General features: G+C 40.5%; 2 protein-coding genes and 1 pseudogene across 3 annotated transcripts; all 3 read left to right on the top strand.

Moving 5' to 3' along the window:
* Positions 1-1,502: 1,502 nt before the first annotated feature.
* On the top strand, positions 1,503-3,693 carry REG3G (regenerating family member 3 gamma). 2 transcript variants are annotated; one of them, XM_049857037.1, is made up of 5 exons: positions 1,503-1,578; positions 2,136-2,254; positions 2,418-2,555; positions 3,214-3,340; positions 3,626-3,693. In XM_049857037.1, exons 1-5 carry the CDS (start codon positions 1,503-1,505, stop codon positions 3,691-3,693), a joined length of 528 nt encoding a protein of 175 aa, XP_049712994.1. The 2 variants fall into 2 exon arrangements, with proteins under 2 accessions (XP_049712994.1, XP_049712995.1); XM_049857038.1 differs by lacking the exon at positions 2,418-2,555.
* A 19,039-nt stretch (positions 3,694-22,732) lies between these two features.
* LOC126060274 (lithostathine-1-alpha-like) lies at positions 22,733-25,119 on the top strand (annotated as a pseudogene).
* Positions 25,120-33,731: 8,612 nt separating this feature from the next.
* On the top strand, positions 33,732-36,385 carry LOC126060768 (lithostathine-1-alpha-like). The gene is made up of 5 exons (XM_049857039.1): positions 33,732-33,795; positions 34,402-34,520; positions 34,835-34,972; positions 35,991-36,102; positions 36,318-36,385. Exons 1-5 carry the CDS (start codon positions 33,732-33,734, stop codon positions 36,383-36,385), a joined length of 501 nt encoding a protein of 166 aa, XP_049712996.1.
* Positions 36,386-72,089: the final 35,704 nt, after the last annotated feature.

Here is a 72,089-nt window from a genome sequence, read left to right on the forward strand (position 1 = left end):
CCGCGTAAGATGCTAACCACCCTCTCACTACCAATATAATGGAAATGATTTTTAATCTGCAGCCAAATGAAAGTCTTGCAAGGAAATTTGTAGGCAGCCATGGAGTGGTGAGCATGTATCTACTCTCATCATGTCCATGTTCTCATCCAACATCTGTTCTGTTGCTTCTTTCACCCTTACTCATTCTTCCTTCTACTCTGCATTATTTAAATATAGCCCTCCTTACACATTGCTCTCCATCCCCTGCACTGATCCTAGCTTATAATAATAAAAGGGCGAGAGTCATTACTTCTCATTCTATCACATTAGCATTGTTCTTTAGTGATACACTACTCTCAGAAGGAGTCCTTGAGTGGTACAAACCATTAAAGTACTCAACCGCTAACGGAAAGGCTGGAGGTTCAAGCCCATCCAGGGGTATCTTGAAAGAAATGACTGGCCATCTACTTCAGAAAGATCAGCCATTAAAAACCCTGTGGAGTACATTTCTACTCTGACTCATATGGGGTTGGCATGAGCTGAAATCGACTTGTTGGCAACTGATAACTCCCAGAAGACTGGGAAGACAAGGTTATTCATCTGATTTTCCTTAAGATCCTGGCTCATCTATTGACTTGTGAGATCACTCTGAATTTTTTTGGAATCTTGCTGCTAATGTTTAAACAACAATACTGAGCCATCTCTCCTAATTCTAATTTCAGTTCTTCAGGCCTTCAACTATTTGTGCTGCTTATAATTCCTATACCAACTTACTATCCATAATTTATTTAATCTTATACATAAGGTACACAAGGTAGAAAGAAATTGAGAAAGTGACTTCTTGAGAGATCAGTTAGAAGAACTATTCCTTTGGATATTACACTTAAAAATTTAATATCGCATTTTGTGCCACAGGCCCCTGACAAGGAAGAGATTGGGGAAAGGTCAAACTCCATTTGTTCTTGGGAAAAGTGCTGGACTGATGACAGGAAAGAAGTAATATTTGTGCAATTCCCAGCCTTTACTGGGAAGAATCTCCTCCCCACTGCAGGAATCTCCTTGAAACCATGCCAAGTCCTTCCCCATGACCCTTGGACCACCTACACATTCCTGGTATTGATTTCAGTGCCCCTCCCTCAGGTCCTCATATAGAAGCCCAGGCTTTCCACTCCTGACAAACCATTCCAGACCTCTGCAAGACAGGTAAGTGAGAGCTGCAGGAAGATGAGACCCACAACAGGGGTTTTCCCTCGCACATTATGGGGGAAGGTATAGGAGGACCCCAGTCCTCGAAGAACATAGAAGTTCAGATTCAGTAAAGGGATGGCTTGGGGGATTAGGGATACAAGTTCCTCAGTTCTCTCCAGAACTATAGAAAAGAGTGGATGTCACCAAGGTCAGTTTATTTCTAGGGGTTCAAAGGAAAAGACAAGAGATAGGGCAGGGGAGATCTCTCCATGTACTCCCTCTCTGATCACCATTCCCTTAGTGATCTCTGATTGTCTTCTCCACACACAGACACAATGCTGTGTCCCATGGCACTCTCCAGCACGTCCTGGATGCTGCTCTCCTGTCTGTTGCTCCTATCCCAAGTCCAAGGTGAGATTTCTCTGCCTTTAACACTGACTTCCTTGTGAATGCTCAGGGACAAGAAGAGGAGAAAACCACCTGTGTAACACATGTAATTGTGACGTATATTACTACATAATCAAATGGTCTGCAACTCCCCCATCATTGCTAAATCCTCCAGTTAACTAGTTGTGGGAGTCATCAGAGTGGTTCAATAACAGTGGAATAGATGACTTCTCATTTTGTCCATGGAGTCTAATTAGTGTTGGGAGGCTGAAGAGATAAAGTATGAAGAGTCAATGATGCATTATAGAGAGACCCCAGTATAGGGACAGTCATCCAGGAAGATCTGACCATTGAAGAAGGGGGAAGGGTAAAAAGAAGGGCGATGGTCTGCCATTTAGAGTGACTGCTTCAAGATCAGGAAATTCTGAAAGAGTTGGCAAAGGTGAGAAGTGGTGAGGAGTGTGGCATCACTCCCTAGGCACTGGCCCCACAGACATTCCTTCAATGTAGCCTCTCCACCTGCTCCTTCCCAATCACCACTCTTCATCTCACCATGTTCCTCTATTTTCTTCCCACCACAGGTGAAGACACCTCAAAGGAGGATCGCTCTGCACGGATCAGCTGTCCTAGAGGCTCCAAAGCTTATGGCTCCTACTGCTATGCCTTGTTTACGACGCCAAAAACCTGGGTGGATGCAGATGTATGTAGTGTGATGTGGGCGTGAGGATCACAGGAGAAAGTATGTGGGAAACCAGAATTGGGTTGCAGGGAGGCCTCCACTTTTCAGAGTGCCTAGGTGGTGAGAATGTGCACCTACCCAGTGAGGTCCCAACCCCCTCTCTGTCTCTTCATTCCCCACACAGATGGCCTGCCAGAAGTGGTCCTCAGGACACCTCGTGTCTGTGCTCAGTGCACCTGAGGCATATTTCGTGGGTTCACTGGTGAAGAGCATTTCAAGCTCCTACACAAACATCTGGATTGGGCTCCATGACCCCACACTGGTGTGATTCCGTTCTTTTCTTTTTCTTTGCTCTCAAATGGCTGTTGTCACCACCCTCAGTCTTTGTCCTTTGTGCCTGCCCAGGAAGTAGTCGATGGAACCCTGGAGCTCAGAGATCCTGGGGGACATTTGGGGGGAAAAGGAGGGCCTTGAGGCCAGCTGGAGAGCTGAGTACTGTGGAGGTTCTGGTCTACAGCTAAAGCTTCTGTGCCTCTTTTATACTTTTCTCACAGTTCTCACATGAGGCTTTGTTATTTAGTTCCATGAGGTCAGGAGTCTGAGTAAACCATGCTGAGGAGAGCCTACATAAAGTAGATATATGTGTGTGAGTGTATATGTGTATATATATATATATTGCTTCTATAGAACTGACATTGTCTTTGAGGTTCAGAGGCTAATCACAAATGTATCACCAAATGTTGTTTAGCCAGTAACATGCTAGTTTGAGTGGTTCTATTGGCCTTGGGTTTAGAATTTGTCAAAAGGAGTGTAGATTTAAGGGAGAGCTTCCCAGAGGAAATAGCCCTGGGGCAACACCTGGAAGAACAGACCAAATTTCCTGATGTTGGAGAGAGGATCAGGCATTTCAGCTAAGGGGATCTGACAACGGGAGTTGTATTGGCCATTCCCCTAACTTGGTTCCTTCCTTTATTTTATAGGGCTCTGAACTCGATGCAGGTGGATGGGAGTGGAGTAGCACTGACTTGATGAATTACTTTGCCTGGGAGAGAAATCCCTCCACTGTCACAAACCCTGGTTACTGTGGGACCGTGTCCCGAAACACAGGTAAGAAACAGTGGAGCAACTTGCTTCTTCTCTCCCTCTCCATTCCCTTATTGCCTGACATTCAGGAAAGGTCCATGTTGGAAAATTCAGTGTTGGAAAAGGCAATGTTGGTTTTTCTTCTACCATCCTCTCTCATCTCTCCTTTCTTTGTGTTTTCTTTACCTTAGTGGGACACTAGGGAAGATTAAAAAGAGGCTTTGAATCCTAGACCAAAATATGGGATACCTCCTCATTGGGTTCACAGGCCCTACCAATACCATCCACCTTACCTCTTTGCCTTTCCAGGATTCCTGAAATGGAAAGATTACAACTGTGAACTGAGGTTACCCTATGTCTGCAAGTTCAAGAACTAGGATGACTGAAGTTAGCAGCTAGAACTGGTTGATCATCATGGACTTGAGACCCAGTGTACAGACCCACCCAGGAAGAGAATATTCTCCCGTATGCCCTCAAGCTAACCTCCTCATTCTGAGCCTCCTTTCTCTTACCTCCTCTCAACACTCTTTTCAAGATCTTCTGTCTGTTCCATGGCCTGAGGCCTCAAAGAGGAATAATAAAATTTTATTCTGTACTTGTGTGTTCCAGTCTCATAGTCAGACCCCGAGGAGGAGAAAGTGGGTGGGGGAGCAAACACTGTGGGTTTTGTCCTTGTGCAATTTCTGTCAGTCCTCAGGTAAATGATGAAATGTAAATTCCTGCTAGTATATTTGTGATGAGGGTGTGGCCCCTGCACATGGAGGGCTTAGGTTGTGGATAGACATTACTCTCCTACATGCTGTACAGCACATACATCCCCCCAGCCCAGGTCAGACGGTGTGACACAGCCCACCTTAGAGGACTCTGATGGTGCTGGAACAGTACTTCTCAAACTTATCAGGGATGAAGTTTTTTTTTTTTTTTTTTAAGTTCAGTCTATCTATCATGAGCTAATGTCAGTAAAATATAATTAAAATGAATTAATCAAAAGTGAAATGGATAAAAGAAGTAATCAAAATACAAGCCCAATTTTTTGAGTTTTTTTTAAAAAATTCTATTGTGTTTTAAGTGAAAGTTTACAAATCAAGTCAGCCTCTCACACAAAAACTTATATACACCTTGCTACATACTCCCAGTTGCTCACCGCCTAATGACACAGCCCACTCCCTCCCTCCACTCTCTCTTTACATGTCCGTTTCACCAGCTTCTAAGCCCCTCTACCCTCTCATCTCCCCTCCAGGCAGGAGATACCAACATAGTCTCAAGTGTCCACCTGATCCAAGAAGCTCACTCCTCACCAGCATCCCTCTCCAACCCATTGTCCAGTCCAACCCCTGTCTGAAGAGTTGGCAAGCCCAATTTTTAAAATTAGCTTTAACATACATAAAATTAATCTATAAAATGGCGATAAAATTTTCTACTGTCTTTCACTTTCTGTACTTACCTTGCCATGGCTGATTAGCAAACTATTTGGATACCAGCACCTGTCCATTGCAGTATGTGTTGCTCTGGACCTAGAGGGTCCTTGAACAGGGACCTAGTACATCCAGTGTCTTGTGCTTTGAAATATGTTCTGGCTTCAATCAGAATTGGAGTTGAGATGATCTTAATGTCTGGCAGGATTTCTCTTAATATATTTGACTGAATAAAAATTTTAATAAATGATTTTTTTGAAGAGGCTTCCCTTGTCTGAGTGAAGGGAAAAATAAAACTTACTATGAATCTGTATTATAATTAACCCCCCCCCCAAAAAAAACCCAATGCCATACAGCCTATTCCAACTTAAAGGGACCCTATAGGACAGAGTAGAACTGCCCCATAGGATTCCCAAGAAGCAGCTGGTGGATGCAAAGTGCTGACATTTTTGTTAGCAGCTGACACTTTAACCACTGCTTCCTCACTTACTGGTTATCTCATTATCTGACATCACATTTACAACAATAGTAAAAAATGTATCAGACTATTTTACACACTAAAATGTACATCTGGTAGTAACTCTTTCATCTGGTGGGGACATATAGCACCCACCAACATTTTCACCTGAGGGACAAATGTGTCCCATATAATATTTTGTGATCTGATGTGGTCGTCCTCCATTTTCTCATAACACCAATTTTCACATAAAGACCTAGTCTTTGGAACCTCACCATGTCAATAAGTAAGGAGTGGGTACATTTATGTGTATTTTGTGTGTATCCATGTATTATTCATATGTATTAATCTGGATATTCCAAGACCTTCTACCTCATTGCCACCTGTACATAGTGACATGTTTCTATTGTGGAAAAAATATATACTTGGCTAATAAAAGTTGAGGACAAATTCCCTCATCTGGAAAGAGGTTTTTATTTGATACATGGACAAAATTATCCACGTGGACCAGGATCACCATAGCATTGTCCTTTAGGGATATTTCTTCTCAAATAAATATATGACATGCAAGGACAATGTCTAATTTTCTTCATCTGTGCTTGCCAAATTTCCTTTACTCTTTCCAAGCTCGGCTGTCTTAACTAAAAGTCCATTTAGTACTTTTTATGGAAGCACTTTTCCATAAGTTTTCATGAATTTATGATTATAAGATGCCACAGGTCTTCATTTTCCATCCTGGTGAAAATAATAAAATAGGTTAGAAAAGTCCGTGCTGATTGTTCTTGTGTCAGCTCATCTTTTTGTCTGAGCTCTGACTTTAGTGCCAGGTGAGTCACTGCAGCTATCAACATCAGAGCCTGTTCTTGCTTCTTGCCTTTGGAGATCCCCATTGTATAATAAAGGACTTTTTTTTTTTTTTTAAGGTATCGTTTGATTTTTTTTGTGTGTGATGAAGTATATATGACAAAAACTTGCCATTTTACATATACAATTTGGTAACACGAATTCCATTGCCTTTATTGTGTAACCATCACCACAATCCATTTCCAATTTTTTTTGTTGCCCTTGACAGAAACTCTGTACCTCTTTAGCAATACCTCCCCACCTTCCCTTCCATTCCACCCCTGAAAACCACTAATATACTTTGGTCTCTGTGCATTTGCATATTCTGAGTATTTTGTGTAAGCGAGATCATACAAGATTTCTCATTTTGTGTCTGACTTATTGCTTTTTTTTTTTTTTATTGCTGAGTGAAATAAGAAAGGACATTTTCAGTTGTAAGTAAAAAAGATCGCACTGTGATTTGGCTTGGATCACGTAACCGAGAAATCTAATTTTAAAGTAAGTTTTGAGACCTGTTCAATCAGGACCCAGGTGCCCTTTTTCTGGGATTCTCTTGTCTACTCTTTTTCATATGCTTGTCTTATCTGCCTAACAAAAAACCCATTGTCCTCAAGTCATTCCAACTCATAGTGACCCCAGAGGGAAGAGTAGAACTGCTGCACCGTGTTTCCAAGGCTGTAAATCTTTATAGAAGCAGACTGCCACATCTTTTTCCTGTGAAGCTGCTGGTGGGTTTGAACTACCAGACTTTTTGGTTAGCAACCATGTGCTTTAACCACTGAACCACCAGAGCCCCTACTGTCTTACATTTACAGCTCAAGGCAGTTGTCTTCAGCAACTGGGAGCTATTGATTCCTCACCAATACCAGAAGGGAGAACATATATATATTTTTCCTAAATTTATAAAAGAAATATCCTGAGGTTCACTGTTTTTTCAGGCAAAAATGAACACGTTAACGTGGTCAAGAATGTCGCACACTGGTGGTTGAATTTAGAATTACTGCACACCTTTAAGCAATTACTATAGCAAAGAGGATGACATTAGTTGATTGAATCACACAACTTATAGACCACCCAGGACCTTGAGGTGCAATCAATATCACCCAAGTCATTGGGAGCCTTATTCTCAGCAGGATGGGTTGTTCTCTAGAGGAACACTTGGGTGCTAATGGAAGGAGGGCTAAGAATAATGAAGCTGATTAAATACCCAGTGAATATTGCTGCACACACATTCAGGCAGAGAATTGCAAGTAGATAAGGCTTGCTATCATAATCAATTGAAGATAAAAAAATGAAAACTGTTAAAAAGTTTTGTTGTTGCTTAGTAGTCTACATTTACTACAGTACTGACATCAAAAGAATAAAAACCCATGTTTTTGTCCAGAGAAAGGAGACATCCCGATTTTGGTAGATTGAAAATCAGGGGATTGATTAGCTACTTTCTTATTGTCAGTTTGCTGTTGACACTTGCCATCCATCAAACATAATTTTTCCAATTTTTATTATACTTTTGGTTGTTCCTTCTCAGTCCACAGTGTCAACTTGCAAAGTGAATGTTCCTTTATAGTTTCCCTTTGATCAAACACTTATATGTAAATATACCATGGTTAGTTTTAAACTTCCTCTGGAAGTAATCAGTCCCACTGATATGTACAGTTCAGATGATTCGATTTTTCAAATCTAAGACTTTTTTTAAGACTGCTGATGTATATTTTTAGAAAAGTATATGAGGGATAAGGCATCTGGATAAGATAAAATAAAAATAATACCCTGTCCCAGAGCAATGAAAGGAAAGAGAATTAGGAGATTTCCTGGGGAAAAAATATGTAATATTGTGGCTTATTAACCCATTTGAAAATTCCTCTCTCTAACTCAGGTTTAGGCTGAACATTGTGGTCCTCACATGGACATGTTGAACATCATGTAAGTTAATTTACCTGAAACTCCAGCAAGACCACTCAGCATCCTTAATCTGGATCTATAAACCAAGTGGCTGCTTAGTGATTGCTTCACAGCACAAGAAATTCATTACCAGGTCTTTGCTGTCAGATATTTTCCAGAGAGAAATACTTTCTGTCTCTCTGAAAATGCAGAATATGAAACACCTTTGCAAAATGTCATGTTGTTGTTGTTGTTAGGTGCCGTCGAGTTGGTTCCGACTCATAGCGGCCCAAGGCACAACAAAACAAAACAGTGCCCAGTCCTGCGCCATCCTTACAATCATTGTTATGCTTGAGCCCATTGTTGCAGCCACTGTGTCAATCCATCTCGTTGAGGGTCTTCCTCTTTTCCACTGACTCTGAACTCAGCCAAGCATGATATCCTTCTCCACAGACTGATTCCTCCTGACAACACATCCAAAGTATGTAAGATGCAGTCTTGCCATCCCTGCTTCTAAGGGGCATTCTGGTTGTACTTCTGAGACAGATCTGTTCGTTCTTCTGGCAGTCCCTGGTATATTCAATATTCTTCGCCAACACCACAATTCAAAGACATCGATTCTTCTTCTGTCTTCCTTATTCATTGTCCAGCTTTCACATGCGTATGATGTGATTGAAAATACCATGGCTTGGGTAAAGTGCACCTTAGTCTTCAAGGTGACATCTTTGCTCTTCAACACTTTAAAGAGGTCCTTTGCAATGCGTCCTTTGATTTCTTGACTGCTGCTTCCATGGCTGTTGATTGTGGATCCAAGTAAAATGAAATCCTTGACAACTTCAATCTTTACTCTGTTTATCATGACGTTGCTCATTGTTCCAGTTGTGAGGATTTTGTTTTCTTTATGTTGAGGTGCAATTCATACTGAAGACTGTGATCTTTGATCTTCATTAGTAAATGCTTCAGGTCTTCTTCACTTGCAGCAAGCAAGGTTCTGTCATCTGCTTAACGCAGATTGTTAATGAGTCTTCCTCCAATCCTGATGCCCTGTTCTTCTTCATATAGTCCAGCTTCTCAGATTATTTGCTCAGCATGCAGATTGAATAGGTGTGGTGAAAGAATACAGTCCTGACACACACCTTTCCTGAATTTAAACCATGCAGTATCCCCTTGTTCTATCCAAACAACTGCCTCTTGATCTATGTAAAGATTCCTCATGAGCACAACTAAGTGTTCTGGAATTCCCATTCTTAGCAATTTTATCCATAATTTGTTATGATCCACACAGTCGAATGCCTTTGCATAGTCAATGAAACACAGGTAAACACCCTTCTGGTATTCTCTGCTTGTAGCCAGGATCCATCTGACATCAGCAATGATATCCCTGGTTCCACATCCTCTTTGAAACCGGCCTGAATTTCTGGCAGTTCTCTGTCGACATATTGCGGCAGGCACTTTTGAATGATCTTCAGCAGAATTTTGCTTGCGTGTGATATTAATGATATTGCTCTATAATTTCCACATTCAGTTGGATCACCTTTCTTGGGAATAGACATAAATACGGATCTCTTCCAGTCAGTCGGCCAGGAAGCTGTCTTCCATATTTCTTGGCATAGACGAGTGAGCACCTCCAGATCTTCATCTGTTTGTTGAAACATCTCAATTGATATTCTATCGATTCCTGGAGCCTTGTTTTTTGCCAGTGCCTTCAGAGCAGCTTGGACTTCTTCCTTCAGTACCATCGGTTCCTGATCATATACTACCTCTTGAAATGGTTGAATATCGACTAATTCTTTTTGGCATAATGACTCTGTGTATTCCTTCTATCCTCTTTGGATGGTTCCTACGTCATTTAACATTTTCCCCATGGAATCCTTCACTATTACAACTCAAGGCTTGAATTTTTTTCTTCAGTTCCTTCAGCTTGAGAAATACTGAGTGTGTTCTTCCCTTTTGGTTTCTCATTTTCAGCTCTTTGCACATTGATTATAATACTTTACTTTGTCTTCTCGAGCCGCCCTTTGAAATCTTCTGTTCAGTCCTTTTACTTTATCAATTCTTCCTTTTGCTTTAGCTGCTTGATGTTTGAGAGCAAGTTTCAGAGTCTCTTCCAACATCCATCTTGGTCGTTTCTTTCTTTCCTGTCTTTTTTTTTTTTTTAATAACTTTTATTAAGCTTCAAGTGAACGTTTACAAATCCAATCAGTCTGTCACATATAAGTTTACATACATCTCACTCCCTACTCCCACTTGCTCTCCCCCTCTTGAGTCAGCCCTTTCAGTCTCTTCTTTCTTGACAATTTTGCCGGCTTCCCTCTCTCTCTATCCTCCCATCACCCCTCCAGACAAGAGTTGCCAACACAATCTCAAGTGTCCACCTGATATAATTAGCTCACTCTTCATCAGCGTCTCTCTCCCACCCACTGACCAGTCCTTTTCATGTCTGATGAGTTGTCTTCGGGGATGGTTCCTGTCCTGTGTCAACAGAAGGTCTGGGGAGCATGGCCGCCGGGATTCCTCCAGTCTCAGTCAGACCATTAAGTTTAGTCTTTTTATGAGAATTTGGGGTCTGTATCCCACTGATCTCCTGCTCCCTCAGGGGTCCTCTGCTGTGCTCCCTGTCAGGGCAGTCATCGATTGTGGCCGGGCACCAACTAGTTCTTCTGGTCTCAGGATGATGTAGGTCTCTGGTTCATGTGGCCCTTTCCGTCTCTTGGGCTCTTAGTTGTCGTGTGGCCTTGGTGTTCTTCATTTTCCTTTGCTCCAGGTGGGTTGAGACCAATTGATGCATCTTAGATGGCCGCTTGTTAGCATTTAAGACCCCAGACGCCACATTTCAAAGTGGGATGCAGAATGATTTCATAATAGAATTATTTTGCCAATTGACTTAGAAGTCCCCGCAAACCATGTTCCCCAGACCCCCGCGCTTGCTCCGCTGAGCTTTGAAGCATTCATTTTATCCCGGAAACTTCTTTGCTTTTGGTCCAGTCCAATTGAGCTGACCTTCCATGTATTGAGTGTTGTCTTTCCCTTCACCTAAAGCAGTTCTTATCTACTGATTAATCAATAAAAAACCCTCTCCCACCCTCCCTCCCCCCCCCTCGTAACCACAAAAGTATGTGTTCTTCTCAGGTTTACTATTTCTCAAGATCTTATAATAGTGGTCTTATACAATATTTGTCCTTTTGTCTCTGACTAATTTCGCTCAGCATAATGCCTTCCAGGTTCCTCCATGTTATGAAATGTTTCAAAGATTCGTCACTGTTCTTTATTGATGCGTAGTATTCCATTGTGTGAATATACCACAATTTATTTACCCATTCATCCGTTGATGGACACCTTGGTTGCTTCCAACTTTTTGCTATTGTAAACAGAGCTGCAATAAACATGGGTGTGCATATATCTGTTTGTATGAAGGCTCTTGTATCTCTAGGGTATATTCCTAGGAGTGGGATTTCTGGGTTGTATGGTAGTTCTATTTCTAACTGTTTAAGATAACGCCAGATAGAGTTCCAGAGTGGTTGTACCATTTTACATTCCCACCAGCAGTGTATGAGAGTTCCAATCTCTCCGCAGCCTCTCCAACATTTATTATTTTGTGTTTTTTGGATTAATGCCAGCCTTGCTGGTGTGAGATGGAATCTCATCGTAGTTTTAATTTGCATTTCTCTAATGGCTAATGATCGAGAGCATTTTCTCATGTATCTGTTGGCTGCCTGAATATCTTCTTTAGTGAAATGTGTGTTCATATCCTTTGCCCACTTCTTGATTGGGTTGTTTGTCTTTTTGTGGTTGAGTTTTGACAGAATCATGTAGATTTTAGAGATCAGGCACTGGTCGGAGATGTCATAGCTGAAAATTCTTTCCCAATCTGTAGGTGGTCTTTTTACTCTTTTGGAGAAGTCTTTAGATGAGCATAGGTGTTTGATTTTTAGGAGCTCCCAGTTATCGGGTTTCTCTTCATCATTTTTGGTAATGTTTTGTATTCTGTTTATACCTTGTATTAGGGCTCTTAGGGTTGCCCCATTTTTTCTTCCATGATCTTTATCGTTTTAGTCTTTATGTTTAGGTCTTTGATCCACTTGGAGTTAGTTTTTGTGCATGGTGTGAGGTATGGGTCCTGTTTCATTTTTGTGCAAATGGATATCCAGTTATGCCAGCACCATTTGTTAAAAAGGCTATCTTTTCCCCAGTTAATTGACACTGGTCCTTTGTCAAATATCAGCTGCTCATACGTGGATGGATCTATGTCTGGGTTCTCAATTCTGTTCCATTGGTCTATGTGTCTGTTGTTGTACCAATACCAGGCTGTTTTGACTACTGTGGCTGTATAATAGGTTCTGAAGTCGGGTAAGGTGAGGCCTCCCACTTTCTTCTTCTTTTTCAGTAGTGCTTTGCTTATCCAGGGCTTCTTTCCCTTCCATATGAAATTGGTGATTTGTTTCTCTATCCCCTTAAAATATGACATTGGAATTTGGATCAGAAGTGCATTAAATGTATAGATGGCTTTTGGTAGAATAGACATTTTTACTATGTTAAGTCTTCCTATCCATGAGCAGGGTATGTTTTTCCACTTAAGCATGTCCTTTTGAATTTCTTGTAGTAGAGTTTTGTAGTTTTCTTTGTATAGGTCTTTTACATCCTTGGTAAGATTTATTCCTAAGTATCTTATCTTCTTGGGGGCTACTGTGAATGGTATTGATTTGGTTATTTCCTCTTCGGTGTTCTTTTTGTTGATGTAGAGGAATCCAAGTGATTTTTGTATGTTTATTTTATAACCTGAGACTCTGCCAAACTCTTCTATTAGTTTGAGTAGTTCTGGAGGATTCCTTAGGGTTTTCTGTGTATATAATCATGTCATCTGCAAATAGTGATAACTTTGCTTCTTCCTTGCCAATCCGGATACCTTTTATTTCTTTGTCTAGCCTAATTGCCCTGGCTAAGACTTCCAACACGATGTTGAATAAGAGTGGTGATAAAGGGCATCCTTGTCTGGTTCCCGTTCTCAAGGGAAATGCTTTCAGGTTCTCTCCATTTAGAGTGATATTGGCTGTTGGCTTTGCATAGATGCCCTTTATTATGTTGAGGAATTTTTCTTCAATTCCTATTTTGGTAAGAGTTTTTATCATGAATGGGTGTTGGACTTTGTCAAATGCCTTTTCTGCATCAATTGATAAGATCATGTGGTTTTTGTCTTTTGTTTTATTTATGTGATGGATTACATTAATGGTTTTTCTGATATTAAACCAGCCTTTTTTTTTTGCATACCTGGTTTAAATCCCACTTGATCAGGGTGAATTATTTTTTTGATGTGTTGTTGGATTCTATTGGCTAGAATTTTGTTGAGGATTTTTGCATCAATGTTCATGAGGGATATAGGTCTATAATTTTCTTTTTTTGTAATGTCTTTACCTGGTTTTGGTATCAGGGAGATGGTGGCTTCATAGAATGAGTTGGGTAGTATTCCGTCATTTTCTATGCTTTGGAATACCTTCAGAAGTAGTGGTGTTAACTCCTCTCTGAAAGTTTGGTAGAACTCTGCAGTGAAGCCGTCCGGGCCAGGGCTTTTTTTTGTTGGGAGTTTTTTGATTACTGTTTCAATCTCTTTTTTTGTTATGGGTCTATTTAGTTGTTCTACTTCTGAATGTGTTAGTTTAGGTAGGTAGTGTTTTTCCAGGAATTCATCCATTTCTTCTAGGTTTTCAAATTTGTTAGAGTACAATTTTTCATAATAATCTGAAATGATTCTTTTAATTTCATTTGGTTCTGTTGTGATGTGGTCCTTCTCATTTCTTATTCGGGTTATTTGTTTCCTTTCCTGTATTTCTTTAGTCAGTCTAGCCAATGGTTTATCAATTTTGTTAATTTTTTCAAAGAACCAGCTTTGGGCTTTGTTAATTCTTTCAATTGTTTTTCTGTTCTCTAATTCATTTAGTTCAGCTCTAATTTTTATTATTTGTTTTCTTCTGGTGCCTGATGGATTCTTTTGTTGCTCAGTTTCTATTTGTTCAAGTTGTAGGGACAGTTCTCTGATTTTGGCTCTTTCTTCTTTTTGTATGTGTGCATTTATTGATATAAATTGGCCTCTGAGCACTGCTTTTGCTGTGTCCCAGAGGTTTTGATAGGAAGTATTTTCATTCTCGTTGCTTTCTATGAATTTCCTTATTCCCTCCTTGATGTCTTCTATAACCCAGTCTTTTTTCAGGAGGGTATTGTTCATTTTCCAAGTATTTGATTTCTTTTCCCTAGTTTTTCTGTTATTGATCTCTAGTTTTATTGCCTTGTGGTCTGAGAAGATGCTTTGTAATATTTCGATGTTTTGGACTCTGCAAAGGTTTGTTTTATAACCTAATATGTGGTCTATTCTAGAGAATGTTCCATGTGCGCTAGAAAAAAAGGTATATTTTGCAGCAGTTGGGTGGAGAGGTCTGTATAAGTCAATGAGGTCAAGTTGGTTGATTGTTGTAATTAGATCTTCCGTGTCTCTGTTGAGCTTCTGACTGGATGTCCTGTCCTTCTCCGAAAGTGGTGTGTTGAAGTCTCCTACTATAATTGTGGAGGTACCTATCTCGCTTTTCAATTCTGTTAAAATTTGATTTATGTATCTTGCAGCCCTGTCATTGGGTGCGTAAATATTTAATATGGTTATGTCTTCCTGATCAATTGTCCCTTTTATCATTATATAGTGTCCTTCTTTATCCTTTGTGGTGGATTTAAGTCTAAAGTCTATTTGGTCAGAAATTAATATTGCTACTCCTCTTCTTTTTTGCTTATTGTTTGCATGATATACTTTTTTCCATCCTTTGAGTTTTAGTTTGTTTGTGTCTCTAAGTCTAAGGTGTGTCTCTTGTAGGCAGCATATAGATGGATCGTGTTTCTTTATCCAGTCTGTGACTCTCTGTCTCTTTATTGGTGCATTTAGTCCATTTACATTCAGGGTAATTATAGATAAATAAGTTTTTAGTGCTGTCATTTTGATGCCTTTTTATGTGTGTTGTTGACAATTTCATTTTTCCACATACTTTTTTGTGCTGAGGCGTTTTTCTTAGTAAATTGTGAGATCCTCATTTTCATAGTGCTTGACTTTATGTTAGTTGAGTCGTTACGTTTTTCTTGGCTTTTATCTTGAGTTATAGAGTTGTTATACCTTTTTGTGGTTACCTTATTATTTACCCCTATTTTTCTAAGTAAAAACCTAACTTGTATTGTTCTATATCGCCTTGTATCACTCTCCATATGGCAGTTCAATGCCTCCTGTATTTAGTCCCTCTTTTTGATTATTGTGATCTTTTACCTATTGACTTCCATGATTCCCTGTTATGTGTATTTTTTTTTTAATTAATCTTAATTTGTTTGTTTTTGTGATTTCCCTATTTGAGTTGATATCAGGACGTTCTGTTTTGTGACCTTGTGTTGTGCTGATATCTGATATTATTGGTTCTCTGACCAAACAATATCCTTTAGTATTTCTAGTAGCTTTGGTTTGGTTTTTGCAAATTCTCTAAACTTGTGTTTGTCTGTAAATATCTTGATTGCGCCTTCGTATTTCAGAGAGAGTTTTGCTGGATATATGATCCTTGGCTGGCAGTTTTTCTCCTTCAGTGTTCTGTATATGTCGTCCCATTCCCTTCTTGTCTGCATGGTTTCTGCTGAGTAGTCAGAACATATTCTTATTGATTCTCCCTTGAAGGAAACCTTTCTTTTCTCCTTGGCTGCTTTTAAAATTTTCTGTTTATCTTTGGTTTTGGCAAGTTTGATGATAATATGTCTTGGTGTTTTTCTTTTTGGATCAATCTTAAATGGGGTTCGATGAGCATCTTGGATAGATATTCTTTCGTCTTTCATGATGTCAGGGAAGTTTTCCGTCAGGAGTTCTTCAACTATTTTCTCTGTGTTTTCTGTCCCCCCTCCCTGTTCTGGGACTCCAATCACCCACAGGTTATCCTTCTTGATAGAGTCCCACATAATTCTTAGGGTTTCTTTATTTTTTTTAATTCTTTTATCTGATTTTTTTTCAGCTATGTTGGTGTTGATTCCCTGGTCCTCCAGATGTCCCAGTCTGCATTCTAATTGCTCGAGTCTTGTGATATCATTAAGCATTCTGTAAATTAGTTTTTTATATTCTGTATCTGATAATTCCAGGATTGTATCTTCATTTGGGTAAGATTTTGATTCTTTTGTTTGGGGGGTTGGAGAAGCTGTCATGGTCTGCTTCTTTAAGTGGTTTGATATGGATTGTTGTCTCCGAGCCATCACTGGGAAACTAGTTTTTCCAGAAAATCCGCTAAAAAAAAACTGCAGTCAGATCCCTATCAGAGTTCTCCCTCTGGCTCAGGCTATTCAGATGTTAATGAAGCCGCCTGGGGAGGGTGGGGGAGGGAACAGAGAGATAGGAGAGTAGCACCTCAGAATATAGCCAGAGTTGCTTGTCTTGCTTGGAATGACTATTATATCTGAGATTCCCGCGGGCACGTCGCCTATGTGTGCTGGCTGTGTGGAGATTGCCCCCGGGGGGTCTGGCCCGCTGGAGTCACGGTCAGATCCTCCGCTTCCAGCCCCACGGCCAGCGTCAAGGCTCCCCTACTGGGACGGTGCACTCTCGACTCCAAAATCAGTCGCTGCCTCCCCCCGGGGACTTCTCGTCCCTCCAGCCGCGTGGCCGTGCCGCCCCCGAGAATCAGTTAGGCCTCCTCCCGGGGTTAGTTCAGATGGGTGGAGCAACTCCCGTGCTTGTGCCGTGACCGAGTGTCCCGGCTGGGATGCTGTTCTCCCCGCTCCAATACCAGTTGCTGCCTCCCAGGGACTTCTCCTACCGGCTGAGTCCCACGCCGCCCGTGCGACCCGGCTGGTCCCCTTCCCGGGGTTAGTTCGGGGGGGTGGAGCAACTGTCCTTGTTTATGCCGTACCTGTGTCCAGTCCAAATCCCTGCGGGACGGTTCCCCGGCTCGGACGCTGCTCTTTCTGCTCCAAGACCAGTCACTGCCTCCAGGGGACTTCTCCTACCGGCTGCGTCCCACGCCGCCCGCGCGACCCAACTGGGCCCCCTCCCGGGGTTAGTTCAGGGGGGTGGGGCAGCTCTCTGTGCTTGTGCCGTACCTGACTGGTACGCTGGCTCCAGGCTCTGGAAACAATCGCTGCTTCCCCGTATTAGTTCGTTCTCCGTCTCTAAATCTGTGTTTGTTGTTCAGGGTTCGTAGATTGTTATGTATGTGATCGATTCACTTGTTTTCCCGTGTCTTTGTTGTAAGAGGGATCCGAGGTAGCGTCTGCCTAGTCTGCCATCTTGGCTCCGCCCCCTCTTTCCTGTCTTTTGAATGACCTCTTGCTTTCTCCATGTATGATGTCCTTGATGTCATTCCACAACTCATCTGGTCTTTGGTCACCAGTGTTCCATGTGTCAAATCTGTTCTTCAGAATGTCTCTAAATTCAGATGGGATATACTCAAGGTCATATTTTGGCTCTTGTGGACTTTTTCTGGTTTTCTTCAGTTTCAGCTTGAACTTGCATAATTCCACAGTCTGCCCCTGGCCTTGTTCTGACTGATGATTTTCCATCATCTCTTTCCACAGATGTATTCAATTTGATTTCTGTGTGTTCCATCTAGTGAGGTCCATGTGTATAGTCACCATTTATGTTGGTGAAAGAAGGTATTTGCAATGAAGAATTTGTTGGTCTTGCAAAATTATGTCTTTCGATCTTCAGCTTTGTTTCTATCACCAAGGCCGTATTTTACAACTACTGATCCTTCTTCTTTGTTTCCAACTTTCACATTAAAATAGCCAGTAATTATCAATGCATCTTGATTAGATGTTCAATCAATTTCAGACTGCAGCAGCTGATAAAAATCTTCTATTTCTTCATCTTTGGCCCTAGCATTTGGTGCATATATTTGAATAATAGTCGTATTAACTGGTCTTCCTTGTAAGCATATGGCTATTACCCTATCACTGACAACATTGTACTTCAGGATAGATCTTGAAATGTTCTTTTTGACAATGAATGGAACGCCTTTCCTCTTCCAGTTGTCATTCCCAGCATAGTAGACTATACGATTGTCTGATTCAAAATGGCCAATACCAGTCCATTTCAGTTCACTAATGTCTAGGATATCAATGTTTATGCATTCCATTTCAGTTTTGATGATTTCTAATTTTCCTAGATACATACTTCATACATTCCAGGTTCTGATTATTAATGGATGTTTGCAGCTGTTTCTTCTCATTTTGAGTCATGTCACATCAGCAAATGAAGGTCCCGAAAGCTTTACTCCATCCATGTCATTAAGGTCGACTCTACTTTGAGGAGGCAGGTCTTCCCCAGTCATCTTTTGAGTGCCTTCCAACCTGGGGGGCTCATCTTCCAGCACTATATCAGACACTGTTCTGCTGCTATTCATAAGGTTTTCACTGGCTAATACTTTTCAGAAGTAGACTGCCGGGTCTTTCTTCCTAGTGTGTCTTAGCCTGGAAGCTCATCTGAAACCTGTCTTCCATGGGTGACCCTGCTGGTATCTGAATACTGGTGGCATAGCTTCCAGCATCATAGCAACATGCAAGCCCCCACAGTATGACAAACCAACAGACACATGGGGGCAAAATGTCATGGGCATTTGAAATTTATTTAAAAGAGTATTTATTGCTACCTTTTCTGAAATGAACATTAAAAAATAACATAGACATTCAAGAAACCATATTAGTTTAATATATTGTGGTACATCCATTCAATTGAATATGATTTTACTGTCATAAATGACACTGCTGAAAGTTTTTATATTTTTAAATTATAAAAGGTAAATGTGGGAGAGGAAGGAGAGACAATGAAGGGTCTGCTTCCACCACTGTCCACTAACTGGCTAACTAGTTGCATTCTCGGGATATATGGGGGAAATTTTTCATATCAGGGCCTGAGAGAGGGGCAGAGCAGAAATCATGCCTAGCAAGTGAGCAGAGGAAGCCCAGGACACCAGAAGGGACAAGACTTGAGGTCATAAGGATTTCCAGCATGGGGAGGGGCACTTCCAGGCAGAGGCTAGGACTGCCCAAGGTAAGAATCCTCCCATAATCGATACAGACTTTCCTTCAGGCAAGAAGGGAAGTCTTCCCTAGAGTTTTCCCATTCCCTGGGTGCTCTCAGGTGCCCAGTTCCCATGTCCCTGAGAAGCAGAAAAAGTGAGATGAGATTTTCCAAGGAGAGACTGGAACAGCAATTAAGTGGCACAGAAGAGGATGAAGGGGATCAGGTCTGGGGATAATGAGGACCTTTGGAGAGAAATTCAGGGATGAGAGAAGCAACAGAGAAGCGTGATCAGAGCATTCTTTCCATTGACAGTCTTTCCTGATTGTACCCTTTCTTCCAAACTCATGAAAATTACTAGCATAAGCCCCTGGGTGGCACAAAGTTTTAAGCACTAGGCTACTAACAAAAGGTTGGGACTTCAAACATACTCAGAAGTGCCTTCGAAGAAAGCCCTGGCAATCTACTTCTGAAAGGTCACAGCCATGAAACCTTATGGAGCTCAATTCAGCTGCGCAACACTTGGGGCTGCCATGAGTTGGAATTGATTCAAAGGCATCTGGTTTGGTTTTTGGCTTTTGCCTGCACAGCATCTGAAAGTGGCAGATGAAATCCCATTGCCATCGACCTGATTCTGACTCATAAGTGACCCTGTAGGACAGCTTAGAAGTGCCCCCTAGGGTTTCCAAGGAGCAGCTGGTTGATTCAAACTGCTGACCTTTTGGTTAGCAGCTGAATGCACAACCACTGCACCACCAGGAAAATGAAAAATGAGATGATGATAATTCTTCCAATTGAATCCAACTAAACATGTTCTTTGAAAATCTGACTTCCTTGTAAAAGCTCTTCCTGTGAGCTTATGTGTCATTATTTCCAATAAAAAAAAATACAATACAGTAAGTATCAACGCCAAACCTCCAAAGAATTCTCTAAAATACACCTATATATAAGTAGCAAATTCTCATGTTAGGATGGACTATTCATGAAAACTTGGCTTCTTGATTGTGAGACAATTGATGGCTTGTTAAAAACTATTTTTTAATTTGTTTTTGTTTTTCTATGAGGTGGCATGACCCAGTGTTGGGTCTAGAAATCAAATGGCTGCTTAATGATTACTTAACTACCCATGTAGTTCATTACCAGTTCTTTGCCTCGTCTCGCACCTGCAACTCCAGAGACCTATGTCTCCTTTGTTGACCTTTCATGATTCTGCTGTTTTATCAATGTATTTGAAGTGGACCTTGAGACTTAGCCTACTCATAATTTTATTACAGCATTTATATTGAGATTTGAGCCCACATATTTGAAACTTTCCTATATAAACATTAGCTGAAAAATAAATGTTGCATGAAAGGATATAATTTGTGGAGGTTGGGTAGTTCTGTTAACTGAAGATGATGTCTCCAGGATATGCCTCTGATATCTTAGGTACCACTCAGAATTCATCATGGGGATGACCAAAGTTTTCTCATTGCATAATGCTTTACTTGCTGCCATTCTTCAATTCCATCATTTTAAAGACTTTCAAGTGCTCAGCATCTCTAAGCTTCCCCCAAACCTTCCTGCAGACACTTCAATCCATACGAATCATCATTTCTGAAAGTCACACACTATTCCAAGTGGAAAAATCCCTTTATCTTTATTGAGGAAGGAAAGAATGTACAATGAAGAGCTGGGAGTGTCTCTCACATTTCTGCACATCTTGCAAACAGAAGGGCTCTTTGCTCTGGACTATATTTTTAAGGATGTGTATGCAGTGAAGAACCTTTGAAAATAGACATAGCATCTTCCTCTAAAGTAACGGTCAGGTTTTCTTACAGTCTTGGACGATAGGAATGAAATTTCCTTCCACTGTGAAACAAGCATGCTTACTATCCCATATAATAAAGACAATGTCTCCCTCTGGAGCAAAGGACAGATTTGCTTAGTGCCTGTTATTAAAAAAAAAAAGATTCAGGTTTCATAGCTAGTAAAGGTTAAGTTACGTCCCCCCAAAAGATATGCTGAAGCTCTAACCCCTGATACCTGTGAATGAGAACTCGTTTGGAAATAGAATCTTTAATGATGTTATTCATTAAGTTAACATGAATTTATACTGGAATAGGGCGGACCATAATTCAATCCTTTTGGTGTTCTCGTAAAAGAGGAGAAGAGACACAGAAAGAGGAAGGATGGTAATTTGAAGATGAATCTGTAAACCAAGAAAAACCTGGAGCTACCAGAATTACGAGATGCAAGAAAGGATCTTCCTCTAGAGACTTAAAAGGTAGTGTCGCCCAGCCAACACACTGATTTGGACTTCTAGCCTCCAAAACTGTGACAGTATATTTCTACTCCTCAAAACTGCCTACCTTTGCCATTTTGTTACAGCAGTACTAGGCAATTAAGACATAGCTCTTAGTCTTTTTTTTTTTTTTCTTAGTCTATCTAAAATAACCTATTTTAGGCCATGCTTAAGAAAAACAATGAAAAGGAGGATTCTCAGGTCTGACCTTGTAGAGAAAACACCAACATAGAAAGGAACCAATAGAAAATTCTAGCATATGGCAGGCCCTGAGGGCAAGGAAAGTCTGACCATGGATATGCTTAGATGGTTCCTTGAGGCCTTTTGCACAAGATGGAATGTTATCTTGATGGACCATAAAGTGTTCCCAGAGCAGAAAGAGCAGCATAGCTTTCAGGAAACTTGTAAGATGGACAAGGTTCAAATGCATGAGTGTTTCGGATGTATAGTGAGTTCATAACAGGGTGTTACGGAGGAGGACAGGTCAGGAAATTGATGGCAAGGTCAGGGAGACAAAAGAACAGAGGAGGAACCTGAAAATAGTGAGGCATTTAAAGGGAAAAGAAAGAACCCTTGAGGTTAACGAGAAGAAAATAAGAGGTAGAAACACAGGCTGAAACAATAGTTGAGATTTTGTCCTTTTTTTCTTCCACAATGTGATGTTGGAACAGACATTTAAATTTTCTGAATTTCAAGCTACTTTTTCCTCTGTCCCCAGCAGACATGCCCTACATCTTGGCCCTCTGCATGCTTGCCCTCTGTCACTCAGATTGCCCTACTATACACTCAAAAACTCCCTGCTCTTCTCTTTCTCCCCTTCTCTTCTCTCCAGCCCTCAGATTCCTGGAAGGCCTCTGCCCCTTCTGAGCCTACTCAGGGTCATGGGAAATGGGCATGTGGGTGCAGCTAGGGAAAGGGCAAAGCCTACCTTTGCCTTGGACAGGTTGCAGACCTGTTTGCGGGAAGAGGCTTTATCTGTGAGAGCTCCCAGCATGTACCAGGAAGAGGCTCTTCTGATGCTGGAATTTCCTTGGATCTTTCAACTCAGTTCCCTCTGGGGCCTCTGAACTTGTATACTTGGCCTTCCCCTTGATTATGTGTTGGGACTCCTCACTCAGATGTTGTTATAAAGGCCTCGTCACTGTCTGACCTGACAGTCGTCTCAGACCCAGCCAGCCTGGTAAGTGGCTGATATAGGAAGAGTGCCCCTGACTTGGGCTGTTTCCCTTACATCTTAGAGGGAAAAACAGGGTGATTTTCTTTTCCAGAGATTCTAGCAGTCATGAAGCCTCAACAGGACCCAAAACTGGTTTGGGGGAAGGAGTCCATATAATACTCAAATTATAAAGAAAATCTTTTGAAGGTGTGGAGCCAAAAGGGACTTTCATACTCTCAGGAACTCATAGAAAAGGGACAGTAAGGAAGGCAGTAAGCTATATTCTCTGTTTCTCTGAACCCTGTTCCCTGTGTTTTCCTAGAGAGATTTCTGATTGCTCCTTCAGTAAGAGATTCTCTGCTGCTCAGCATGGCCTACACCAACTCATGATTCATTCTGAGCTTGTGCCTGATGTTCCTCTCTGTGAGCCAAGGTGAGTTATTCTCACCATGTCTTCCAACCCTCAAACCCTCATGCCTTCCACATGCACATGGGTCCACCTAGGAATGGGCAGCTTCAACAGAGGGGTTTTATGTTTGTCTACTGAGGGTAATCGCTGCTCTGATCTGATTAAAATGCATCATTAGGGATCCATTAAGGACTTTGAGAAGGTATTTAAAATTAGCCTTGGCCCTTGACCACTAAGATTAGACTTATTCATCTCATTAGGCCAGGCGGTAGGTTTGGGAAGGGGAGTACATAGAATACAACTAATAGGATGGAGACCCAAGGAAAGCCTGTGTGCAGGAGAATCAGAAGAAGCTTGAGAAAGGTAGAAGCCTGACTCTTAAATGATGGGAAGTACCCAGAAAAAGAAAGAGAAATATGGAACTCATTTCACACTTATTTCATTTAGTGAGATTGTTTGGAGCAAAGAAAGCTTGAGAAAGGAGAGGAAGATGGCTGAAAGGCAGAAGTGAGCAACCACTCCATACCCGTCCTATATCTGTATGTCCCTATAATGGAGTCTCACGGGCTACTCTCTGAACTTCCAGCCTTTACCCTGTCCTGTGCCTCTCCTTTATTGCCTTTCCTTTCCAGGCTGGGAGGCCCAGAAAGAGCTGCCATCTACCCGGATAAGCTGTCCAGAAGGCACCAATGCCTATGGCTCCTACTGCTACTACTTTAATGAAGACCTTGTGACCTGGGTTGATGCAGATGTGTGTGAGAGGAGCAGTATGGGAACAATTGCTGGGTGGCCCATGAGTATAAAAGCAGCTGTTAACTTCTACTGTCCCCTAGGCCCTCAATGAGACAGGATCCATTGCCTAACTATCCTGTCACCAGGTACAGACACTTGCCTCTCCATCTTGTTCTTTCATTCTGCACAGCCCCAGAAGTGTTTATAATGTTCAGTGACTGTGTCATCAGAAACCAATCCTGAGCTGTCCTTTCCCTGGCCCACCCCATGGGATGTCCCACAGGAGCTTCCTGGCCCTCCGGTCCATTGAGTACTGATCTCTTTGTTCCATGGACAGCTCTTTTGCCAGAACATGCACTTGGGCCACCTGGTGTCTGTGCTCAACCAGGTTGAAGGTTCACCTTCGTAGCCTCCCTAATCAAGGAGAGCAGGACTGGTAACCTCAATGTCTGGGTTGGCCTCCATGATCCCAAAAAGGTGAGTCTTCTACCTCTTCCTTAATGCACAGGTTTGTGGGTGAAGAGGGAAGTATAAGACCATGCACCCCATGACCCAGTTTTTATTACTACTGCTGGTAAAAGAAACTACTCCATGGGTCTCTAAATGCAAAGGGTCTTGATATTCACTTCAGATGTTAGAGAAATCAGCTGAAAGCTAAATTTCCTCGGTGTTCTTGGCATTCATGATAATGTCATTCTACCTACTTCTAGCAAAGCACGTTTATGCACCCACTGTTATTGAATCTTGTTATACTATGTGTTACAAGACAGTCTTTTGCCAACTATAAAGTAGAGGAGGCTAGAGGAGGAGAGTCTACTGTGGGCATTTGTGACCCTGGCTATACACGCTAAATAGCATATTAACAACTAATGAACAGCCAATGTTGTGCTCCATTGTGAGGGTTATGGAGACTTAGGAAAGAAAAACCAGGAATTTCTTTGTACAATATGCTCTTCTGGGGCTCTGCAACAAATTCAGCACCCTCAATATTTGGTGAAACAGGGGGAAGGTTCTGAGCATTACTTTAATGGGAAAACTAAGAGCAGAAGTAGGGCCAGGAAAGGGTATGGTGTGCACAGGCTAGCTTAGTTCATTCCTTCTGTACATCTTTACCTGTTCCTCAAAGTGCACATGGGCCAAGTGTTTCTGTCTCTCTGGGTGACCTCCACCCCTCTTCTGGCCCTACCCCGTCCAGAACCATCGCTGGTGCTGGAGCAGTGGCTCCCTGGTCTCGTACAAAGCCTGGAAAAGTGGATCCCCAAGCAGTGTCAGCCCTGGCTATTGTGTGAGCCTGACTTCAAACTCAGGTGAGAGGCAGAGAAACCATCCCACCCAGCTGCTGTCACCCTCTCCTGCTCTAGTTCTAGGTATTGGAGGCAGGGAAAGGTGAGCTCCATGTTCAGGAAATCGAAGGGTCATTTCATATATGCCTTGTTCTGACGTCTACAGCCAAGAGGGGTCACAACCTTTTTCTGGTTCTTCTTAGTCTTATTTATCTTATTGGCTTACAGGATTTCAGAAGTGGAAGGATAAGCGTTGTGAGGCAAAGCTCTCCTTTGTCTGCAAGTTCAAAAACAAGAGACAGCTGGAAAGTGGATGTCTAGAACTCTCCTAGTAATTACTATAGTCAAAAAATGAACTGGACCACCTTTCCATCTCTGTTCTGAATACTCTCCTCTCTGCTGAGTTTCCATCTCTACCCTCAAGTCACCGTACTCACCCCAGCTTCTGGAGTCCTGAACTATGAGAATAAAGACATTTTCCCCTATAGTGCTGTCTCCTGCATCCATTATTTACCTGAGTGGTTGGGGTGAGAGTGACTGGGCCACTCCAGAGTCTGTTTTGACCCTGCCGTTTTTTAAGACTCCATCTACATATCATGCATGTTGGACTCTAGGATTTATGGTCATTAGGGGGCCTTACTATTGACAAAATTAAGAAGATAAAGACTTCACTTCCAACCCAAATATTCACATAGACCCAGTGTGAGTTATAGAAATTACTAGATTATTGGTGTTGAGATGGGTGGGGTGTTTGAAATTCTGGAGGGTTTCACATATCTGGGATCTGAAAACGACATCTGTCCTCAGTTCAGTCATGCAAGTTGAAACCAAGACTGAAGTGTTAATTTAAGGGTGCTTCGTCCTGTCTAGAGTACTGAGTGGATGAATGGTGGAGTGATTAGAGGCTTAGAGGCCACCAAATTTCATTATGTGGTATTCTTTGAATGAATAAATAAAAAGTAAATTAGAATTAACTAATTATACCAGTGACTTCTTTGTTGAAGATGAAGTGTGGAAGAGCAAAGACGTCACCCCGAAGACTAAGGTGGGCCTGACCCAAGCCATGGTATTTTCGATCACCTCATATGCACGTGAAAGCTGCACAATGAATAAGGAAGACCGAAGAAGAGTTGATGCCTTTGAATTGTGGTGTTGGCAAAGAATATTGAATATACCATGGACTGCCAAAAGAACGAACAAATCTGTCTTAGAAGTACGACCGGAATGCTCCTTAGAGGCAAGGATGGCTAGACTGCGTCTTACATACTTTGGATATGTTGTCAGGAGGGATCAGTCTCTGGAAAAGGGCATCGTACTTGGCAGAGTACAAGGTCAGGGGAAAAGAGGAAGACCCTCAGCGAGGTGGATTGACACAGTGACTGAAACAATGAACTCAAATATTACAAAGATTGTAAGGATGGCTCAGGACCGGGCAGTGTTTCATTCTGTTGTGCATAGGGTCACTATGAGTTGGAACTGACTCAACGGCACCTAACAACAACAATAATTATACAGGTATAAACTGCAACTATTATAGAAATTTATTTATCTAAGTCATATCAACCCTCACCCATGAAATGTTTCTGCATATTTTTCTCTCCCCATATTTTCCTGTGCACATCAAGATGAATCCTTTGGTCATCTCTGTAGTCTCATTCAGGATTTAGAATGATGACACAGGTGGTACTAGTGGAAGCCAGTACAATAGTCATTCTGAAAAGGGAAACTGCTAGTTCTGAATCAAAAGCCGGAACAATATTAGAAGAAATCAATGTAGTTCAACGCATCCTATTTTGGAACATTTTCTCATGTAGTATTTAAAGAAAGGACTTCTGTAATTCCCAAGGATTGGATATGATTCATAATCTGATCTGGAGTTGATAGGGGCATGATCAGGGTCTCTGAAGACTGTGTCTCCCCAAAGTATCTCAGTCTCCTTCCCTACAATGTAATTACTATACTCTGAACATCATTTCACAATCCTCTCACTTTTATTTTATTTCCTTCTAATAGGTCTGTGTTTCCTATTAAAAAAAAAAAAAAAAGAGGCAACATGTTATAGTGTCTAAGAACAGAGAATCTAAAGCCAGTGTACCTGCTTTCAAAATCTGGCTTGGTCATTTTTGGGGGGGGGGGAGTTTTTTTTTCCATTTTTTAAAAAATTTTCTTTTTGGTGTATAGAATATACACAGCAAAACATACACCAATCCAACTGTTTCTACATCTACAATTCATGCCATTGATCACATTCTTCTAGTTGTGCATCCATTTTCATGTTCCTTTTCTGTGTTGTTCCTCCTCCAATAACATAAACTTGCTGCCCCCAAAATTTCCATCTAATCTTTTTCATTGCTGTTGTTGCTTTGATCCCCTATAAATAGTTCTTAAAAGTGTATAATGCTGAATGCACATATTTTTTTTACTAGTTAACCTAAACTATACTTTGGACTTAAGAAGAATTAGGGGGATAATTTGGTTTAAATTTTAAAGATTCTCTCAGGGCAATATTTTCAGGGGTTCATCCAGCTTCCATGCTCCGGAAAGTCTGGAGTCCATAAGAATTTGAAACTCTGTTCTGCATTTTCCTCTTTTGATCAGGATTTTTCTATAATGTTTGATCAAAATATTCAGTAGTAGTAGCGGGGCACCATCGAGTACTTCTGGTCTCATAGCAAAGGAGGTAGCTGTTCACGGAGGCGCTTAGCCTCGCATTCCATATCCTCCTACTGTTACTGACTCTTCTTCTTCCGTTGTTGCTCCAGGCAAGTAGAGGCCAATTGTCATGCCTTGAATGGTAGCTTGCAAGCTTGTAAGACCCCAGGAACTGCATAATGAACTAGGAGGTAGAACAAAAGCACTAAACACCTTATTAGATCAGTTAACTGAGTTTTCCCATGAAACCATGATCTTAAACTTCCAAATGAAGGACCCAAATCCAATGAGATTTTTGCCTGTACCTAAGCGGTCTCAGCAGCTATTCATTTTTGTAGCTGTAGTTGTTGTAAATATATCTATCACACAACTTTTGCCAATTTTACTTTTTACTTATGGCCCCGTCCCTTCTAAATTTGTAGGATTTTGGAAATAATTATATAGCACTTCTGTTATTAGTTTTCTTATCTATAAAATGTGGATAATATTGATAAGTGTCTCAGGGTATTATGAAGATAAAACGAAGTAAGGCCAATAAAGCATATATTTCACTTTGTGGCACCTACTAAGTGTTACAGAAATGTTTGTTAAACAAAATATCAATTAGTGTTTCCTGTTTTTGAACTTTATGTAAATGGAACCATACTGCAAGTTTTACTTTCAGCTTCCGTTTTGCATTTAACATTTTGTCTTTAGATTTTTCCTTTTTAATGTCAGTAACTTTGATTCAGTTATTCTCATGGGCTTGCAGTATATTGTTGCTGTATTATTTGAGAACAATCAGTTCTGCTATAAGACATAAGAAAAATAAGTGAAACTGATGAAACTCTTAGAAGTGTTAAGCATAGATAGTAAACAAATAGCTTGTGAGACAGATAGAACTTACAGAAAATGTTAATGAGAAAAAAGAAGTAAGCAGCTGTGAAACACATGCAGAACTCATAAGATGTGTTAACTGTAGATAGAAAATAAGTTAATGATACACATATTAAGAATGGAGGCCTGGTGTCCCAGTGATTAAGAACTATAATGGCTGCTAACCAAAAAGTCAGCAGTTCAAATCCACCAGCTGCTCCATGGAAACCATATGGAATAAACAGAATATATGATAAAACTGAACAGAAGATTTCAAAGGGTGGCTCCAGAAGCCAAATTATTATATGTGCAAAGGCCTGGAGTTAGGAAACCAAAAGGGAAGAACACGCTCCGAATTTCTCAAGCTGAGAGAACTGAAGAAAAAATTTAAGCCTCAAGTTGCAATAGTGAAGAATTCTATGTGCAACATACTGAATGATGCAGAAGCATCAAAAGAAGATGAAAGGAATCCACAGAGGCACTGAACTAAAATGAATTGGTCAGCATTCAATCATTTCAAGAGCTAAAATATGATCAAGAGCTTATGGTACTGAAGGAAGAAGCCCAAGCAGTACTGAAGACATTGGTGAAAATGAAGGCTCCAGGAATTGATGAAATATCAATTGAGATGTTTCAACAAATGGGTGCAGCACTGGAGTTGCTCAGTAGTCTGTGCCAAGAAATCTGGAACATCTTGATAAATGGAGAAAAGATTGAAGTTGTCAAAGATTTCATTTTACTTGGCTCCACAATCAATACCCATGGAAGCAGCAGTCAAGAAATCAAAGGATGTATCGCATTGGGCAAATCTGCTTCAAAAGACCCCTTTAAAGTGTTAAAAAGCAAAAATGTCACTTTGAGGACTAAGGTGCACCTGAACCAAGCCATGGTGTTTTCAATTGCTTCATATGCATGGGAAAGCTTGACAATGAATAAGGAAGACCAAAGAAGAATTGACACCTTTGAGTTGTGGTGCTGGCAAAGAATATTGAATAATCCACGGACTGCCAAAAGAATGAACAAATTTGTCTTGGAAGGAGTACAGCCAGAATGCTCCTTACAGGCAAGGCTGGCAAGACTTCATCTCAGATATCTTGGACATGTTATCAGAAGAGACCAGTCCCTGGAGAAGGACACCATGCTTGGTAAAGTGGAAGGTCAGCGAAAAAGAGGAAGACCCTCAATGAGATGCATGCACACAGTGGCTGCACCGATGGGCTCAAACGTAACAACGATCACGAACGTTGCACAGTACCAGGTGGTGTTTTCTTCTGTTGCACATAGGGTCGCTATGTATCAGAAAAGACTTGACCGTAAGTAGTAACAACAACTACATAATAGGACAAGTGTCTCACATTAATATAGTTGCATCAGTGTTTTTCTTTATTATACGTGCTTTGTAGATTTTTCTATCTGTTCCCTTTCTATATGATAATGAGTTAGGTTTGCTTCTTTTTAATAACTGTCTTAGTTATCTTGCGATGATATACCTCAAGAGGCTTTAATGGACAGAAGTTCATTTCCTCACAGGTTAGGAGGCTAAAAGTCTGAAATCAGGACTAGGGTAAGGTTCTCTCTGTACCCACTCTGAGGAAAGTCCTTGACTCTTTTCTTCTTCTATTCTGAGGTTCCTTGCTACTTGTGTGGCCTGTTTCTTTCTCACCATTTGTGCTTGCTTGCTTAATCTGCTGTTTTTAATCTCTAAAGAGATTGAGTTAAAACAAATCCTACAATGATCTGTCTCATTTATATAACAAAGAAAATTCACTCCCAGATGGTATTATGACCACAGGAGTTAGGATTTGCAACACATATCTTGAGGAAAACAATTCAGTCTGTAACATTACAGCCTTTAAAACCTGTAAGAAAAAAAGCTATTGCCATCGAGTTGATTCAGACTCATAGTGACTCTATAGGGCAGTGTAGAACTGCCCCATATGGTTTCTAAGGAACCGCTGGTGGATTTGAACTGCTGACCTTTTGTTTAGCAGCCAAGCTTTTCACCACAATTCTTGTCCTTCCTACGTGCAAAACACATGCAGCCTATCACATCATTCCTAAAGTCTTAAATCAACTCAAATCCAAAATCGCATCATCTGAGTGATCCAAATCATGTACAGGAGAGACTTTGTGCATATTCCTCTATGAGGCAAAGTTCTTTTCTATCAGTGGACTTGTGAAACCTAGAAGACAAGTTATCTGCTTCCAAAGTGCAATGGTAGGACAAACACAGGGTTAACATTTTTATGACAAGTAGGAGATATTGGAGTGAAACAGATGGTCTTGGGTACTAGACAAGTTCAAAACTCAGCAGAAAAATTACATTAGCTCTCAAAGCTTGAAAATAATCTTCTGTTCTCCCATATCATCTGGGTAATGGCTCCACCCTTCAGATTCTGGGTTTTGGCCATGCTGTCCTGATAGTGGGTGGAGACCCCTTGGTCCTGGGCTTCAGCCTCACATTCGAGGCCCTCTTGTATGGCAACTTTGCTCCCTCAAATTTAGGTGACCCCATTCTCCTAGTTCATCTTAGTGGAGACCCCACTTCTTCAACTTTGGGTCATGGCCCCACCCTCTTGGCTCACCTGAATGGCAGCCCACACTCTGGAAGTGAGTTAGTGAAACACTGACTCTTTGAAACCTAGGAGGCTGTGGTTCACCCTTTGAGATCTAGGCGATCATTTTTCCACCCTTTGCAACTGGGACTCCTCTACTTCCTGTGCTCCTTCCAACGCTTCTGCTGATCTCTGAATTGCTGCAGGGATGGTCTTTTTCTTTCCTTAGAGCTCATCAGATGTCTGGAACCAGGTCCCTTCAATGGCCCACTTCCTGCCTGTAGAGTTTCAGGAGGCCAGAGCTTCTTTTCATGTTGTGCTATCACTTTCCCTTTCAGTCTAAACTGATGAGATTTTTGGTTTATTTTACTCATTCCATATTTTCTTTCTATGAGATAGTAAGTTATTATATACTTTATGTACTTCTGTCTCTTCTTTTAGTGATTAAGCATTTTAATTTCATATAAAATAAAAAGTTTCATATCAAATATGTTAAAAGTTGTACATTATTAAAAAAAGGTAGTAAAAATATCACTAAAAGAATTAAAATGTTACACTAGAAAATATTTACTTAATGCAAAAGAAAACAGTAAGAGGCACTGGAGAGCCAAAGAGACTTGAGACACATAAAGAAACAAAGAGTAAAATGGCAGACATAAATCCAGCTATATAGAGAATAAACCCTAGTGGCATAGTGTTTAAAGTGCTCGGCTGCTAACCAGAAGGTTGGCAGTTTGAACCCACCAGTCACTCTATGGGAAAAAGTCATGGCAGTCTACTTCCGTAAAGATGACAGCCTTGGAAGCCCAACAGGGAAGTTCTACTCTGTCCTACAGGGTCACAATGAGTTTGAATCAACTCAATGACAATGGGTTTGGTTGTGGTATAGAGCGAATGTCACTAAATGCGAATTGATTAAACCATCCAGAGAAAAACTGGATATAAAAAGGAAATTACAGCTATATACTATCTTCAGTACACAGGCTTTAGATTGAAGTTATTTTTAGATTGAAAGTAAAGGGGTAAAAAAAGGTATGTCATACAAATAACAACCATAAGAACACTGAAGTGACTGGAGTAATGAGATGAATCGAACTTTAATATAAAAGAATGTTAGTAGAGATAAAAGGGCTCATCCATCAAGAAGGTATAATTGTTATTGATATATACGATTAGGCTTAGAAACCTCCCTATTCTTCTATGGCTATATTAACATAACAAAATAAAACTCCTATTTCTAACAGTGTTATATTTATAGGTATAGGGGTAAGGATTTCAAGATATATTTTCAGAGGACACAATTAAATCCATAACATAAACCAAAACCACAATGAGTTTCTACTTCACACACCCACTACAATGCCTATAATAATAATAAAAAAAGACTAGTAATAGCCAATGTCATTGAGAATGAGAAGAAATAGCAACCCTCAAACACTGATGCTGGGAATTTAAAATTGTGCAATTTCAAAAACATTCTGGAAGTGTCTCAAAATATTTTAAGTTTATTATACATTACTGTATGAGCAGTAATTCTTCTCTTAAGGATCTATTCAAAGGAAATAAAAACAATACATCCACACAAAAGTTTGTATATGAATGTTCATAGCAGGTATTATTCATAATAGCGATATGCCCATCAAACCAGTGAATTGCTGCTTGCCCCACTATGATCCCCACTTCCTGCTATTCAAGCCCTTCCATAATGTAGTCTAGGAAATGGTATGTTTCAATGTATTGTGCCAGTACATAGAAAGTTGAAGTTTAAGGTTTAATTGTGAATATCAAGTGACTTGAAGAATGACAAATACATAGCAATTTAAAAAGTTTGTTAAACTACATGAATCATCAACCTTATTATCTGACAACAATTCTCGAGTAACATTAGAATTAATTTATCAAATTTGGAGCAGTGAGAGGTAGGGCAGCTCCTCAATCTTCTCTTTCAGCTTCTTCTACCTGCACTGCTATTTCTATAGCATTTTCTTGGCCAGGAGAGGAGGTCTACACAGGGAATGATATGAGTAGGCCAGGACAGTCATTCAGTCTCCCTTTCACTCCTCATTCCCCAAGGAAGAAAGCTCCAGAGTTTATCACCCTGTCCTTTGGCCCTGTGTCCCACAAGTTACCCTACACTAGGCTCAAACACTTCCAGTCACTCCTCCCTCTGCCATCCTCTTCCCATCAGCCCTCAAGATTCCTAGAAGATCTGTGCTCCTTCCTTGACTGCTCAGGGCCATGGGAACTGGACACCTGGTTGCAGCAGGGGAAAGGGCCAAACCCACCTTTGCCTTGCAGAGGTTGCAGACCTGTTTGCGGGAAGAGACTTCATCTGTGACCATTCCCAGTGTGTACCAGGAAGAGGCCCCTGTGATGCTAGGATTTTCTTGCATCAGCACCCATGGTTCCCTCTCTGGGGCCTCTGACCTTGTCCTTTTAACTCTCCTATTGATTACATGCTGGGCCTCCTCACTCAGATCCTGTTATAAAGGCCTGGTCACTGGCTGTCCTGACAGCCATTCCAGACCCAGTCAGTTGGTGAGTGCATGGTACAGGAGAACAGTGGCTGACTTGAAGAGTTGTCCTCATCTTGGGGTGACTACAGTGTGATTTTCTTTCCCAGAGATTCCAGCAGTAATGAGACCTCAAAAGAAGCCAAAGATGCCTTTGGGAAACTGGGTCAATATAATACCTAGACACTCAGGAGAAGTATTTGAGGGTCTGAGTGTCCCAGGGGGACATTCTGGCTCTCAGGAACTCAGAGAAAGGGGACGGTAAGGAAGGTATTAGCTCTACTCTGCATTTCTCTGAACCCTCTTCCCTGTGTTTTCCTACAGAGGTTCCTGATTGCTCCTTCTGCGAGAGATTTTCTGTTTCGTAGCATGGCGTGCCCCAACTCATGCTTGATCCTGAGCATGTGCTTGATGTTCCTGTCTCTGAGCCAAGGTGAGCTCTTTCCACTATGTCTTCCAACCCTCAAACCCTCACCCCTTCCACACGCACGCTGGTCCACATGCCAAAAGGCAGCTTAAACAGAAGGGATTTTTAGTGTTGTTTGTTGTTGGATATTATTGCTCTAATCCCATTAATATATATCCTCATCTCGCAGAGTTTGAGGGGGTATTTAAAATTATTCTTTGTCCTTAAAATCTAAGGTTGAAAGTATTCATGTAATTAAATCTAGGCTTCCTTCCAGGTTTAGGGAGGGGAGTACACAGGTCAGTAATCTGATGGAGAACTGAGGAGAGTTTTGTGTGCATAAGAAACCAAAGGAAGCTTGAGAAAGGCAGAAGCTTGAGCCTTAAAAGATGGGGAAGGGCCCAGAAAGGGGAAGAGAAACATGGAACAAATTTCACTTCCTAATTTATTGGGTGGGCTCATCTCAAACAAAGGAAGCATAAGAAAGAAGAGCAAAGTGGCAGGAAGGCAGAAGTAAGCAATCATCCATGTCCATCCTGCATCTGTATGGTCTTATAATGGAATTTCATTGGCTGCTGCCTCATCTTCCAGTCTTCCCCCTGTCTGTGACTCTCTTCAACTGTCCTTTCTCAGGCAAGGAGGCCCAGATGGAGAAGTCATCTGTCCGGATCAGCTGCCCAGAAGGTGCTAATGCCTATGGCTCCTACTGTTACTATTTTAACGAAGACCGTGAGACCTGGACTGATGCAGATGTGCGTGAGAGGAGCAGTATGGAAACGCTTCTGGATGGCACGTGGGCATACAAGCAACTGTTACTTTCCAGTGCCCTCAGTGGTTTCAGCAAGATGGGCTTTATTGCCTTCTCATCCTATAATGAGGAGGCCCTTCCCTTCCACGTTGTTCTTTCATTCTGCACAATCACAGCACAGATCATAGTAGTTAGCGACAGTCTCATCAGGAATCTTCCCTTAGCTGTCCATTTCTTAACCCAATCAATGGAGATATTGGTATATCCTTCTGACTACCTCATCCATTCAGTACTGATATTTTCTTTTCCCCTGGGCAGCTCTTCTGCCAGAACATGCATTCAGGACATCTGGTGTCTATGATCAACCAGGCTGAGGCCACTTTTGTTGCTTCCCTGATCAAGGAGAGCAGGGCTGATGACCCCTATGTCTGGGTTGGCCTCCATGACCCCAAAAAGGTGAGTCTTCTACCTCTTTCCTTTACTAGTGCACAGTTTTGTGAGAGAAGAGGGAAGTACAAGGCCGTGCAACTCAAGACCCAGCTTTTATCATTATTGGCTATAAAACGAACTACTTTATAGGTCTCACCATGTATGGAGACTTGATGTTTGATACAGAGAAATTCAGCAAGCTAAATTTCCTGGATGTTCTTGGCATTCATGTTTAAACTTATTTTGTCCACTTCTAGCAAAGCAGTTTTATGCACCAACTCTTATTGAATCTTGTTATCCTCTGTGTTACAAGAAAGCCCTTTGCCAACTACCTAAGAAAGGAGACCAGAAGAAGAAAGTCTACTGCTGGCATTAATCCTAAGTAATTTATCAAGAACTAATGAACAGTCAGAAACCCTGGTGGTGTCGTGGTTAGGAGCTATGTCTGCTAACCAAAGGTCAGCTGTTCGAATCCACCAGGTGCTCCTTGGAAACTCTATGGGGGCAGTTCTTCTCTGTCCTAGAGGGCTGCTATAAGTCAGAATTGACACGACGGCAATGGGTTTTGGAAACCCTGGTGGCATAGCGGTTAAGTGCTACAGCTGCTAACCAAGAGGTAGACAGTTCAAATCCACCAGGTGCTCCTTAGAAACTCTATGGGGCAGTTCTACTCTGTCCTATAGGGTCCCTGTGAGTCAGAATCAACTCAACAGCAGTGGGTCAATGAACAGTCAATGATGTGTTCTATTATGAGGATCGTGGGGACTTAGGAAATAGAAATCAGGCATTGCTTTCTTTAATGGGCTGTTTTGGTTCTGTGTGTCAAGTTCAGCACCCTGGTTATTTGGTTGGATAAAGGGAGGGGTTCAGCATTACTTGAATTGGGAAACAGAGTTGAAGTAGAAGCAGAAAATGGTATGTGTGCAGGGGCCATCTAAGTTCTTCTTTTTGTATGCCTTGACCTATTCCTGAGTGTGCACATGGACAATCATTTCCCTCTCTCTCTGAGTGACCTCCACCCCTTTTCTGGCTCTCTCCCCTCCAGAATCGCCGCTGGCACTGGAGCAGTGGATCCCTGGTCTCCTACAAAGCCTGGGCTATTGGAGCCCCAAGCAAAGCCAACCCTGGCTACTGTGTGAGCCTGACTTCTAACTCAGGTGAGAGGCACAGAACCCACAACTACGCAATTGATGACATCCTCTCTTAATCTAGCTCTAGACATGGACCTGGGCATGGGGTTAAATGAGAAACAAGATCCTCATCCAGGAAATGGAAGGGACATCTCTTACATATGTTGCCCTGAGTTCTACAGTCAGCAGGGGCCATGGCCTCTTTCTTTATTCTTAGTCTGACTCTCCCCATTGGCTTACAGGATTCCAGAAATGGAAGGATGAGAACTGTGATGCGCAGTTCTCCTTTGTCTGCAAGTTCAAAAACTAGAGGCTGCTGGAAAGGGAAACCTAGAATTGTCCCCGTAATTATTATGGAGTCAAAAATCAAACTGGAGCATCTTTCCATCTCCAGACTGAATCCTTTCCACTTCTTGCTGAATTTCAATCTCTACTCTCAAGACCTACACCCACCCCAGTCCCTGGAGTACTAAACAATGAGAATAAACATGTTTCCGTATTGTTCTGTCTCCTGCATTCATTATTTGTCTGAGCATTTGGGGTGGGAATGATTGTACAGTTTTGGAGCCTGTATGGCCCTGCCACTTTTAAAGACTCCATCTACACGTCATGCATGTTGGACTCCAGGATTTATGAACATGCGGTGCACTTACTATTGACAAGTTAAGAAGATATAGACTTCACCTCCAACCCAAATATTCACATGGAACCAATGTGAGTTACAGAAATTATTAGATCATTGGTGTTGAGATGGGTGGGTGTTTGATACTCTGGAGGGTTTCACATATCTGAGATCTGAAAAGGGCGTATGTACTCAGTCATGCAATTGGAAGCAATGATTGGGAAGTGTTAGTTTAGGGAGCTTTGTCTTGTCTGGGGTACTGAGTAGATGAATGGAGGAGTGATTAGAGGCTTAGAGGCCAGCAAACTCATTACGTGGCATTCTTTGAATAAATAAATAAATAATAAATTAGAATCAATAAGATATACAAGCATAAACTGCAACTATCATAGAGCTTTATTTACCTAAGTCAAGTAAATTACCACATGTATTACGTGTTCCATATTTTTTCATTCCTACCAAGGTCAATCCTTCAATCATCTGTATTCAGAACTTAGAGTGATGGTGGACGTCGTGGTGGAGGAAGCTGGTTTGATATTCACTCTGAAGGGACCTAGGAAATATTACATAACACTTTGTTCTCAGTTTTCTCATCTGTAAAATGTGGATAATAATAATAGTGTCTCATGGAATATTGAGGATGAAACTAGTTAAGGCCAAAAAAGCATGTATTTCACTTTGTGGCACTTACTGTTACAGATGTGTATTTGCCAAACAAAATATCAATTAATGTTTTGTGTTTTCCAATTTTATACGAATGGAACCATACTGTAGGTTTTATTTTCAGCTTTTTATTCGTCCTTAACATTTGGTTTTTCAATTCCTCTGTTTTTATGCCATTCTGACTTATTTCCACCAACATGTAGTATTTTATTTGAGAATAATCAATTCTGCTATCAGTGATAAGAGAAACAAATGAAATTGATGAAGCTAACACAAAAAAACACTGTAAAGTAAACAAGTAACTTGTGAGATGCAGGTTGAACTCACAGGATAGTTTTACTACAGAAAATAAGCAAGTAGCTGTGAGACATATGCAGAATGCTTAACATGTTAAACATAGACAGAAAATATGTTAGTAACCCACACATGAAGGATCCCAAAACACCCACTGCCGTCGACGAGATAAATGGAATATACTATAGAACAAAGAGCCTCATATAGATGCATCAGGTGTTTTCTTTGCCTTGCAGATTTTTCCATGTATTTACTTTCTGTGTGCTCATGATTTGTTTGTCTCTTATTAATAACTTACAGATAGATTATGTTGTGGTAATCCAGTATGAAAATGTTATAACTGGAAGATTTTATTTCTTTATTATTATAAATGATACAAATGAATATAAGGAATGTAGCTGATACAAATGAGTAATATAAATGAATGAATGGATACAAATGATACAAATTCCTTATCATCATATTTGTGTTCTTTTAATTGGTTCCCCTTTTTCTTTTTGGTTTTTCCGAATTCTTACTTTCATTTGGATATATTAAATTTTGTCTGACTCATTCCATTTTTTCTGTCTATGAGATAGTAAGTCATTATATACTCTATGTACTTCTGTCCGTCTTTTAGTGATTATGCATTTTAATTGTATGTAAAATAAATAAAGTCGAAAGATATACATAGCATGCCATAGGGAAACCACATATATAGAGAGAGAGAGAAAGAGAGAGATCTATACTTATATCTATACATATATTACTAAAGGAATTAAAATGTTACAGTAGTGTATATCCATTTAATGAAAAAGAAAGCAAAAGACCAAAAAGACATGCAATAGACAAAAAAGTAAAATTGCAGGTGAAATTCCAACCATAGGACCATTAAATGTGAATTGATTAAACAATCCAGTGAAAAGGCAAAGACTGACAAACTCAATAAAATCTATCTGCTATCTATAGTAGACATACTTTAGATTCAAAGGTATTAGGTTGAAAGTAAAAAAATGGAAACAGATATATCCTGCAAATAGCAACCATAAGAAAACTGAACTGACTACAGTAATATCAGATGAATTAGACTTTAATATAAAAATAAAGTGTTACTAGACATAAAAGCATTCATCCATCAAGAAGGTAGAATTGTTATTGATATACATGATTAGTTTTAGGAACCACTCTTTGAGTATGGCCTCATTAACATAATAAAAGGAAACCACTACAGTATTTCTAACAAGGTCATATTTATAGATACCAAAAACCAAACCAAATCTCTTGCCCTCAAGTTGATTCAGACTCATAGTGACCCCATAAGACAGAGTAGAACTACCCCATAGGGTTTCCGAAGAGTGGCTGGTGGATTCCAACTGCCAACCTTTTGGTTAGCAGCCAAGCTCTTAACCACTTTGCCACCAGGCTTTAGGATTTCAAAACATATTTTCAGAGGATACAATTCGGTCCATGTCACAACCCGAAAACACAATGAGATACTATTTCACACACCCACTAAAGGGAGTCTATAATCAAAAAGAAAGATAATAATAAGTGTCATTGAGGATATGGAGAAATTAAAGCCCTCTTACACTGCTGGTAGGCATGTAAAATAATGTACCCAATTTGGAAAATAACTTGGAAGTGTCTCAAAATATTTTACATTTGTTCCACATTACCATATGACCCAGCAGTTCTACTCTTAGAGATCTACCCAAGAAAAATAAAAACATGCAACCATACAAAAAATTTGTCCAAATATTCATAATAGGTATTGCTTATAATAGCCCATCAAATTGTTGAGTTGCTGCTTGCTGTACTATGATCTCCACTCCCTACCATTCAAGCCTTCCTATCATTCTCTTTCCTTTTCTTGCAGGCTGAACGTAGTGACTGGTTTCCAGTAAATAGGATATGGCAAAAGCAATGGGCATTACTTATGAGATTAGGTTACAAAAAGAACATAAATTTCATTCTGAGTTACTCAGAGGCTGCTTGTCACATGATGTTTCCTATTCCAGGTTTTGATTTCCTGACATTATATGAAATTCTCACATTTAAGTCTATATAATTGAGGTAGACTAGAAGTTATTCTTCCCTGTATGCCTTTGGTTCTGGTTTCAAAATTATAATTACTCATGAAAATGAGCTGGGGAAGGTTTCCTCTTTTACGGTTTCCTCAGTAATTTAGATTATCTGTTCCTTGAATGTTTGTTGGATTTCCTAAACACTTCAACCTCTAAAATATTATGAATATTTCATTTATTTACTTGTTATAAATATATTGAAGTATTCTATTTTTCTTGAGTCAGTTCGGTAAATAAAATTTTTTAAGGAAATTGTCTAACCTCTGTAAGTTTCCAAATGTACTGTTATATAGTTATTCACAGTATTTTCTTAACAGTTCTTAAAATCTCTTTGTCCATCAACTGCAAATTAGGAAGATAATTTCTGAAAGCTCAGGACTTAAGTAAACCCTCATACCAATCTCTCAGTGATCAGACCCCCAAAGACAGAGTTTTCCAGATGGAATCCTTTCACTAAGGACTACATGTTTCATTTAGGATTATGGTTCAGCTATGCACATTAAAAATCCATAAAAATTGCTTAAACAAGTTCAAAATTTATTTCTCACATTACATATACAGGTATGATATAAAAGTTTTATAATCATCGACTAATCTGGTAATTTACATGTTTCTAATCAACATCCTTTTGCCTGTAATTAATTCCTATAAAATTCTTTCATGGTCCATAATAGTTGCCAGTGCTCAAGCCATTTAGGCATTTGACAAGAGAAATGGTGGAAAGGCTAACCAGCCCATATCAAACCTGCAACTGATTTTTCAAAGGAAACTTTTGGAAGTTCCAAGCAGTATTTCTATATGTGTGTGTGTGTGTGTGTGTGTGTGTGTGTGTGTATATATATATTCACAATACAGGGATATTCTAGATGAAAGTGCATTCCTGGAATTACCTGATGCAGAATACAAAAGTTTAATATACAGAACCTTTCAAGATACCAGGAAGGAAATGAGGAAATACACAGAACAAGCCAAAGAACACACAGATAAAACAACTGAAGAAATTAGAGAGATTATTCAGGAACACAATGAAAAGTTTAATAAGCTGGAAAAACCCATAGACAGACAGCAATCAGAAATTTGGAAGATTAACAATAAAATTACAGAATTAGACAACTCAACAGAAAGTCAGAGAAGCAGAAATGAGCAAATAGAAGCTAGAATTTCTGAACTCTAAGATAAATCACTTAGCACTAATATATTTGAAGAAAAATCAGATAAAAGAGTTAAAAAAAAAATGAAGGAAACTTAAGAATCATGTGGGACTCTATGAAGAGAAATAACCTACAAGTGATTGGAGTACCAGAACAGGGAGGGATAACAGAAAATACAGAGAAAATTGTTGAAGATTTGTTGGCAGAAAACTTCCCTGATATTGTGAGAGACGGGAAGGTATCTATCCAAGATGCTTATCGAACTTCACATAGGTAGATCTGAGAAGAAAGTCACCAAGACATATTATAATCAAACTTGCCAAAGCCAAAGATAAAGAGAGAAGTATAAGAAAAAGCAGAGAGGGATAAAAGAAAAGTCACCAACAAAGGACATCCAATAAGAATAAACTCAGACTACTCAGCAGAAACGATGAAGGCAAGAAGGCAATGGGATGACATATTTAAAAAAATGAAGGAAAAAATTGCCTGCCAAGAATCGTATACCCATCAAAACTGTCTCTTAAACATGAAGGTGAAATTAACAGATTTCCAGATAAACACAAGTTGAGGGAATTCATAAAAACCAAAGCAAAACTACAAGAAATACTAAAGGGAGTTCTTTGGTTAGAAAATCAATAATATCAGGTATCAAACCAAGGCTAGAACACTGGGCAGAGCAACCAGAAGTCAACCCAGATAGGGAAATCCAAAAAAACAAAGCAAGATTATATATATATAAAAAAAAGCCCCAAACAGGGAAAGGGTGATGTTATTATATAAAAGAAGACAACATTAAAACAATAAAGAGGGACTAAGAAATATAATCATACACCTTCCATAAGGAGAGGAAGATGCGGTGATACAGAAGAAATAAAAGTTAGTTTTAAATTTAGAAAAATAGGGGTAAATAAAAAGGTAACCACAAAGGAGACAAACTATCCTACTTATCAAAATAAAATACAAGGGAAAAATACAGACTCAGTGGAAACAAAATCAGAAACAACAAATATGAGGAAAGGACAATATATAAAGAAAATCTACTCGGCACATAAAATCAAGGGAGAAAAAGAAACCGTCAACACACAAAAAAAGACATCAAAATGATAGCACTCTAGTACCTATCCATAATTACCCTGAATGTAAATGGGCTAAATGCACCAATAAAGAGACAAAGAGTGGCAGAATGGATAAAAAAACAAAATCCGTCTATATGCTGCCTACAAGAGACACACCTTAGACTTAGAGACACAAACAAACTAAAACTCAAAGGATGGAAAAAAATAGATCAAGCAAACAACAATCAAAAAAGAGCAGGAGTGGCAATATTAATTTCTGATAAAATAGACTTTAAAGTTAAATCCATCAGAAAGGATAAGGAAGGATACTATATAATGATTAAAGGGACAATACACAAAGAAGATATAACCATATTAAATATTTATACACCCAATGACAGAGCTGCAAGATACATAAAACAAACTCTATCAGCATTGAAAAGTGAGATAGACAGCTCCACAATAATAGTAGTAGACTTCAACACGCCACTTTCAGTGAAGGACAGGACATCTAGAAAGAAGCTCAATAAAGACACGGAAGATCTAAATGCCACAATCCAACAACATGACCTCGTAGACATATACAGAACACTCCACCCAACAGCAACCAACTATATTTTCTTTTCCAGTGCACATGGAACATTCTCTAGAATAGACCACATATTAGGTCATAAAGCAAGCCTTAGCAGAATCCAAAACATTGAAGTATTACAAAACATCTTCTCTGACCATAAGGCCATAAAAGTGGAAATCAAAAACAGGAAAAGCAGGGAAAAGAAATCAAACACTTGGAAGCTGAACAATACCCTGTGCAAAAAAGACTGGATTATGGAAGACATTAAGGATGGAATAAAGAAATTCATAGAATCCAATGAGAATGAAAACACTTCCTATCAGAACCTTTGGGACACAGCAAAAGCAGTGCTCAGAGGCCAATTTATATCAATAAATGCACACATCCAAAAAGAAGAAAGGGCCAAAATCAAAGAATTATCCCTACAACTTGAACAAATAGAAAGAGAGCAACAAAAGAAACCCACAGGCACCAGAAAAAAACAAATAATAAAAATTAGAGCTGAACTAAATGAAATAGAAAACAGAAAAACAATTGAAAGAATTAGCAAGACCAAAAGCTGTTTTTTTGAAAAACTCAACTAAATTGATAATCCACTGGCCAAACTGACAAAAGAAAAACAGGAGAGGAAGCAAATAACCCAAATAAGAAATGAGAGGGGTGATATTACAACAGACCCAACTGAAATTAAAAGAATCGTATCAGATTACTATGAAAAACTATACTCAAACAAATTTGAAAATCTAGAATAAATGGATGAATTCCTAGAAACACACAACCTGCCTAAACTAACACAAACAGAGGTAGGACAACTAAACAGAGATTAAAAAGGTAATCAAAAAACTCCCCCCCAAAAAAAGCCCTGGTCCAGACGGCTTCACTGCAGAGTTCTACCAACCTTTTAGAGAAGAGTTAACACCACTACTACTAAAAGTATTTCAGAGCATAGAAAAGGCCGGAATACTACCAAACTCATTCTATGAAGCCACCATATCACTGATACCAAAACCAGGTAAAGACACCACAAGAAAAAAAAATTATAGACCTATTTTATCCCTCATGAATGCAGTTGCAAAAATCCTCAACAAAATTCTAGCCAATAGAATTCAACAACATATCAAAATTAATTCACCATGACCAAGTGGGATTCATGCCAGGTATGCAGGGATGGTTCAACATTAGAAAAAACATTCATGTAACCCACCACATAAATAAAACAAAAGACAAGAATCACATGATTTTATCAATTGATGCAGAAAAGGCAATTGACAAAGTTCAACACTCATTCATGATAAAAACTCTTAGCAAAACAGGAATAGAAGGAAAATTCCTCAATATAATAAAAGGCATTTATACAAAGCCAACAGCCAGCATCACCCTAAATGCAGAGAGCCTGAAAATATTCCCATTGAGATCGGGAACCAGGCAAGGATGCCCTTTATTACCACTCTTATTCAACATTGTGCTGGAAGTCCTAGCCAGAGGAATTAGGCCACATAAAGAAATAAAGGGCATCCAGATTGGCAAGGAAGAAGTCAAAGTATCTCTATTTGCAGATGACATGATCTTATACACAGAAAACCCTAAGGAATCCTCCAGAAAACTACCGAAACTAATAGAAGAGTTCAGCAGAGTATCGGCATACAAGATAAACATACAAAAATCAGCTGGATTTCTCTACACCAACAAAAAGAACATCAAAGAGGATTTCACCAAATCAATGCCATTTACAGCAGCCCTCTAGAAGATAAAATACTTAGGAATAAATTTTACCAGAGAAGTAAAAGACTTATACAAAGAAAACTACAGTACACTTCTGCAAGAAACCAAGAGACTTAAGGTAAGTGGAAGAACATACCTTGCTCGTGGATAGGAAGACTTAACATTATAAAAATGTCTATTCTACCAAAAGTGATCTATACATTTAATGCAATTCTGATCCAAATCCCAAGGACATTCTTTAATGAGGTGGAGAAACAAATCACCAACTTCATATGGAGGGGAAAGAGGCCCTGGATAAATAAGGCATTACTGAACAAGAAGAACAAAGGAGGAGGCCTTACTTTATCTGATTTTAGAACCTATTATACTGCCACAGTAGTCAAAACAGCCTGGTACTGGTACAACAACAGACACATAGACCAATGGAACAGAATTGAGAATCCAGACATAAATCCATCCACATATGAGCAGCTGATATTTGACAAAGGCCCCAAAACAGTTAAATGGGGAAAAGACAGTCTTTTTAACAAACGGTGCTGGCAGAACTGGATATCCATCTGCAAAAAAATGAAACAAGACCCATACCTCACTCCACGCACAAAAACGAACTCAAAATGGATCAAAGACCTAAATATAAAATCTAAAACGATAAAGATCATGGAAGAAAAAATAGAGACAACATTAAGCCAGCCCAGGGCCGTCTAGTCAATTCGGACTAGAAGCCCTAATACGTGGCATAAACAGTGTACAAAACATTATAAAGAATGTAGAAGAAAAACTAGATAACTGGGAGCTCCTAAAAATCAAATACCTATGCTCTTCCAAAGACTTCACCAAAACAGTAAAAAGATTACCTGCAGACTGGGAAAAAGTTTATAGCTATGACATTTCTGATCAGCACCTGATCTCTAAAATCTACATGATACTGCAAAAACTGAACTGCAAAAAGACAAATAACCCAATTAAAAAATGGGCAAAAGATATGAATAGACACTTCACTAAAGAACACATTCAGGTAGCTAACAGATATATGAAGAAATGTTCATGTTCATTAGCCATTAGAGAAATGCAGATCAAAACTATAATGAGATTTCATCTTACTCCAACAAGGCTGGCATTAAACCAAAAAACAAAAAATAATATATGTTGGAGAGGCTGTGGAGAGATTGGAACACTTCTACACTGCTGGTGGGAATGTCAAATGGTACAACCACTTTGGAAATCAATTTGGCGCTTCCTTAAAAAGCTAGAACTATAACTACCATATGATCTAGGAACCCCACTCCTTAGAATATATCCTAGAGAAATAAGAGCCTTCACACGAACAGATATATGCACACCCATGTATATTGCAGCACTGTTTACAATAACAAAAAGATAGAAGCAATCAAGGTTCCCATCGACGGGTGAATAGATGAATAAATTATGGTATATCCACACAATGAAATACTACGCATCGATAAAGAACAGTGAGGAATCTGTGAAACATTTCACAACATGGAGGAACCTGGAAGGCATTATGCTGAGGGAAATTAGTCAGTTGCGAAAGGACAAATATTGCATAAGACCACATTTATAAGAACTTGAGAAATAGTTTAAACTGAGAAGAAAACGTTCTTTCGTGGTTACGAGAAGGGGGAGAGAGGGAGGGTGGGAGAGGGGCATTCACTAATTAGATAGTAGATAAGAACTACTGTAGGTGAAGGAAAAGACAGTACACAATACAGGGGAGGTCAGCACAAGTGGACTAAACCAAAAGCAGAAAAGTTTCCTGAATAAACTTAATGCTTCGAAGGCTGGCGTAGCAGGGGCAGGGGTCTGGGGACCATGGTCTCAGGGTACATCTAAGTCAATTGGCATAATAAAATCTATTAAGAAAACATTCTGCATCCCACTTTGAAGAGTGGCATCTGGGATGTTAAACACTAGCAAGCAGCCATCTAAGATGCATCAATTGGTCTCAACCCACCTGGATCATAGAATGAAGAACACCAAGGACAGAAAGCAATTACAAGCCCAAGAGACAGAAAGGGCCACATGAACCAGAGCCTACATCATCCTGAGACCAGAAGAACAAGATGGTGCCCGGCTACAACCGATGACTGCCCTGACAGGGAACACAACAGAGAACCTCTGAGGGAGCAGGGGAGCAGTGGGATGCAGACCCCAAATTCTCATAAGACCAGACTTAATGGTCTGACTGAGACTAGAAGGACCTCAGTGGTCATGGCCCCCAGACCTTCTGTTGGCCCAGGACAGGAACCATTCCCGAAGCCAACTCTTCAGACATGGGTTGGACTGGACAATGGGTTGGGATTGGACTGGACAATGGATTGGAGAGGGATGCTGTTGAGGAATGAGCTTCTTGGATCGGGTGGACACTTGAGGCTATGTTGGCATCTCCTGCCTGGTGGGGGGGGGTGAGAGGGTGGAGGGGGTTAGAAGACGGCGAAATGGATATGAAAAAAGAGAGTGGAGGGAGAGAGCGGGCTGTCTGATTGGAGGGAGAGTAATTGGGAGTGTGTAGCAAGGTGTATATGGGTTTTTGTGTGAGAGACTGACTTGAGTTGTAAACTTTCACTTAAAGCACAATAAAAATTATATAATAAAAAAAGAAATGAAACCTTTGATTAGAAGGATTGATGCAATAGCCACAGCAATGGACTCAAAACATACCAAGGACATTGAAGATGGCTTTGTCATGCATAAGTTCTGCCTGAGTCAGAGCTGACTGCATTGCAACTAACAACAAGAGCAACAGAGATTCCATGTGGAAAAAAGGTTATGGATTGGAAGTGTAGACAAAACAACGATAGAGCAATAAAGCTGTTTGTATCTGCAGAGAAAGGAGAAGGCAGAACTGCAGAAGGCTGGGAGGTAGATTCGAGTTTTAACTTTCCCTCCACTATATGAGAGTGGTGAAGTCACTTAAATTCTCTGAACGCCCATCTCTTGAGAAGGGCGAGAGTCACACAATCTGTGATCCTGTCTACTGACAATACCTGTGTTTTCCAGATGTATCACATTTGAATAGATTTTACAGAGTGGACAATACAGCAGAGAGGATAAGACCACAGACTAGAGCTGTAGACACCCAAAAAAAACCCAGTGCAACTGGACTCAAATTCTGCCCACCACTTCCTGTGCTTACTGTGATACCTTGGGCAGGTCACTTCACCTTGCTGTTGTCTGAGTTTTCTTATCTATAGTACCTACATCACAGATGTGAAAATTTAAAGAAAGGAGTTGGCATATTTAAAGTACTAAAAACATTTCTTAGAACATGAAAATCCCAATGTAAGTGTTTTTTTATTACAGGATGACATATTTAAATAACCTACTCTAGGAAACACTATTTGAATGCAATTGTGCAAGTATATGGGGAATTACTGTTTAAACTTTAATTGCCAATATCAAGTGCAAGGAAGAATGACAAACATATAACTAGAAATTTAAGAAGCTTGTTAACAGAATGAATCGTCATCTTCATCATCCGACAACAATTCTGAAGTGGCATTAGAATTGATTTATTAAATTTGGGGCAGGCAGCAACCCTAATCTTTTTCATCTTCTTCCACCTGCACTGCTCTTTCTATAGATTATTCATGGCCAGGAGAGGAGATCTACACAGGGAATGATGTAAGGGGGCTAAGAAAGTCATTCTGTCTCCCTTTTTCCTCTGCCTCAAGCAGGGCTGCCCCACATCTTGGCTCCCTACCCTGTCCCTGTGTCCCACATGTTTCTTTACTCTGAACTCAAACACTCCCTGCCACTCCTCCCTTTGCTCCTTTTCTCACCAGCCCTCAGGATTTCTGGAGATTTCTGATCCTTCCTTGGCTGCTCAGGGCCATGGGAACTACTTATCTGGGTGCAGCTTGTCTTTATCTTGGACAGGTTGCAGACCTGTTTGCGGGAAGAGGCTTGATCTGTGACTGGAAGAGGCTTGATCTGTGACCGTTCCCAGTATGTACCAGGAAGAGGGTTTTCTAATGCTGGGATTTGCTTGTGTCAGTGCCCTCTGGGCCCTCTCTGGAGCCTCTGATCTTGTCCCCTTGTACCTCTCCTTGCTTTTATGCTATAACCCCTCACTCAGATCCTGCTATACAGTGCCTGTCACTGCCTGGCCTTACAAGCCATCCCAGATCCAGCCAGTGCAGTGAGTGACTGGTAAAGGAAGGAGAAGGGTCCCCTGACTTGGGCAGACACTTTCGTATCTTAGGGGGAAGATGTAGGCTAATTTTTCGTCAAAGAGCCAATGGCAGCTCAAGGCTTCAGCAAGAGCCAAATCTACTTTTGGAGAAACGAGAGGTATTTGTTTCCACACAATCCACAATCTGCTGTTGTTGTTAGATGCCATTGAGTCAGTTCTGACTCTTAGTGACCCTAAGTAACCCTAAGTACAGCAGAACAAAACCCTGCCTTGTCCTGCACCATCCTCACAATCACTGCTATGTTTGAGCCCATTGTTGCAGCCACTGTGTCACTCCATCTTGTTGAGAGTCTTCCTATTTTTCGCTGATGTTCCAATTTGGCAAGCATGATGTCCTTCTCCAGGGACTGAAACCTCCTGACAACATGTCCAAATTATGTGCAATGTACTTTTGCCATCCTTGCTTCTAAGGGGAATTCTGGCTGTACTTCTTCCAAGACGGGTTTTTTTTGTTCTTTTGGCAGTCCATGGTATATTCAATATTCTTCGTCAATACCTTAATTCATAGGCATACAATTGGTCTTCGATCTTCCTTATTCATCGTCCAGTTTTCACATGCTAAGAACTGATTTTGGGGATGCCCTCCAGAGGCTCTTTTGCTTTAAAGGAGTTAGAGAGAAGGAAGGAGAGTGGACTATCTGTTGCTTCCTCTTCTGAATGCCCTTTTTAGTTAGTTTTAGTTCTTTTAGACAGAAACAGAGAGCAGCCCCCTTGGCTCGTCTCAGCTGGCCTGTGTTGCTGACCTCCTGCAGGCTGCTCAGGGACCAATTTCTAGGTGAGCTTTGCCTACCTCTGCCCCTAACAGTGACCTTGGATATGGAAACAGGAGATAGTTTTTCTGATTAATTTAAGGATATTGTTGGAGTCAGAGGTAGCTCGAAGTGGGAAAGCGAAGAAAGAAAGCTGAGTCAGTGGGGAACAAAGACACATTTCACTTACCTGATCATTGTGTGAGCTTACCTCTAGCACTAGTGAATTGTAAGAGAGAAGAAAAGAGGAAGAAAAGCAGAGATATGCAATGTCTTCTCCTTCCCTAGAAGTTTAGCTCTAGAGATAAAAGTGTGGCATAGGCTTAGAAGACCAGATTTTACCCCAATTTCTGGTTCATTACCCCTATTTTTCCATATCCTCCATACCAGGGGGCCCAGACAGAGCTGTCCACCCACCAGATCAGCAGCCTAGAAGGCACCAGTGCCTGTAGCTCCTACTGCCACTACTCTATTGAAGTCCATGAGACTTGAGTTGATGTAAATGTACATGAGTTGACAGAGTACAGACAATCCCTGCTAGTCACATGGGAATGAGAGTGGTTGCTATTAATCAGATTATTTTTGGGCCTCTTGTGTTGATGTGAAGAAGGGTGCCTGGTACTCCCACCACCAAGCTGAGTCCCTTCTACCTACCTTATCCTCTCATTCTATTCATTCCAGGCACAGAGAACCTGATGGTCATTGATGACATTCTCCAGAATCTGTCCCTATGCAGTCCTCTTTTTCCCTCTTCTAGAGAGATTTGGGATCTTTTTCAGGCCCTCAATCTGCCATGAGGATCTCCCTTTTCTTTCCCTCACAACTCTTCTGTCTGTGCTCAATCAGGCTGAGGGTAACTTCATGGCCTCTGTGATCAAGGAGAGTAGCACTGGGAACCTCAATGTCTGGGTTGACCTCCACAACCACAAAAAAGATCAGTCTGCAACCTCCTTCCTCTCCGTCCTCTCAGCATGTGGGGAGTGACTGAGGACAGAGGTGGGAGGGCTCAAGATCTTGCATCCCACCCTCACATTCTCTTGTCACTACCTCTCATAGGTCACATAAGCAATGAGATCGTCACAGTAATCATTGGGAATTGAAGACTTCAGGTGAAGGGCTTGATTTCCTTGGGATACCCGGTGTCTCTGGCTAAATTCAGTATCATGTCCACTTTCAAAAGTTGTTTGTGTATCACCTCCCAAAGAACCCATAATTCAGTTCTACTGAGAGTCTCTGAGCCCTTTGAACGCTTTATAGAAGAAGGCTGTAGAAGAAAAGAGATTTTATTTCTAGATTTGAGAAATTTATAATGCTTCTGGAAACTCCAGACTCAGATAAACTAAATAACTGTTGAAGGAGCCCAGGTAGTACAAACCAGGGCTTTGAACCAGTTCAGAATGGTTCAATAATTGCTGAGGTAAATGAGTACAACATACTTGTTGCATAACAACCAAATCTATTGCCTGTAAGATTTTTACCCCAGTAGGAAACAGTGGTGCCCCACTCAGAGATGGCAGCCAACTGTGCTGTTTTGAAAGCATAATGTTCTCCACAGTTCTGCCAGTAGTCCAGTCTCCCTCATCAAGCTCCTGAAACTTTTGGGATCCATGTGCGAGATTGGATTATTGGCAGAACTGTGGAGAGTGACACATATTCAAAGTAGCACAACTATCATCTTTGAGCGGAGCACTTCTATCTCCTGATCTGGTTGCTATGCAACACTTACACTGCCCTCATTTGTGTCGGCAATTACTTAACCTTTCTGAATCAGTTTGAAGCCCTGATTCAAACTCACCAGCTGCTCCAGGGAGGAAGATGTGGCAGTCAGATTCCATAAATATTTATAGCCTTGGAAACCCTAAGGGGCAGTTCTGCTCTGTCCTATAGGGTCACTATGAGTTGGAATTGACTTGACTACAATGGGTTAAATATCTGGTGGCAGGATATCTATGTTTTCCTGACAGTTTAAGGTCGTGAGAGTTAGAAGCAGAAGAGATCACAAACGGTTTCCTGTAATAGCTGGTTCTAAGTCTCAGAATGCAATCAGGACCCTATGGTTTGATGGGTAGTAGGGATGGGGGTGTGGAACATGGTTGGGCATACCAGCAAGCAAAGAAGTAGGAACAGAAGAGAATCATCAGATTGTGAGCAGAGAGGCAGCAAGGGCTCATTCATAACTTATTCTGTGGACACAAAAACATAGAATATTTGTCTACTGACCTATGCAAACTCCTTTCCTTTCTCCAGCCTTTCCTTCTAGAACTGCGGCCCTGGAACCAGCAATAGGTCTCTGCCTTACTACAGAGCCGGGTCTATTTGAGCCCCAAGCATTGCCAACCCTAGCTACTGTGTAAGTCTGACTTCAAACTCAGGTGAGAGGCACAGAATCCACACCCATACCCAGCTGATGTCATTCTCCCCCCTACTCTAAAAAAAAAAAACTCTGGGGAAATACCTGGGGATGAAGGAAGGGGAGAGGTGACCTCCTCATACAGGAAATGGGAAGGTTTTTTGTTTTCTTTCTTGTCCAGAGACCTAGAGTCAGGAGGGGTCAAAACCTCTCTCTGGCTCCTCTCAGTCTGACTCATTGCATTGACCTTAAAAACAAACAAACAAAAATAACCAAAAAAAGTTGTCAAGGAGGTGATCCCAGCTCATGACTACCTCATGTGTATCAGAATAGAACTGTGCTCCTTAAGGTTTTCAGTGGATGATTTCTTGGAAGTAGATTTACAGGTCTATCTGCTGAGGTGCTTCTGTGTAGACTTGAATCTCAAACCATTCGGTTAGCAGGCAAGCATTTTAACCTTTTGTACCACCCAGGATTTCTCCCATCTGCCTTTAAGATTCTAACAATGGAAGGGTGAGACCAAGTTCCCCTTTGTGTGCAAATTCAAAAACTAGAGCAAACTTCTGTGTGCACCACTGCAGCTGGCCCTGGAGGTACTTCAGAGACCTGAAATGAACAGGACCTGCTTCCTGTCCCACAAACCTGATTACTTCTATTCTGTCCTGTCCCCACTTCCTTCACCTGCTCCAGACTCCTCTGTCTGTACCTCAGCCTTGTGACCTGAACACCATGAATAATGCTTTTCTTAATGCTTCTCTGTACTTTATTTCCATGGCCGCACACTGACACAAAGGAACCCTGGTGGCACAGTGGTTTAAGAGCTCGGCTGGTAGCTGAAAAACCAGCAGTTCCAACTCCTCAGCTGCTCTGCAGGAGAAAGATGCAGCAGTCGGTTTCCTTAAAGATTAAAGCCTTGGAAACCCTCTGGGGAACTTTGTCCAGTAAGATTGCGAAGAGTTGGAATAGACTTGACAGCAGTGGGGTGGGGAAACTGAGCTAGAAGGAAGGGAGAGGTGGGGGCCCATACTGGCTCTGTACCCTTCCAAGGATCCATCCGCAGTTCAAGTTTATCTGACCCTATGTGTTTGTGACTACAGGTGGGGTTTGCTTAAATCTATACTGAGATGGTGAAGAATAATCCTCTACCTCCCCCACGCACACATGATTTTGAGGTTGGTGTATTTATATAAAAGACAAAATCAGATGGTGGGTCAATGGGTTGGGTGCTTGGAGCCCCACATTTACTCATGTCTAAAATTCTCCTTGTGGGTCCTGTGGCTATGGTCATGATCAAAGGGAAGGTATTTAGTGAAACCCATCAGGCATGAGAGCTGGATGGGTTGGATGTGGAGATACTAACCAGAGTGAGATCAGCGAAGTTTTGTTGAGATAAGGAAGTGACACTAAAGCAAAACTGGGTTCAAATCCATCACCAATACTTAGTAGGGGTCTAATCTTAAGAAACTTACTTAATCTTTCTGACCTTCAGTTCCTTTATTTGTTAAATATGGATGATAATAGTACCTGTTATTATGGCACCCTCATATATGCCAGAGTAGAACTGCTCCAGAGGATTTTCAATGGCTGTGATCTTTCAGAAGTAGATCACCAGGCCTTTCTTCTGAGGCACCCCTGGGTGACCTTGAATCTTCAACCTGTTGTTTAGCACACGAGGACATTTACCATTTGCACCACTCAGGGACTCCTCATTTCTCTACAGCAAGTCTAAAATGTCTATTACTAGAGGGATTTTAGTGAATAACTACTGGAAGATGGTCAGCGACACCACATATCAGCCATAGCCATGAAACTTAGCTAAGCTTGAGAGGCTTATCAAGAAATTGCTCTTCTTGGTGATATATTAACACCAGGTATCCAGTATAATGTCTTCAATCTATCAGAAGACTTCCGGAAGAAATATAATTGAAAAGGGCTGAAATGAGCTCCTGTAAATCTTGCAAAACTAGGTCAGAGGGCAGAATTTTGAGGCTCCTGAAGATAAGAAGATAAATATTGAAGGGATGAGAAATAAAGCTTCCTTGAAAAAGGCATCACTCTGAAACCAAAGCAGTTGCCAGCAAAGTCCTCAATTTTATTACCTTCTGTGTTGAATTTAGTCAGCCGTATATGTAAGCAATGGGTATACAGTCATTGGAAGCAATAAAGATTTTGATGAGAGAGCTGTGTCAATTATTTGCTTTAAATCTCTCTTTTTGATCTTGGAGCAGCTCCCTCTTTCATAGCATGCTAGCTACAATGTATTTTGTCATGTATTATAAAGTATTAGATCCTTTATACCTAGGAAGTCATTACTTGCTTGTTCCTTTTGTCTTTTTAAGGAAGGGCTCTCCTAAGGATAAGCTCATTAGTTGTAATAGGAAGACTATGTGAGGCAGACCTTAAAAGTTCTGCGAGTTGTCCTCTGTGTATGTGAAAGCTTCAAGATACCTTTTGATGAATCATCACTTGAGTGGCTTCCTTTAGTGATATTAATTCAAGAACTGTAGTCACACATTACCTTGCAGACCAAATTCCAATAACATTGGCCTTTTTCTCTCTTGTGATTAAGGAGCTCTGGTGGTGTAGTGTTTAAGTGCTATGACCGCTAGACAAAAGCTCAGCAGTTCAAATCCACCAGCTGCTCTTTGGAAGCCCTATGGGGCAGTTCCCTGTGTTGTAGGGTTCCTATGAGTTGGAACTGACTTGACAGCAATGGGTTTGTGTTTTTTTGTTTGGTCCTAGAAGGCAGAACTTTGGAAGAAGCCAGGCCAATTGTATAAAATTCTGGAATCTTCTGGAAGGGAGAGTTCCAAGATCCTAGATTTTTCTCCCCTGAGGGTGAATCAGATACTGGTTTCTGAAGAGGGCTTTGGCGAGGGATTCACTAGAGGGTCATTCAGTAACCAGAGCAAATGTATATCTTCGGGTATTGCTGTTTTCCTAAAAGATAGGTCACAGCTTTCCCTTTGGATACAAGTGCTCTGAAGCCTCTGGGTTTACTAGAATCTTCCTTGAGAAGCTTTCTTTAATTGTGCTCCCCACCCTCAATTCCTTCATGGACTGCTCCTTCATACCTGGAATCATTTTGCCAGAGATAAGACGTTTTTATTTTTGTTCCATGAGCACAGGCTTAACGTGAAGGTTTTGAAAATTGGAGGAATGGAATGAGAGAAAAAGAAGAGAAGGATGTCATGCAAATACTGGAAATGCCAAATGACTCTTGTTTAGTAGGGAAACCAACTTTTTACCTGTTACCAGCACATGACAGAATCACTAGTTTTCCCCACACCTTAGAAAACTGGCAGTTGGGCTTAGACGCTTTTAGATCTTGGGGAGAATAAACAGCCTGTGTCAACTCTGAAACACTTCCAATTATTGCTTCTCCTGTGTCAGAGGACAGCAAATTTGGAGACTGATGGTTTCGGGAGCTGTCAGCTTGAAGCTGGCAAGAGTCTGTTGCCAGCTGTCCTCACTTCCTAAAATGATCCAGAGAGAGGCTGGGATCTCCTGAAAAGATCTCCTACTCCTCTTTCTTGGTGAGCATTCCTGAGTTTTACCCAAAGGAGAGCTGGCGCTGCCTGGATGGAAAAACAGATGGGATATATAATTTGCAAAGTTCCGATTATGTTGGCAGATGGGGTGGAGGGATGTTGAGGGTGCCAGGAATCTAAGTGGTGACATACCACATTTAGTAAGCTGCTGGCATGCGCATATTGTGTTTAATTAGCAGTTTTTGTAAGTCACAAACATATGCTTTGTCACTTCTTGTTGTTTTAATGGTAAGCTATTATGTACTTTAGTGAAATCTTACATCTTCTCTGAGTGAGTTTTGCTTATAATCAGCAACTCAGCACCATATGTCATCCCCAGCCTTTCCTGCACAGGCCCCATCATGCCCCCTCCCCTCAACTTGGCTCTTGCTGCTTAGGAAATAGGCAAGTGGGGAGATACAAAGGAAAGGTAGATGTGGGTTCTGCTGTCTGCTCCATTATGGGCAGGGAGTAGGGAAATGAGCCATAGAAGAACTCTGGGACCAAATTAATCCAATACTTAACTCAGACTTAGGCACTTGGCATGGTAAATTCTGGTGTGAGAGGCAGTGGAAGCCAGAGGCTCACAATGGAGTGAGCAGCAAAGAATCGCAGACGTCAGGGACCAAAGTTAGGAAAAGAGAAAAAAAGACCAAGGGTACCACTAGCAAGAGTAGATCCTGATGCTGAATTGAAAAGTTTCTGAGGCAGAGGTTCCTCATCTACACTCCTAGATTGTTGGGATTTCACCTGTATGTGACTACCAAGTTAGGTAACATTGCCCAGTTCACTGAGACTCAAGCTTCTATCCCACTTGACTGCTTGAAGTCCAACAATTTATTATGTCCCCTCCTTATGTCATACTGAGAATCTGCAGGGATGCCTGCATGTTCCACTCATCTGTCCTTGTGTTGCATGCCTCCCTGGCAACTATATAACTTACAGCTTATGTATGCTTTGCTATGGGCAACCTCTAACAAAATTTTGAACAAGATTCCTTTGGGTTGCTACTGTTCTCTCATGCATGGCTTCATGACAAAAATAGGTACTCTTTTTCTTGAATAACCCTAGTAATACCTGGGGCCAAGTTATGTTTAAAGGACTTTACTGATGGATGAGGGGGTATTGGTGGTTCAGCAGGAGAATTCTCTCCTTCCATGTCGGAGGCTCAGTTTTATTTCCAGCCAATACACCTGATATGCAGCCAACTCCCATCTGTCACTAGAGGCTTGTGTGTTGTTACTATGATGTTGAACAGATTTTAGTGGAACTTCCAGACTAAGACAGACTGGGAAGAAAGGCCCAGAGAACAATTTCTGAAAACCAGACTATGAAAATTTTATGGACCACAATGATCTAGTCCATAAGCAATCACGGAACAAATCATGGTTATGGTCTAGTCCATCACCAATCATGGGACAAGGTGCAGGACCTTGTAGCATTTTGTTTCATTGTGCATGGGATCACCATGAGTCAGGGGCCAACTGGACAACAGCTAACATTGATGGATGAGGGAAGTAGACAGTGGAAAGTTAATTACAATGATAAGATGCGGAAACTCTGACATTCTACAAGTCCAGACCATAGTACATCCCCAAAGGATATTTCCCTGCTTGGTCAAGGCCAGTTTATCTCTCCAAAAAGTTAGTACCCTAGAGCCGTGCTTCTCAAACTTCTATGCGCATTTACATCACCTGAAGACATTGTTAAAATGTACATTGTGATTCAATTGGTTGGTTGTGGGACTCCAATACTCTGCATTTCTAACAAGTTTCCAGGTGATCCTGGGGACCAGATTTAGAGTAGCGAGGCCTAGAGAAGAATTTAAGATCAAACAGTAGGAGGCCTAGAAAGAAGAAATAAACTCTTGTCCCTTAAGCCTTAGGTCTATTTCCTGAGCCCTCATTTCCTTTATTAGGTCCAGCCTTATTCTGGGATGACTAACAATTGATGTTCCATCTCCTTCTTACGGCAACAAAAGAAGGCCCACAGTAGGATATAAGAAACAACATCATAGCTTTCCTCAGCAGTATTCCTTCTGAAATGATCTTACATGTGGGACATCCATTCCCTTGTTTGCACTGTCCTTGGCCAGGCTCAGGCCAATCTCTTTGTTCACTTCTAGCTTAACATGAGGATGGTGCAGGACTAGGCAGTATTTTATTCTGTTGCACATAGGGTCGCTACAAGTCGGAACTGACTGGACCTCACCTAACAACAACAACAGCTTAACATGAAGTTCGGCTCTTGATATGGTTCAAACTGCTTGAACAGGCAATCTCTTTCTTTTCCTCTCTCTCTCTCTCTCATACACATATACACTTACATCTTTAAATATGGACAAAAAATAATAAACATGCATAGGGCAGTGAAAACCAGCCATTCATATTATTGTTGTTAGTTGCCATCTAGTCGATTCTTATTCGTAGCAACTCTATGTACAACAGAATGAAACACCGTCTGGTAACGCACCATCTTCACAATCACTATGTTTGAGCCCATTGTTGTAACCATGTGTCAATCCATCTCATTGAGGGTCTTCCTCTTTTTTTATTACCCTCTATATTACCAAGAACGATGGCCTTCTCCAGGGACTGATCCTTCCTGACAGTATGTCCAAAGTACATTAGACAAAGTCTTGCCACTCTCACTTCTAAGGAGCCTTCTGGCTGTACTTCTTCCAAGACAGATTTCTTTGTCCTTCTGTTAGTCTGTGATATAGTCAATATTCATATACAAATGCATTTCTTTATAAAAAAAAAAAAAAAAAAACTCCAGAGACATAGATCTGCTCAAACATATTTTATAAAGCACTCATTGTTCTCAAATAGAATACTAGGTTCCAGTTGAAAACATTAAAATATTTGAATTCAGGTTCAACAATGGCTAGCTGCTATTATATGAACAAGTAATATGTCCAAAAGCCATTTGACTCAAAGATGAATTCATGTGTTCCCTTTTAACATACTAAGAAACTAACTACTAATTATATTTGCTGCATGAAAAAAATTACTCTAAAACTTAGCAGCTTAAAAAAACATTTATTATTGAACAGTTACGTGGGTCAGGACTGTGGGAAAAGGTTGGGATCAAGATACCAGCCAGGCCTGAAGTCTCATCTGAAGACTTGGCAAGGGAAAGATTCATTCTCATACTTGCTCACAACGTTGTTGGCAGTGTTCATTCACTCTGGGCTTTTAGATAGAATTTCCCAGTTTTTCCCGGTAGATTCCCTTTTTACTCTTTTGGTGAAGTTTCTTGATGAGCATAAGTGTTTAATTTTTAGAAGATCCCAGTTATCTAGCTTATCTTCTCGGGTTTGTGTGTTTTTAGTTATGGTTTGTATCCTGTTAATGCCGTGTATTAGGGCCTCTAGCATTGATCCTATTTTTTCTTCTATGATCTTTATAGTTTTTAGTTTTATATTTAGGTCTTTGATTCATTTGAATTAGTTTTTGTGTATGGCATGAGGTATAGGTCCTGTTTCACTTTTTTTACGGATGGGCATCCTGTTGGAGCAAGGGAGAATGAAGGAAACAAAAGACACAAGGGAAAGATTAGTCTAAAGGTCTAACGGACCACAACTACCATGGCCTCCATCAGATTGTGTCCAGCACTACTAGTTGATGCCTCGCTACCACCACCGACTGCTCTGACAGAGCTGAAGAAAAATGTAGAACAATATTCCAACACACACACACGCACAGACACACACACACACAAAAACACTTACTGGGCTGACAGAGACTGGAGAAACCCTGAGAGTATGGTCCCCAGATACCCTTAACTCCATACTAAAGTCACTCCTATGGTTCACCCTTCAGCCAAAGATTAGAAAACCAAAAAACCAAATCCATTGCCATCAAGTCCATTCTGACACATAGTGACCCTATAGGACAGAGTAGAACTGACCCATAGAGTTTCCAAGGAGCTCCTGGTGGATTTGAACTGCCAACCTTTTGGTTAACAGCCATAGCACTTAACCACTAAGCCACCAAGGTTTCCCCAAAGATTAGACAGGACCATAAAACCAAACAAGACTAAATGGGCACACCACCCCAGGGACAAGGACAAGAAAGCTAGATGGGATAGGAAAACCGGCAATGGGGAACTCAAGGCCCAGAAGGGAGGGTGTTGACATGTCTTGGAGTTAGCAACCAATGCTACAAAAAAAAAAGTGTATTAATTTTTTAATGAGAAACTGATTTGCTCTATAAAGCTCCATCAAATACCTAAAATTCTAAAAAAAAAAATTAAAAAGGGCAAAAATACAGGTTTTATGATCCTATCAAAGAAGAGTAAAAATAAAAAAAAAAAAGAAATAGGAGTAATTCCAAGTGATTTCCTCATCTCATCATCAAAAGAAAGACACCTAACGTTACCTGTCTTTACCCGTAATTGCATCCTTGAATTCTGCTCTTCTTTAGGAACAGAGATAGAATTGAAAGGGTTGATACCACGGGTCCCACCCAACCCCAGCATTCTAGGCTTTTTCCATTCTTTCTAGTGGCCGAGACAATGTAGTTACTCTGTAGTTGTCTGTTGATTTCATTTGAATTACTAAATAATTTCAGAGACTTCAGGGGAAAAGGATGAAAGTCAAAGCAGGATTGGCTTAACACAATGTGGGATGCTTTCATGTTTTCCAACTTTTAATGTCAGAGGGTTTTTTCCACAACCCCCACAGCTCTTTTCTAATAATTGACACATGTCCAAGTTAAAATTGCTGGTGAACAAAAATCCCTTTCTCTGCACTGTGACTTATTTGCTTTTATTTTTTAAATATTTTATTGAGATTTTGGTGAAAGTTTACACAGCAAGTTAGGTTCTCATTTGACAATTTCCACACAAATCATTTGGTGACATTAGTTACATTTATCACAATGTGTCAACATTCTCTTTAATTGTGTTCTGTTTGTTCCATTTCCAGTACTCTAGTTTCACTCTCCCTTATCTTCTCACCTTTGCTTTTGAGTAATTGTTGACGTTTTGGTCTCATACAGATGAATTTTAAGTAGTGCACAGATCTTATGGGTAATATCCTTACAGTCCCACCAGCAAGATAAAGAGTTCCAATCTCCCCACATTTTCACCAACATTTGTTATTATGTATTTTGTTTGTTTGTTTTTTACCAGTGCCATTGTAGCTAGGGTTAGATGGTATCTCACTGTAGTTTTGATGTACATCTCTCTAACAGAGAGGAATAGAAAGGGGGAAGGAGATAGGGCACTTGCCCCCAGGTACAATCCAAGGGCACACCAGATGAGGTGCAAACTGACACTTCAAGGTGCCACAAATATGAAAGACTCCTGGCTGAGGCAGCCAGACAAAAGGGGGGAAGACCCTATCAATGTCTATTGGCCTTGAAATTGAGGTGGGGGGCACATGTTAGATTGCCCCTAGACACTCTTTACCCTCACTATGTCCTTGCTCTCTAATGGTTATTTATCATGAATATCTTTTCATATATTTGTGGAAGCTTGGCTGTCCTCTTCGGTGAAGGTTCTGTTCATGTCCTTTGACTATTTTGTGATTGGCTCGTTTGTCTTTCTGCTATCGAGTTGTTGCAGTTTTCTATAGATTTTAGAGATTAGACACTTACTGGACAAGTAGTTCCCGAAGGTGTTTTCCCAGTCAGTAGGTTGTTTACTTATTCTTTTAATAAAGTCTTTTGATGAGCATAAGATTTTTTTTAATGAGGTCCTATTTACTTATTTTGTCTTATGTTTGTGCATTTGTAGTTATGTTTGTTAATTCTATTTTTACAAAAGATTAGGTCTCATAGTTTTTTCCCTGTGTTTTCTTTCTGGAATTTTATGGTTTTAGGTTTAGCATTTGGAAACACTGGTGGCGTAGTGGTTAAGTGCTACGGCTGCTAACCAAGAGGTCTGCAGTTCAAATCCACCAGGCACTTCTTGGAAACTCTATGGAGCAGTTCTACTCTGTCCTATAGGGCCACTATGAGTCAGAATCAACTCGACGGCAGCGGGTTTAGGTTTAACATTTAGGTCTTTGATCCATTTTGAGTTAGTTTTTGTGTATGATGTGAGGTATGAGTCCTGTTTCATTCTTCTGCAGGTGGACCTCAAGTTTTGCCAGCACCAATTATTAAAAAGACTGTTTCTGGTCCACTTTATGGACTTTGAATGCTTATCCAAAATCAGTTGTCTGTAGATGACTGGGTTTAGTTCTGGGTTCTCAATTCTATTCCACTGGTCTGTTTCTAGTGTTGAACCAATACCAGGCTGTTTTGATTACATTTGCTGTATAGTATGTTTTGATATCAGGTAGTGTGAGGCCATCTGCTTTGTTCTTTTTCTTCAGTATTGCTGTAGCTATTTGGGGTTTCTTTCCCTTTGACATGAAGTTAGTCTTTAGATTTCCGTTTCTGTAAAGAATGTTGTTGGGATTTACATCCAGATTGCGTTATATCTGTAGATTGCTTTAGGTAGAATTGACATTTTCACCATATTAAATTTTCCAATCCATGAGTATAGGTGTCTTTCCATTTATGTAGGTCTCTCTAGTAAAACTCTGTAGTAGAGTTTTATTATTTTAATTGTGTAAGTCTTTTATGTCCTGGTTAGGTTAATTCCTAAATATTTTATCTATTTGGGGTCTGTTGTAAATGGTATTGTTTTCTTATTTCTTTCTTTATTTGTTAGTGTGGAGGAACCCAACTGATTTTTGTGTGTTGATTTTGTACCCTGCAAAGTTGGATTAAATGGATTAAAGATAAATATTTAATCCATTCTTTCACTTTCTGCATTTTTCATGGGGCATTTATTTGACCTTTTACATTTAAGGCTATTACTGAAAATAAACTGCATACCTCACTCATTTTGCTTTTCTTTTTTTTTTTTTTTGAACGCTTCACATCTTCTTTGTTTCTTATTCTGATTTTTCCATTTCTGTTTGTATTTGGTTGCTTTCTTGTGATGAGCTTTTTTGCTTTCTTCTTTTCTTCTGAGTGTTTTTTCTTGGTGATTACTTAGTGGTTACCACGTATATTACATCACACAACTTACAAATGCAACAAATTTTGACATACGAACAACAGTTAATATACAATCTTAACATAATAAATCTATTCCTGTATGCGCTTCCCTTTCCCATTTCTACTGGTGTGTCTCCATTAGCATCAATATAAAACCTACATTAGATAAGTTTACTTTGTACTTATTGCTTACAAACCTGATGTTTTATTGTGTGTAGGATTTAATAACTGAGTTTGTTCCCCAAAAATATTATATGGTTGATCTTTATGATTGCCCATATTTTTGTGTTTTTGGAAGATCTCTCTCTGCTTTATTATTTATTTTTCCTGTGTATTCAAAACTCTTGCCTTTCCATTTGAAGGACTCCCTTCAGTAATAATTTCAAAGCTTGTCTGGTAGTAGAAAATTCGAAGAGCATCTATCTGTTTGGGAGCATCTTGATTTCCCTCCTCATTTTTGAAAAGCATCATTGCCAGGTAAAGAATTCTTCTTTTGCAATTGTTTTCATTCTGTGTTTTATATATGTTGCTCCATTTTCATCTGGCTTCTAAAGTTTCTGGAAGAAATCTGCACTGATTTTTTTTTTGGAACATGCTTGGTATGTCATATTTTGTTTTTCTTCTATTGCTTTCAGAATTCTCTTCTCGTGTTTGGTTTTCAAGAATTTTACTAGGATGTGGCATGGAGTTGAATTTTTTGTTTCTTCTAATTGGGGTTTATATATCTTCCCGTATTTGCAGGCTTGGTTTTCTGTTCTGGTCTGGGAAATTCTCTCTGATTATCTCCTGGAAAATTGTTTCTATGCCTTTATTGTTGTCATGGTGCTCTGGGATTCCAATAATTCTAATGCTAGGTTTCTTAATTGAATCCAACATGTAAATTTGGGTTTGTTTGCTTTTTTGTTCTTTTCTCTTTTTTCCCTCGAGATTGATAGGCTCAGTGTGATCATTAAGGTTGTGTGTCAACTTGGCTGAGCCATGATTCTCAGTGGTTTGGCAATTATGATGTAGTCTGGCAGTCCTATGATGATGTGATCACCTCCATGGCGAGATTTGATATAATATGATCACCTCCATGATGGGACCTGCTCTGAGCAGCCAATCAGTTGAAGGGGAGTTTCCTTGGGGGTGTGGCCTGCATCCAATATAGGTGGGTTTCTTGGCAGGGCTTGTGGCCTATTGCTTGTTCTGAATCCTGCAGCTGACTCCAGTTTCTCCGACCTTCAGTTCCTAGGACTTGAGCTAGCAGCTTACCCTGCCAATCTTGGGATTCGTCAGTCTTTGAAGCCTGTGAGCCAGAGTGCTACAGTCTAACTTGCCGATATTGGGTTCACCAGCCCCTGTGGCTTCGTGAATCAGGAGAAGCCTCCAGCCTACCCATGGACTTGGGATTTTCCAGCCTCTACAACTGCATGAGCCATTTCCTTAATGTAAATCTCTCTCTATATATATTTATAAGCTTTACTGGTTTTGCTTCTCTAAGGAACTCAGCCTGATGCTTCAGTTATTTTGTCTTCTAGTTCTTTTATTCTACATTTTGTCCATTCAACTCTATTGTTGAATGTTTCTCTTGTTTTGTCTAATTCATTTGTTTTATTCTTCAGTTCCAGTAGTTCTCACTCTTTTTTTTTGTTTTGTTTTCAGTTTCCTTGTTGGGTCTCTCATTTTGTCCCTCTGTCTTAGTCATCTAGTGCTGCTGTAACAGAAACACCACAAGTGAATGGCTTTAACAAAGAGACGTTTATTCTCTCACAGTCAAGTAGGCAAGAATTCTGAATTCAGGGCTCCAGCTCCAGGGGAAGGCTTTCTCTCTCTGTCGGCTCTGGAGGAAGGTCCTTGTGATGCACCAGTCTTCCCTTGTTCTGGGAGAATCTCAACACAGGAACTTCAGGTCCAAAGGATGTGCTCTGCTCCCAGCACTGCTTTCTTAATGGTATGAGGCACCCAACTCTCTGGTTGCTTCCCTTTCCTTTTATCTCTTGAGAGATAAAAGGTGGTGCAGGCTGCACCCTAGGAAAACTCTTTTTATATTGGAACAGGGAGGTGACCTGAGTAAGGGTGGTGTTACAATCCCACCCTAACCCTCTCAACATAAAATTGCAATCAGAAAATGTAGGACAACCACACAATATTGGTAATCATGGCCTAACCAAGTTGGTACACACATTTTTTGCAGGACTTAATTCAACCCATGGAAACCCTGGTGGTGTAGTGGTTAAGTGCTATAACTGCTAACCAAGAGGTCAGCAGTTTGAATCCACCAGGTGCTCCTTGGAAACCCTACGGGGCAGTTCTACTCTGTCCTATATGGTTGGTATGAGTCGGAATCGACTTGACAGCAACAGGTGTGTGTGTGTGTGTGTGTGTGTGTGTAATTCAATCCATGATACCCTCCATTTGTTTCCTGATATCTGCTAGTTTGTTTCTGCAAACATTTTGCTTTCTTTAGGCATATTTAACACCTTGGTCTGAAAATTTTTAGTTCATTCCATTGGACTGGCCTTCATAGGAGAAATTTTCTCTTCATGTCTTGCTTTTAACTGATTCTTCTACTCTTGTGATTTTGTGTTTTACTAATTTTTTTGAACTTGGGTTATTTTGTTACTATTATTATTTTACTTTAAATATGGTATTTTAGTTTTCATCAGAAAATATTCTGATTGGTGCTCTAGTGGCTCAGTGGCCAAGTGCCCAGCTGCCAACCAAAAGGTCAGGGCCCACGCCCACCAACCACTCTGCAGGAGAAAGATGTAGCAGACTGCCTCTGCAAAGGTTCACAGCCCTGGACACCCTACAGGGCAACTCCACACTGCCCCACAAGGTCCCCAAGAGTCAGAATTGACTCAGCAGCAGTGGGCCTGGTATCTTCTCCTGAGAAGCCCTGGGGGGCACTTTTATCCTTAGGTTTTTTCAGTGCTGATTCAGGAGTTCTGCATGGTTGATCTCTGGAAGTCCACACACATGTGCAGAGAGAGAGGTCTTTAGCTGGTCACAGACGCTGACATAAGTGGCAAAGGTGGGGTCTTTCTATGTCTTCCCCTCACTGGCACCCCTGCACAGGCTCCTTCACGGTGTCCCGCTGTGGGCAGGAAGCTGTCTGAAGTCAGAAGTATTCCCATTGCCCTGCTGCCCTTGCAGCTCCTCCTGGTCCTACCGGCCATGCATATTGGGGCTCAGTGAGATTCAACAGCACTCTTTAGTGGTGCCTTTGTCTCACTTTTCCCCCTCCCAATTGTGCTGCCAGCAAACTCCCAAGGCCAATCTGCGTCACCTTAAAAATTTGGGCTACAGCTTCCTCAGATTAGCTCCCTTTCTGTGTTCCCTGTTTTGGGTATTGCCCAGCCCTGTCCCCAAATAGCTGCAATTAGCAAGTTTTCCTGATGTTAGGGGATAGATTCTCCCAGCTTCTGCGCCATCCTTACTCCTTCTTTTCCCTTCTTCTGTTCTCACCCCAACTCTCCAACACCTCAGCTGCTGTCTGGAGTTCTCAGATGTCAGCCACTACTTGTTTTTATTTGTCATTCAGTGGGTTATTTTCTGGGGAAGTAAATGAGAGAGTCTATCCACCTAACCATCTTGGTCTGCCCTTCTGTAACTTATTTTCTGACTCTTCAGTCTGCCCTCCTAGAAAGCTTTTCCTCTTCTTCCCTTCAACCTCTTGGGTGAATTAATTGACAGTACACAGAAGGCATGTGCATACGAGAATTAAAGAAGAGATCATTCTTGTTCCTCTTCCTTCACTCAGGACTGGGTATCCCGGGACCCATTATTACTCTTCGTCTGTTTTGTTACATTGATCCTTGACCATTTATTATAGAAAAACCTTCCCATCTTCTTCAAATGGAAGAGTTTTTCAAATAGCCTCTGAGGAGTAGAGCATGGCCTTGAGTAAGGATAAGATAGATGGCAGGCCTTTGCTTAGAAGACAAATTAATGCTTAGATGCTGCCCTCAGAGGTGAGCAGAGTTGCTTAGGTTTCCTAGTGGGGCTGAGTTCAGAAGGAGGTCATCTGAGTTTCAAGAATTTTCCATTCAAGCTTAAAACTTTACTAAATTCAGATTTACAATAAGGACTTTCTTATTTTTCTTTCTTCTGAAAAATTTAGCTTAAAATCAATGATAATGCAGATTTCTCGGGAAAGGAACATAAAGGATGATGAGGCGGGACTTTGTCCTTGCCTCTGAAGGTTACCAGCAGAGGGAAAGGCAGGACATTCTCCTCCAATCCATCTCCTATCAGATCAAGCATTGAAAGTGAAATGAATGAGTGTACAGAGGAAGTAAGATGCATCCTAGAGGCTGTGGGATACTTCAAAAGCCAGGAAAAGCCTGGTTTTGAGTTCTTCTAGCTGTATGATATTAGTCAAATTACTTAAGCTCTCTGAGCCTTGGTTTGCTCATGTGTGCAATGTAATACTTCACAGACGTTTTGTGATGATGTATACAATGCTCAATAATTCACAAATGCTTTTATTGTTTAGTTGCTGATTATAATACCCTCAGGTTTACTATTTCTGTATGAAAACCACTGATTTTACATTTTGCATGTGTTCTACTAAATCCCTAATTCATTCCTTCTCTCAAAATATATTGAATTTTACTCAGTGATTGACCTTATTCTAGGTCAGGGTTTCTCAATAGCAGTGCTATTGACATATTGGGCCAGATAATTTTTGCTGTGAAGGGCTATCCTTGTGCATTGTAGGATGTTTAGCAACCTCTTTGGCCTCTACCCATGAATGCTAGTAACATTACCTCTAGTCTGATAACCAAGCATATCTCCAGGGATTACCAGATGTCTTTAAAAAAAAAAAAAGAAAAAAAATTTTTTTTTTTTTTCAGAGTGACAAAATTGCTCCCCATGAAAACCATTGTTCTAGGTGCTAGAGGTAGAAGGGTGATTAAGGGGCCTGGAGAAATCAAACAGAAGAAAGATGAATATTTGAATTTAAGGTCTAGGTAAAGGAGTGAGCTGGATACCTATACTTGGGACTAAATAAAAAGCTAGTGAGCATCAAGAAAAGAGACAAAAAACCTTTTGAAAAAGTATAAAATTAAAGAATATGCCACCTTGAGGAATATTGCTAATATAAGATGTCTAATGGGTTTTCCAAATCCATTTTCCCTTTCCTCCATGATAACTGAGTGTTAGCAGTCCTTGTGCCCATCGAGCCAGGGATATAATTTTCCATTATCCCTTGTAGTTGCATGGTCTTATGACTAAATTTAGCCACTGGGATTTGAAAGAAGGCAATGCATGCAACTGTTCAGTCACTTCTAAATAAAGAGATAAGCTACTTGGCTTGAGACGCTACTCTTTTTCCTCCCACTAACTGGAATACAGACAAGACTTGTTCCTGGTTCAGTCAACTAGATAAGAACATTTCAATTAGAAATGCCTCATCAACAAGATGAAAAAAGCATGTGTACAGAATCTTATGTGAAAAGCGAATAAGTTTCTGTTTTGTTTAATGCTTTATGTCTGTATTTTGGTAAAAAGTCGCTGGGTGGTGCAAAGGGTTAAACGTTTGTCTAATAACTGGAAGGATGAAGGTTGGAATCCACCTAGAGGACCCTTGGAAGAAAGACCTGAAAACATACTTTCAAAACATCAACCATTGAAAATTCTATGGAGGAAAGTTCTACTCCACACACATGGGATCTCTATGAGTTGGAGTTGACTGGAAGGAAACTGGTTTGAATATTTTTTTATATAGTGACAGAAAGCAAATCAGTGGTTGCCTTGAATTTGAGGGTTGGGGAGGTCGAGGGTGGGAAGTGGAGGTGGAAAAAAAAAAAACGTGTTGGTGATGGATATGTTTATTATTTAAATTGGTTTAATGATTTCCTGGGAAATACATATCTCAAAACTTATCAAGTTGTATACTTTAGATATGTCAGTTTATTGTACTTCAAACATACTTGCATAAAGCTGTAAAATAAAAACAAACACAATAAAAAGGATCTCCAAAAGACCAAAAATTCACTGGGAGTCTGGAGAACCAGATCTGAAAAACAAAAAGGGACGAGGAATGTTAGTCTGCTAAAATCACAGGCAAGGCAATGTCATATGAGCAATTTGATTATGAGCTGTAGTCATGGAAGCCCTATTATTCCACGTGGACACCCACCCAGTTTCACAACCATCACTAATAATCTCTAACTGCTTCTTTCTACTTGTGTCACTCCCAGACTGGAACATCCCATTGGCCAGGTGAAATTATATCCCAGGACCCAAGTTTTCAGATAGCTGGAAGATGGGGGATATCTGCCACCTTTGCTTCTGTAGTGGGAACTATGATTCTGCCTCCCATCAGGAACTGCACAAAAAGGGCATCTCTCAACACGTAGGAAGAGTACTCATTCTGAGTAGCCAGAAAAAAAAAAAAAAAATTGGAATTCACATCACTCATACTTTGTGCAAGTATAAAGAACCTTTCTGCTCTAGAACTCTCTGACTTATTTCTGTATATAGCATTCCACAACAAATACTCCCAAGTCTCTAGTTAATTAGGAACATGACTGAACTACCCAATTTTGACCCCTCTTGTTCAGGTAAAACCAAAACTGCTAACTGAAAGGTTAAAGGTTCGAGTTCACTCAGAGATGCTTTGGAAGAAAGGCCTAGTGATCTACTTCTGAAAGAAAAAATCTCCCACTGAAAAAAAGTAGAGCACAGTTCTACACTGGCATGGGAGGAACCTAGTAATGGTACTGATTGTTCAGATACTTGGAGCCCTGGTGTCATCATGGAGCCCTGACGGTGCAGTGGTTAAGATCTTGGCTGCTAGCCAAAAGGTCAGCAGTTTGAATCTATCAGCAACTTCTTGAAAACTCCGTGGGGCAGTTCTACTTCATCTTATAGGGTCACTATTAGTTGGAACTCATGCAATGGCAGCAGGTTTGGTTTTTGGCAGGTTCAGATACTGTGAATTTTCACTTGTGAGATATGTTCCCTCACTTTCCTGGAGTCTGCTATTTGCTCTTAGAGGATACTGGAGTAGATTAAACATTTTTTCTAATGTACTCAGCCATTAACAGTTCTGTGTCAACTTAGCTGCACCATGATTCTCAGTGTTTATATGTGATCGCCTCCATGGATCTGCTGTGGGTACCCAATCAGTTGAAAGTGAGTTTCCTTGGGCGTGTAGCTTGCATGTGAATATAAGTGGACTTCTGGCTTTTGCCCTCGGTGGATCCTGCAGCTGCCTCTTGTTTGTCAGACCTCTGGTTCTTGGGACTTGAGCTAGCAGCTTACCTGCTGACCTTGGGGTTTGTAAATCTTCACAGCCTGTGAGCAAAAGTCCTGCTCTTCAACCTGCCAATCTTGGGTTTGCCAGTCCCTGTAGCTACATAAATCAGGAGGAGCCTTGAGGTCTTGCCTGCCGATCTTCGGATTCATAAACCTGCACAGCCTGTGAGCAAGAGCCCTGCTCTCTGACCTGGAGATCTTGGGTTCACCAGGCCCTGTGGCTATGTGAATCAGGAGAAACCTGTATCCTGATCCACAGACTTGAGACATTCCAGCCTCTGCAATCACATGAGCTGTTTCCTTGATATACATCTCTCTCTATATATATATATATTTATACACTTTACTGGTTTTGCTTCTCTAGAGAACCCAGCCTAAGACACCCCTTAAATTGATTTAGTGACTTGAACAAGCAAAAAATTACAAACCATGCTTTGAAAAGCATTGCTTTATACTAGAATTAAAACTGTGTTGGCCATGTGATCTCTTAATAGAAAATTTTCCCAGATAGAGAAACACAGGCACACACACAAACCTATAATCAAATACTTGATGACCAGCAAACCTATTATGTACTATCTTTTATTTTTGTAAAGCATCTGCATATAAAGACTTGGGAAAGTCCTGCAGTAAAGAAACGTGCTTAACTTTGTAAAACCCAGAGTTTTCCAAATTTCACCATGGAAATAGTATTTCTAAAACAGACAAACAAAAACATATCTATGAGCAGTTCCTGAAATGAGTATTCCAAGGAATGAGTGTTGGGGAATTTCTTAGAAATAAGAAAGAAATCCATAAATAAATCCACATGCCAAATGTACACATATGTTGTAACAGAGACCTATGCAGTTGATAGGCAATGGCCTTCTGGAGATGGGATTTAAAAGCTACTTCGGAAGAGTGGATAAAAGTAGCTTGATGGTTGGAGGTTTGGAGGTGGAGAGGAGAGAACTCTGTTAAAGTTAAAAGGCGTGAATCATGACGTTACATTCAGGAATATTAGGAAATATGGTCCCCCAATTCAGTGAACTCTCTTCTCCAGATGTTTCCAAATCTGCAATTCCTATCAAATAATTTTGTCTCCTGAAGGCCAGGTGAAGTAGTAAAGTCAGTGACAGAGGGCAAAGGAGAAAAAGAGGCCTGTGGAGGTCTGCTCATCTGACTGAGGAAAAGGATGTGAGCAGTATCTCAGGAACTTAATCGTGCCTCTAGGTATAGAAAATGTTGATTGTCTAGATAACAACTATCCTTTTCTTTGTTTTTGATAAGAAATCCACAATTTTTTATGGAAGGTAGTATGCTCAGGCTCAGGAGAGAAATCCTGTGTCTTCGGCTGAATTCTCTCAAGAAGTAAAGCCAGGGAATAGTGTGTGTATATATATATATATATTTATTTATATATGTGTATATATATATGTGTGTGTATATATATATATGTATATATACGGAGAGAGAGATTTATCTCAAAGAAATGGCTTATGCGATTGTAGAGGCTGGTAAGTCCCAAGTCCATAGGTGAGGTGTGAGGCTGGAAGCTTCTCCTGATGTACATGGCTACAAAGGCTGAGAAACCTAAGATCAGCAGGTCAGATGACAGGCTGCTAGCTCATGGGGTTGCAGAGGCTGACGAATCCCAAGATGGGCAGGTAATATGGCAGGCTGCTGGCTCAAGTCCTAAGAACTGGAGGTAGGATAATAATGAGCCAGATGCAGGGTCCAGAGTGAGCAAAAGCTACTGAGCTTTGCCAGAAATTCCATACATATTGAATGTAGGCCACACTCCCAAGGAAACTTCCCTTAAAACTAATCGGCTGCTCATAGCAGATCTCATCATGGGGGTGATTACATTATATCATATCTCATCACGGAAGTGATTATATTATGGAAAAGCAATCAGTCCACTGTCTGCCAGATTACATCGTTGCATAACTGCCAAACCAATTAGCCCAGCCAAATTGAAACATAACCTTAACCATCACATCCTGTTTGGCCTAAGTAAATGATGGCAATCCCATTCCCTTTCTAGTGCTTGATTTGAGAGAAATGGAACCTAGCTTTGCCCAATAAGATATAAGTCTATATCTGTTAGGGTACTGTGAAAAAGAAAAATCTCACAAATAAGAAAGTGTGCATGAAAGGAAGTCTTTTTTCCCGCCACTTACCTTTTGGGTTACCTTTTTTTACTAAATTTGGAAATGTCACATGAGGCCCTGAACTTATATAGATTTTGTGTCAATGTGAGGAAGGGTAAGAAATTAATGGAGATGTCAACCTAGAGCTCTGACATCCCTGAGTTTCTGTTGAGCCCTAGAAATTCTGTTTCTAGAGTTATATAGTGAATCAATACATCGACGTTTTACTTTTCTGTTCAGTAGATATCCCATCACTTAACAGAACAGCCAAAAGCATCATAATTGATTGTTATTGTTGTTTTTTGGTGCCATTGAGTTGGTTCTCACTCATAGCGACACTATGACAACAGAACAAAACATTACCTGGTCCTTCGCCATTCTCACACTTGTTATGTTTGAGCCCATTGTTATAGCCACTGTGTCAATCCATCTCTTCCAGGGTCTTCCTCTTTTATGTTGTTGCTGTACTTTACCAGGCTTGATGTCCTTCTCCAGGGACTGGTCCCTCATGATAACACATCCAAAGTACCTGAGATGAAGTCTTGCCATCCATGCTTCCAAGGAGCACTCTGGCTGTATTTCTTCCAAGACAGACTTGTTCGTTCTTCTGACAGTCCATGGTACATTCAATATTCTTCATCAACCCTATA

Source organism: Elephas maximus, chromosome 17 (genome assembly GCF_024166365.1).
Source record: "Elephas maximus indicus isolate mEleMax1 chromosome 17, mEleMax1 primary haplotype, whole genome shotgun sequence".
Lineage (NCBI taxonomy): Eukaryota > Metazoa > Chordata > Mammalia > Proboscidea > Elephantidae > Elephas > Elephas maximus.

Excerpts from the sequence above, each read along its gene's own strand:
- REG3G (XM_049857037.1), top strand. The coding sequence starts at position 1,503 with ATGCTGTGTCCCATGGCACTCTCCAGCACGTCCTGGATGCTGCTCTCC. Across the intron at positions 2,255-2,417 it reads AAACCTGGGTGGATGCAGAT|ATGGCCTGCCAGAAGTGGTC; the intron begins GTATGTAGTGTG and ends TTCCCCACACAG. Across the intron at positions 3,341-3,625 it reads GACCGTGTCCCGAAACACAG|GATTCCTGAAATGGAAAGAT; the intron begins GTAAGAAACAGT and ends TTGCCTTTCCAG.
- LOC126060768 (XM_049857039.1), top strand. The coding sequence starts at position 33,732 with ATGGCGTGCCCCAACTCATGCTTGATCCTGAGCATGTGCTTGATGTTC. Across the intron at positions 33,796-34,401 it reads GTTCCTGTCTCTGAGCCAAG|GCAAGGAGGCCCAGATGGAG; the intron begins GTGAGCTCTTTC and ends GTCCTTTCTCAG. Across the intron at positions 36,103-36,317 it reads GAGCCTGACTTCTAACTCAG|GATTCCAGAAATGGAAGGAT; the intron begins GTGAGAGGCACA and ends ATTGGCTTACAG.